General features: G+C 50.6%; 1 protein-coding gene and 2 long non-coding RNA genes across 4 annotated transcripts; 1 reads left to right on the top strand and 2 right to left on the bottom strand.

The window, feature by feature from the left end:
* The first annotated feature begins 17,988 nt into the window (after positions 1-17,988).
* On the top strand, positions 17,989-49,493 carry TGM2 (transglutaminase 2). Its single transcript, XM_077873130.1, has 13 exons — positions 17,989-18,148; positions 21,438-21,617; positions 26,190-26,432; positions 29,666-29,784; positions 32,170-32,298; positions 33,335-33,512; positions 37,071-37,206; positions 37,870-37,973; positions 39,561-39,803; positions 41,340-41,612; positions 45,582-45,742; positions 46,753-46,889; positions 47,671-49,493. Exons 1-13 carry the CDS (start codon positions 18,139-18,141, stop codon positions 47,819-47,821), a joined length of 2,064 nt encoding a protein of 687 aa, XP_077729256.1. The 5' UTR covers positions 17,989-18,138; the 3' UTR covers positions 47,822-49,493.
* On the bottom strand, positions 30,404-35,742 carry LOC144298328 (uncharacterized). Of its 2 annotated transcripts, none has more exons than XR_013365257.1 (3): positions 33,829-35,742; positions 31,230-31,377; positions 30,404-31,080 (listed from the first exon to the last, which is right to left on the bottom strand). It is a non-coding gene; the product is annotated as an uncharacterized LOC144298328 (long non-coding RNA). The 2 variants fall into 2 exon arrangements; XR_013365258.1 differs by lacking the exon at positions 33,829-35,742 and adding an exon at positions 32,089-33,814.
* A 13,952-nt stretch (positions 49,494-63,445) lies between the features above and the next one.
* On the bottom strand, positions 63,446-68,786 carry LOC144298828 (uncharacterized). The gene is made up of 2 exons (XR_013365702.1): positions 68,608-68,786; positions 63,446-65,818 (listed from the first exon to the last, which is right to left on the bottom strand). It is a non-coding gene; the product is annotated as an uncharacterized LOC144298828 (long non-coding RNA).
* Positions 68,787-70,654: the final 1,868 nt, after the last annotated feature.

Genomic DNA, 70,654 nt, shown 5'->3' with positions numbered 1-70,654 from the left:
TATTTTTTAAAAATTCCAATTGGCTCTTTTTTTGCAGATATTGACAAGATGATCCTAAAATTCATATGGAATTGCAAGAGACCCCAAAGAGTGAATACAATCTTGAAAAAGAAGAACTAAGTTGGAGGATTCACACTTCTCAATACAAAACTAGTCATCAAGTCAGTGTATGCTGGCATTAAGGTTAGGATAGATCAAGAGAATAGAATTGGGAATCCAGAAACAAAGCCTTGTATTTATGATCAGTTGATTATCAACAAGGATGCCAAGACCGTTCAATGGGGGAACAAAGTCTTGTGACAAAGACAACTGAATGTATACATGCACACCATTCACAAAGATCAAATAAAAATGGATCATAGACTTCAACGTAAGAGTTAAACTATAAAACTCTTAGAAGAAAACATAGGAGTACAGCTTCATGACCTTAAGTTAGGCAAAGCCTTCTTAGATATGACACCAAAAGCACAAATGGCAAATGAAAAATAGATCTATTAGATTTCATCACAATTAAAAACTTTTGTGCTACAAACAGCATCATCAAGAAAGTGAAAAGACAACCCAACAGTAGGAGATAATATTTGCACATATCTCATAAAGGATTTGTATCCAGGATACATAAAGAATGCTTATAATCTGGATCCCTGGGTGGCACAGCGGTTTGGCGCCTGCCTTTGGCCCAGGGTGCGATCCTGGAGACCCGGGATCGAATCCCACATTGGGCCCCCTGGTGCATGGAGCCTGCTTCTCCCTCTGCCTGTGTCTCTGCCTCTCTCTCTCTCTCTCTCTCTGTGACTATCGTAAATAAATAAAAATTAAAAAAAAAAGAATGCTTACAATCCATGAACATAATAAAAAGACAAACAACTCAATTTAAAAATTAAGGATCTGAATAGACATTTCACCAAAGAAGATATACAAGTGGCCAACAAACACACAAAAAGATATTTAGCATCATTTGTTATGAGGGGAATATAAGTGAAAACTATTAGATACCACTTCACACCCACTAGAATGGCTATAATTTTTAGAAAGAGACAATATTAAGTCTTGGAAAGCACATGGAGAAAATGAAAAGCTAAGCATTGCTGGCGGGCATGTAAAATGATACAACAACTTTGGGGAAACAGTCTGGTGGTCTCTCGAAAGGTTAAAGGTACAGTTACCATATAATCCAGTGATTCCCCTTCTAGGTATATACCCAAGAGAAATTAAAATCTACATCCACACAAAAATGTGTACACAAATGTTCACAGCTGCATTATTCACAAGACCCTCAAAGCAGGAATGATTCAGATGTCCATCGACTGATGAATGGGTGAATAAAATGTGGGATATCTGTAAAATGGAATATTGTCTGACATGGAACAGAAATAAAGTTCTGGTATGCACTACAATATGGAGGAGCCTTGAAACCATTATGCCAAGTGAAAGAAATCTGTCACAAAAGACCACGTATTATATGATTCTATTAATGTGAAATTTCCCAAATAGGCATAGAGACAGAAAGTAAATTAGTGGTTGCACCAGTTGGGAGAACAGTGTGGAGTGACGTGAATGGCTATGGAATTTCTTTTTGGGGTGAAGAAAATGTCCTGGAAGTAGATTGTGGTGAAGATCAACAACTATGAATATATTAAAAGCTATTAAACTGTGCACTTCAGATGGATGAATTTTATGATGTGTTAATCATATCTCAATAAAACTATTTAAACGACAACAACAACAAAGGGCAAATCCTTGATTCCATGGTTAGAAGTTTACCCTGAGGCAATAACCACGAACAGGCTCAAAGATGTAGCTTATATCACTCAGAATTCAGTTACAGGAAGCAGAAATTACATTTACCGCTCTATTTATTATCATTATTATTTTTACTCTTCCCACTTTAAACAAAAAAGACATTTAATACGGGAAGTTGGGTTCTTGCAAAATTATGGAATGATCTAGAGAGTGGGCTGGGCCTCCAGGAGTGACTCAGAAAGTCCCCGTCATGCCGCCTACCCATGGGAGCTACTGCCTCCACCACAACCCAGAAGCTTGGGGCTGCTGTCTTCAGGAATTTGTCACATTAGCTTTAATGTAGGGATCAGATGGTGTTGACATCCTCATCACCACCCCTGGACACCCACAGGGTGGTGACTGGACACTGAGACCATGGCTGCAGAGAATCCTAATGACCTTCCACTGGCAGGAAGCAGCCAGAGCAGGAAAAGAGACCTGCACCTCACTTTTATCTTCCATGTCTCACCCATAGGCATTAAATGGGCATGACCTAACTGGTCTCCAAACCCTAGCTGCAAGGGAGTCTGGGAAATGCAGTCTTCACCCTTCCAGCCCCTGCAGCACAGAAAGGCACATGGGAAGAGGTTGAAGTGTATGGTTTTTTGTTTTTGTTTTTTTAAGATTTTTTTAATTCATGAGAAACAGAGAGAGAGAGGCAGAGACACAGGCAGCAGGAGAAGCAGGCTCCCTGCAGGGAGCCCAATACGGAACTTGATTCTGGGATCCCAGGATCACGACCTGAGCCAGAGGCAGATGCTCAACGACTGAGCCACCCAGGGGCCCAAAAGTGGATGTTGAAGGAACCAACCTAGCATAACCAATGGCTTCAGGAATGACTACTGTCAACCTAGTGAAAAATGGGAGACAACCCAAATGTGCCACAAAAGGGGTTTGATAAATTAGGCTTGGTCTATCTAGTCATGATCTAGATGACCAATGCACCATGATAATACACATGTGACTTGAAAACTGTTAGACACACACTAAAAGATAACAGATGACAAGATAGTCCTTATAGGCAGCTTTCTTTCATGAGAGCAGGAACCACACCTGTCTTGTCCACCTGTGCATCCCACGTGCATGTGGCACAGAGCCTGGGCTTGGTAAACATTTGTCAGATGAGTGGAAGAGATTCTATTTTAAGTGTATATAAGTGGAAGTTTCTTTATATGTACATAAATTTACAAATACACATCAACTTTTTTTTTTACAAATACGCATAAACTTAAATATGATTTAGCAACACTGAAAGAAATACAACAAAATGCTAACAATTGTCCTCTCTGGGGGTGTTACTTTTTTAAAGATTTATTTATTATTTGAAAGAGAGAGTGTGTAGAGGGGAGGGGCAGAGGGTAAGGGAGAGAGAGAGAGAGAGAGAGAATCTCAAACAGGCTCCATGCTGAGCAGAGAGCTCGATGTGGGGCTAGATCTCATGACTGGAAGATCACAACCTGAGCCAAAATCAAGAATCAGATGCTTAACCAACTGAGTCACCCAGGTACCCCTCCAATAATTGAAGTGGCTTTTACTTTCTTCTTTTGGCTCTTCTGTAGTTTATAAATTTTGAACAGTGAACACCCATTAGCATCAATGAGGAGAAAACCGGAGATGTTCTGTTAAAGCCACAGAAAGAAAACATGCCTGCCTCATTGCTCTGTCTCCCTCAGGGCCTGGCACAGAACTGGGCCCAGAGTGGCCCCAACTCATGAGTGCCCTTTCATTTGCTGCCTGAGGGATTTCTGGCTCTTTCTCAAGGAACCTGAGGGTAGAATTGAGCTCCTAAGATAATCCTGACTCTAACATGGTGATGGTTTTCCAGCAAAAAGTGGCCAAGTGCCAAAGCCACGCAACTCTTCCCAAATGCGAGGCTTGAGTGCTTGTGGAGGCTGTGACAGGGTGAGGTCATGCTCAAGGGTCTTTAACAGTTGGATCAATGACTCAACCCTGCCCCTCCTGAGCATCTGTCAGGCCTTGGGGAGGTCTGCCGGCAAGGAGACCTGATATCACTACTACCAGCTGGGCTCAGCCAGGCCAAGTGTTTGTGGGGACCAGAAAAGGGCGTCTCTCCTTCTTCAGGGCTCCTTGGTATTGCGAGGAGTTTCTAGTGCATGGTTTGTACCACCTTGATTTATACAGCTGTTGAGATCTTAGGGTCACATTAAGATGAGCATAGGGATCAGAATGAGAAAAGTGAGAGTCTCTCTTAGCTCTGTGCCATCCGTCACCACATCTGGGCGAGTGAGGCAGATTAGCTGCCTGTTTCCCCATCTCACCAAGAGCCAGCTTCTGCCTCACACTTCCTGCCAGTGGACAGGATACCTGATAATGGCTGGTCTTCTTCCTCCTTGGGGCTTTAGTGGGGGTTGGGGGAAACCCCAAAATGCTTGATAGCCAGTGTCCGCTGTTCCTTCATGGATCACACCCATTAACCAGATGAGAACACTGAAGCTTCAAAGGGGAAGGGATATGGTCAGGGTCACACAACCAGAAAAGGAACCTGTGGGGAGTGGGCTCCACTATCAGCTATGGCTTTCAGAAACTTCGGGTTAGCACTGGGGTGGGTGGGGGAGAAACACAGAGAGATGTCACAGAAGGATGGGAACTAATCCCCCCCGGGAGAGTGTGCCTCACAGGACCTGCAAACACATCCCAGCCTCAGGCTCCGCCCTCTTAGAGAGACTCCTACTCATACTGCTTCTGCCCCTGACCCACCAAGGGCATCATTTCTCCCTTTGTCCTTGATTTGTTTAGCCTTAAAATTGGGCCAGGGATCATGATAATCATTAAATTCAAGCTCTAAAATCCCACCGTTAATAATGACACCATTATCTTCCCAAAACTCTGGGCTAACTACACCACTCCCCAGCTTAAAGTCTTTCCCATGGCTCCCTATGGCTTACCCTGAGCCTGGCATACAAGGCCTTTTGTCGTCTGGACCTTATGAAGCTCTCCAGCCTGGACATTCCTTCTACTTCCCCCTAAAGTCCAGCCATGCTGGGGGACTCCCCCTTCCCATACCCCTGAATGCCCAGATAGGTTTCTTTGCATGAAATGTTTCTCTTTGCCTTATCTGCCTGACAAACCCAGCTCATACTGCAAAACCCAGATTTTTAAAAAAGGATTTTATTTATTTATTCATGAGAGAGAGAGAGAGAGAGAGGCAGAGATACAGACAGAGGGAGAAGTAGGCTCCACTCAGGGAGCCCGATGCAGGACTCTATCCCAGGACCCCAGGATCATGCCCTGGGCCAAAGGCAGGCGCTAAACCGCTGAGCCACCCAGGGATCCCTGCAAAACCCAGATTAAGTGTCACCTCCTCTGTGAAGCCTGCCCTGATCTGCCACACAGAAAGAATCCCTATCCTGTCTGAGTTCTCTCAACCCCCAAGCCTCCTCTCAGCCCCCAAGCCTCTTCCACCACAACCCCAGTCTGTCCCCTAGTTTTATGAGTTTTATGAGTTTACACAGTGAGTGAATTCTAACCTACTTCCTCCAGTGACCTGACAATTCCTTGACAGCAGGAACTATGTCTTATTCATAGCTCACCCACAGGAGGTGCTCAATAAATGTTCATTAAATAACCTTGGATAGGTTATTTAAGTAAGTTGATCCCCAGAAACCTCTGCAATCTCTAACTCTGGGTCTCTGAGTGGTGTGAGCATTCTCTGGGCCTCCACATCCCTAGCGATAAAATTACAAGGCTGAACCCGCTGGCTTTGAGGGCATGACCTATCTCTCCCCACAAGCTGTGATAACTCAGAAACCTCAGTGATGCAATCAGCTCACTTAAGAGCTAGTTAGCTAATGAGGAAATTGGGAAAAGTTAAGCCATCTCTAAGATCACACAGCATCTAATGCGTGTTGGCCAAATCTTTACCCCGTCATTACCGAGTTTCCTCTGAGCTTACTACAGCCTACCACTCCGACGCACAACCATGCCCTAAGTAACCACATCAGGGAAGAGCACCTCAGGCAGAGAGAACAGCTAATGCAGAAGCTCTAAGCTGAGAACATGCCTGACGTGCTGCAGGAATGTCAGGAGGGCAGCAGGGGGAGGATGGTAGGAGAGGAGGTCAAAGAACAACGGGGTCAGACTATGGACGTCTTGTGGGCCTGATAAGAACTTGGGCTTTGGGGCCTGGGTGGCTCAGTGGTTGAGCATCTGCCTTCAGCTCCAGCCATGATCCTGGGGTCCTGGGTTCGAGTTCTGCATCAGGCTCCCCACAGGGAGCCGGTTCCCCCCTCTGCTTGTGTGTTTGCCTCTGTGTGTGTGTGTGTGTGTGTGTGTCTCATGAATAAATAAATAAAATCTTAAAAAAAAAAAAGAACTTAGGCTTTAATTGGAGTGAAATGGGGAGCCATCACAGGTTCTTGAGCAGAGGGGTGGCATGATCTGACATATTCTAAAGGGATCCCTCTGGCTGCTGTGTGGATGGAAGGAGAGGGGAAGGGACAAGAAAGGAAGCCCAGAGACCTGGTTCAGGTGACAGACACCAGTGGCTCTGACCAGAGTGGCAACAGCAGAGGCTGAAAGAGAGGCTCAAATCTTGAAGATATTTGAAAGGTAGAATCATCAGGACTTGCTGACATATTGGTGGGGCCTGAGCAGGTGGCACGGGGAGAGTCAAGGGTTTTTTTTTTTTTTAAGATTTTTAAAATTTATTTATTCATGAGAGACGCAAAGAGAGAGGCAGAGACAGAGTCTCTGGACCCTCCCTCTGATGTGGGACTCGATTCCAGGACCCTGAGATCATGACCTTAGCCAAAAGCAGATGCTTAATCACTGAGCTACCCAGGTGCCCTGAGACTCAAGGATGACTCCAAGGTGTGAGGCCGGAGTAGATGGAGTGGTGGCATTTCCATCCACTGGGAAGGGCGGCTCTCGAGGTGCAGGTCGGGGTTCCATTGGAGAGTCGAGGACGCAGAAACCTGAATCTAGAATTTAGGAGTGGGATCCCTGGGTGGCGCAGCGGTTTGGCGCCTGCCTTTGGCCCAGGGCGCGATCCTGGAGACCCAGGATCGAATCCCACATCGGGCTCCCGGTGCATGGAGCCTGCTTCTCCCTCTGCCTGTGTCTCTGCGCCTCTCTCTCTCTCTGTGACTATCATAAATTAAAAAAAAAAAAAAATTAGAATTTAGGAGTGAGGATAAGCCTGAAGACGTGGAGTCATCAGTACACAGACAAGGTCTAAAGTCACGAGGCTGACCGTGCTGCTCCTGGGATTGGCATGAGGGTTGAGGGGGGTGAGGGATGGACAATGTAGATCCCAGCATATGGTTGTGGTTAGCGAATGATGGCCACACAGCTGGTGACGTGCTGGCTGTGGGAGGGGCACATGGTCCTGGGGTGAGACTGGGAAGGACAGACAAGCACAAGGAACAGCAGAGGCAGAGGCATGAAGGTGTGAACAGGGCCCCACCACCTCCATAGCCCGGGGCCCTATCCTCTCCGGCCTGGACACTAACAGCAGCCTCTGCCCTGCTCTCCCCATGTCCTCACTCACACCCCAGGGAACAACTGACTCCTTCCAGGGGAAAGGCATTTTGCAAAAAGCATGGGTTTTGGAGCCGGGCAGGCCTGGTCCTGGGCAAGTGCATCAGTTTCCCCACCTATAACAGGGCAGGCCATGGAAAGGCTTTTAACAGAAGCTACTGGAGGTGGATGAGCCGGCATCTGCTGCTCCCTGTGGACCTGGGAGGGAAGGTTAATGAAGGCCAAAGCCCTGCTTGGCCCCTGTCTCTCAGGATACCACAGTGGATGGCCTATCTGAACGCCAGCAGGGCAATTCCAGTGGCTTTCTTGGACCTACTGGTCCAGAAAGATGCACTTTTCCCAGGGCTACTAATGGCAGCCAAGTGGGGGTGGGGAGTAGAGGTGCCCTTTGTGGTCAGCTGGCAAAAGAATGTGTCAGAACACAGGACCAGGGGCCTGAAGAAAGGGACAGATGGAATGGGAACCAACCCGCAGACCCCAGGGCCCAACCTGGCTCCCAAAGTTCCACCCATGACCGTGGGCAAGCCCCTTGCTCTCTCTGACCCTCACCCTTCTCATCTGGAAATTGGGGTACGGGGCCATTCATCAGACTGACAGAGCACTCCTGGAGAGAATGACAACATAGGGTCTTTGTGCAGCCAGCCGGGGCTGGAAACAAGCCAACACAAAGTGATAATGTGCATAAATGTTCTCCACGCGGAGCTGGCACAGTTAGGGCCTACTGACGCCGGCATCCTCTCTTACACGCCCAAGGGAGCAAAAGGAATTGAGGTCCTCCAAGCCCTTGGGAATAGTAGGAGTCATAAAAATAGCCAACATTTGTACAGCTTTTCCTGGGCCCAGTGCTGTCCCCGGCACTAACTCATGTATTCCTGAGTCTGGGAGGTTGATGCTCTCGTTATGCCCATTTTTGGGGGGTGAGAAAACAGGTACAGAAATGGGAAGGCACCTGCAAAAGTTCATGCAGCTGGAAGCTGGCTGACCCTAAAGCCTGCTGTCGGCTCTGCCGCTGGGCTCCCTGATAAGCCAGGATACTGCCCTGAGCACCCACGGAGGGTGGTGACCCGGGATGAAGGTAGGTCCTGATGTGGGATTTGTCCTCACCTGAGATAGGGCATCAGTCACCTCCCTCTTTCCACTTCTCTGTCCCCCAGCAAGCCAACCACCCACCTCCACCAGGAAAAGACAGGGTTAATCTTATTTCAGCCTTCAAAAAAAAAAAAAAAAAAAAAAAAAAGATCCCAACCTGTCAGGTCTGGTTTAGAAACCTGAACATTCTGAAAATATTGACAAAGCAAGGGGGCTGCATCCATGAGAAGATTCTCAGCGAAAGGGGAGATGCTAATCCAATGTGACAGGGGTATTTTTATCTTAGGCCAGGAAAGCAGAAAGTGCAAATTGCTCCTTTGGGGGTCAACCAGCTGGGTGGCAGCTCGGGAAGCCCTCTGTGGGGGCTGCGGTGGGGTGAGCGCTGGGGTCCCCTCCCCCACCAGCTCTATTTCCCTGGAATTGTTTATCAGAAAACCAAGCCTTGACAACTCTGCTCTTACAGTCACAGCATGTGGAAAGCACAGACTCTAGAAGCATCAGAAATTCATTATTTGGTCCAATGTTGTCATTTCTCAAGTGGCCAAACTGAGGCTGGCAAAAGACAATGAAGCCCTGATTTTGTCAACCATCTATCAAAAACCATGGGTTAGAACCTGCATTTCCGAGCTGCTCCCCTCTCATCACCGAAACTAAGGATCTAGAAAGGCAGCTGTGGCTCCCTCATGACTTCGATTTGGATTCAGGTCCCTGCTGTATGGTCCAGAACAGGTTATTTAGGCTCTCTTAGCCCGTGTCCTCAGTAAAATGAGGACAATAATCTCTAAACCCCATAGAGTTGTGGGGAGAATGACAAGAAGGAAGTGTGGTTGCACCCATTCAGCTCGTTGGTTGCATGAACAGGCACAGACTCAGGGCAGCTTAATATCCCAAAACTCAAATGGAAGGAGGTGGGGATGGCTCACAGGTATTTATCCAAAGGAGAGGTTCTAATAGGCTGAGTTTGGGTCCCAGGTCTGCCCTTTACTCCTGTTGGGTAGGGCTACTGATTGACAGCCCACTAAACTTATAGAAAAGGGCAGTTACCTAGAAGCCACCCCATGGACAAGCTGTACAAAAAGGGGTCCATGAACTTGTGGAGACCCGTGTGCATTGGAGTTTATTATTCTGGACACTAAGGTCTACCCTTTCAGGAATGAGGTCAACCTTCCCACCTCCTGTGACATTGAGACACGGTGACTGCAGGCCCCCCTTGGATGGGAAGGTGTGGCTTCAGGCTAAGTGGGTCAAGCTGAGTATTGCTTCAGACCTCCACGCATTCGGTTGGGGCAGACAGAGTTGAGCCACTCAAGTGGCTCATCAAACAGGCAGGAGAAACAAGTGGTCGGTTCAGCCAGACAAATGTTCGATTTAGTCAGACAAGCTCAGCCACTGCCCTAGAGGGTCATTTATTTCCATGAAAGAAAGTGTGTTTGATTCTTATTGACTGAACTGGGTGTGTCAGGCAGACAACCAATGACTCAGGCTAAGGGGGTGGGGGTGGGGCAGAGATGCTGGGGAGGGCTGCAGAATCCGGTGGTTTATCCCCTGTGTCCCCAGCAGCCCCAAATGGGAGCTTAGCAGGCACTCACCACAAGCCTTAACTCCCTTTGCATGAAATTCTAGCAAGATTGCTTATAAGCGTGGACTTCAGAGCACCCTCTGCCCCTCCCAAGCTGATTGACTTTGGGCAAGTCCCTTCACTGCTCTGACCCTCTTTCCAACTAAGCAAAAGATTTTTCAAGCACTTTCTTTGAGTGTATGTGCATGTGTGTGTGTGTGTGTGTGTGTGTGTGTAGGGGTGCTCCAGAAACATTGTAAGACATAAGTAGGGCTGTGGAGCAAACGGGAAATCAGTGCACAGTCCTCAAAATTCTGAATTTCAGATGTGAGAGCTCTCATGATGAATTTCTTCTTTATTCATGTGCTGTGTTTGTGGGTTTGATTTTGTTAAGTTTGTGCCAATATTGACAAAGGTATTTTATGGGTTGGCTGTGCATTTTTTTTTTTTTTGGCACACTTCTGTTCTCTTTTATCTCTAGCTATAGTTTTTCTACCTACTTTGCCAAAATTTCTTTGTTTTAGAGTATTTCCCTTTTTATAAAAGCTTGATTCTAAGTTTAAAATGGATGATTCTTGGGATCCCTGGGTGGTGCAGCGGTTTAGCTCCTGCCTTTGGCCCAGGGTGCGATCCTGGAGACCCAGGATCGAATCTCACATCGGGCTCCCGGTGCATGGAGCCTGCTTCTCCCTCTGCCTGTGTCTCTGCCTCTCTCTCTCTCACTGTGTGCCTATCATAAATAAATAAATAAAAATTAAAAAAAAAAAACAAATATAATGGATGATTCTTTTCTTTTGAAAAATCAATCTTTAATGACCTAAGAGATACGTAAAAACATTTCCCCACTTAACAATTTTTTCAACTTCCAGAGAATTCTGAAACCACTTTAATACTGCCGCCCACCCTCCCAGTCATGGCCCCCAAACCCCTCCCACCACCGTCAGCAATCTGGAGTGGACTTTTTCAAATCTTCTGTATACTTATATTTACATACTTTACATACATTTCCTTATTTGTTCTGATAGAAAGTGAACAGTTATGTGGAAGTCACTCCCCACATAATATCCTGCCATTTCTTCTCCTTGCTCAACATTATGACTTGGAGTTTATTCCACGGCTGTGAGCAGAAGGCTACCTCTTCCTTTTTTCAACTGCCACCATTCCTGGGCACTAAGGTTGTGGCCAATTTGTCATAGGAGAAAATACTCTAAAGACCCTCCCTGCGATCCCTGGATGGCACAGCGGTTTAGCGCCTGCCTTTGGCCCAGGGCGCGATCCTGAAGACCCGGGATCGAATCCCACGTCGGGGTCCTGGTGCATGGAGCCTGCTTCTCCCTCTGCCTATGTCTCTTCCTCTCTCTCTCTCTGTGACTATCATAAATGAATAAAAATTAAAAAAAAAATAAAGACCCTCCCTGTCCATTTCCCTTGGGCACACATGCAAGTGCTTCTGTTAGGCTTTTTTTTTTTTTTTTTTTTTAATGATAGTCACAGAGAGAGAGAGAGAGGGGCAGAGACACAGGCAGAGTGAGAAGCAGGCTCCAAGCACCGGGAGCCCGACTTGGGATTCGATCCTGGGTCTCCAGGATCGCGCCCTTGGCCAAAGGCACGCGCCAAACCGCTGCGCCACCCAGGGATCCCTGTTAGGCTTTTGATATGAGAGTGGAGTACTATTTGCAAAAGATTGCAAAGCTTTTTCTTGACTTTTTGTTTGTTTTTAAATCAACTACTATTTCTAAAAACCATGCTATTCAGATATGATTCATACCCAGTAAGATTCATCCATTTCCAAGTACATAGTTCAGTGGATTTTGGTATAATCACAGATTTGTACAACTATCAGCAAATCTGATTTTAAAACATTTTCTTCACTCCCCTCCAAAGAAACCTCAAACCCATCAGCAATGACTCCTCAATCCCCTCTCCCTTCAGCTCCTGACAACCAGGAATCTACTGTCTGTGTCTATGGATTTGCCTATTCTGGGCATGTCATGTATATGAAATCACACAATATGTGGTCTCCTGTGACTGCTTCTTTCACAGAGGGTAATGGTTCTGAAATTCATGTTGTAGCACATGTCAGTACATCTTGCCTTTTTATTGTCAAATAGTCAACCACTCTTTTTGACGGCTTATTTGCTACCAGGCATAGTGTCGATCCTCACAGAAAGCCCATGAAGGGTCATTATTGTTCTTGTCCCTGTTTTACAGATGAGGAAGCCAGGGCTTGGAGAAGTGCCTTGACTTACCCATGATCACACACCAAAGTAAACCGAGATGAACCGGGGTCTCTTGGGCACTCAAGCCTGTGTCCTCATGCCTCTGGGTCATTGTCATGAATGCTGAAGATTGCCTTGTGCGGCTGGACAGAGTGAGCTGGGCTATTTACCCAAAGCCAACGACCCCGGGTGTGACCATAGTTCAAGCTCCTGTGTGGCTTGCTGCTCATGCAGCTTTTTGAGTGCATCTCTCTTTTTCACTCACTCTTTCTCTCTTTTTGTTTCAGCACCGTATCTAGTGCTTTTTTGCTCTGATCCTTATTTCTCAACTTCTAATCTTTGGGGGCTGTCATATCAGGCTAGGATGTCACCTCTTAGTTAGGACTGTATGCCAAGTAAGTGATAATGGGTTTCGAGTCTGGTCTGAAGTGGGTTTTCCCATGAGTAGAGCAAATCTTGCTGCCTGAAATGGTCAGGAATCTGCTCTCCAAAAGTCCAACATCTCTCTACTCCCTGGGGTATCTGGAGAGTTAACAACTGAAACTACTCAGTGGGGTCAAGAATAATAGGATTATAGAACACACTTTCTCCTTGGGAGGGGCTTTCACTTCCTCTTCGGATCTCCTCCTCATAGCCCAGTAGGTTATTAGGGGTTTGGAGTCTCTTTTTGTAGGAGACTCAGGCTTGAGCCCCCACAGCCAGTAAGAGGGGGCTGGGGTTGGAGCCTGGGGTCGTGGGACCCGGGTCAGTCCCTGCCACACCAGCTCACCACTGGTCCCATCATCCACACACCACTCTGCTCCCTGGGACATTGCAAGTTAAATAAAAAACAACTTTATACCTTTTCAAAATTGGAAACAGAGGTACAGGGCCAGAATTTCCTTTTGTATCGTGTTTGGAGGCCCCACTCCAACTCTTCTGTAACTTGCTGTGTGGCCTGGGGAAAGTTGTTTGCCCTCCCCGAGCTCAGCAAGGGGTCTTTCTACTCCTGGGATTGGAGGAGATGTAAGTTGGGCCCAAACATCTAATTTCTGGTGAACACAACAAGAATTGAGAGAGGCCCCAGCACCACACCCTGGCTCTCCTGGTCCTGCCATGGGCAACTGGCACCATACATCCTGCCACTCAAGACTCTGAAGTTAGCTCAGGCTTGAGCAAGTCTCTCTCTTCCTCTCTCTCTCTCATTCTCTCTCACTACCACAGGTCACTTACTCACTCAACAAACATTTATTGAGCAGGTGGGTGGAGGGAGACAGATGCATATACTGGTCCTTATTCATGGCAGGCTGTGACAGTGCCCTGCCGGTGTGGGAAAGGAAGTGCTGGTGTCAATGGACTCTGGGAGGAGGTGGCCTCTGGGAAGGGCTTAGAGCTTGGGTGAAACTTCCGAGAGATCAAGGCGGGAGGGCGTCCCAGGCAAAGGGTGTGGCTCGAGCAAAGGCCCAGAGGCAGATAACCTCGGGGTGTGTCTGGGGCTGGTAGTGTGCCTGGTGAGGCTGGAGGGTGCAGATATGCGTGATGAGATTGGAGGGTATGTTGGGCCAGATCTGTCCTCCAAAGCCAGGCAAAGAGCTTGACTTGGCCTCGAGGTATTTCAGCAGGGAGGGGCCGTGCAGGCAGCTCCTCAGAAGGCTCCTTTTGGCCCCACGGCTCCCCTCATCATCACGGCAGTCCTGTGAGGTCTGGCCTGTGATTCCTGCTTTCACAGAAACTGAAACTGGAGCCCCACCAAGGGGAACCAAATTGGCCACAGTCACAGAGCTAAGGGGCATTGTGAGGGCAGAGCTGCAGATAAGATGGCCGGGTCAGCGCTTCCACCTGTAAAATGGACACACTGGGAGGGCCTTTCCCAGTCGGGCACTCTGTTCTCTGCTCCCCATCCCCAGGCCACCCAGATCCCAGCCCTAGACAGGCCACCAGTTGAAAGGTCACGCCTGTGCCTTGACATTTTCATAAGTCCCCTGTCCTAATACCCCTACCTCACCCCATTCCACCTCAGGGGAGTCTGGCCCTGCTCTCCCCTGGGCTCCCTCATGCCAGACACTGCTCATCTGTCATTAGTCATCAGTTGGTAGAAAAATTGAGGCCTTCAAATGCCCTATCATGGTCCCACCCGCTACTGCCCTGCCCTCCCTCTCTTTCCAGCTCAGCCCTCCAGAGCCATCTCTGGCCTGGGGATCCCTTGTCCTTGGGGGAAATGACTGAGTCCAACCAGGGCCTAGGAGCCCCGCTGTGATGTGTGACCTCAGGCAGTTTACCCAAAGTCTCTGAAGCTTATTCTTTTCTTCCTTTCCTTCCTTCTTTCCAAAGCTTCAAAGAAATCAGTCATAAACTTTTGAATAGGAAAATCTCTAAACTCTTCTACATTCTGAATTTTTTCTGCTGAATGATCAGCAGAAAAATGGGCAATCACAGAAAACAGAAATATCAATAAACGTATAAGGTGATAGTCACCCATTCTTCCTTCAACTCTCTCTGACTCAACCCTCCTTCTCTCATGCCATAAACATTTATTGAACCTACACCAGACACCATGGCTCATAAGCATGGACCCCTGCCCTCGGAGGCCTCACTTGCCAAGGACTGTAGGACTGAACATGACCCAGGTCCCTGAGGCCCCACCCCTGGGGGGCCATGTGGAATAGGACAGCCCTCTGAACCATGGAAGAGCCAGCACAGGCTTTTGAATCAAGCCTGAGTTCCAAGCCCCCACTTCCTGACTGTGTGACCCTGGGCAAGTCACTTCCCTGCTCTGAGCATCAGTTTCCTTATTTAACAAATGATGAAGACCATACTGTGAGGTTTAAATGCCACAGCAGACTGGCCAGGGGCTATTCAAAAGTTCTCAAACTTCACCTTTGTCTCTACCTTGAGGCTTGGAGATCCTTAGGGAGGCGGAGGAATGATCTCTCTAATGGTGGGGTTTAGGCATCCGTCAGTGACCCTGGCTATAAGACTTACCTAGACTGTGGGGAGTTTGAGCACCTCTACCCCGAATGTTCTACATTGCCTGCAACCTGCTTTACTTACACATAAGACTATCTATCCCTTTTATGAAAGAAGGGGAGTCCTGATTCTTGATGGTATCATCATTAAAAAAACCTTAGGTAACATTTATTGGGCACTTGCCATTGTGCTTACTACTGAACAGACTTCGTCTCTGATCCCCAGAGGTGGGGCTCCTTGTTATATCCATTTTGTAGAGGAGGAAACCAAGCCTCAGAGAAGTCTAGTAATTGCCCAGAGTCACACACAGCCAAGAGTGATCTCAGGTGCTCCCCATCTGACCATTGCACGGCACTTCTCCCGCAGAGGATGATGAAGAGCCCTGCCTATACTCTTTGAAGACCTTGAGCCCATTATCACCTGCTCTGGGCCTCTGTTTTTCCTTTAGTAAAGTGGAGTTTTGAATCCTTACTTGTCCAATAAGGGAAAACAAGGCAGGGTTTCCCAGCCCCTCTGAACAAACAGGAAAACTGAAGCCTAGAGTGGGGCAAGGGGCCCCCTGGTCACCAGGCCTGGAATTCACGTGTTTAGGCCCAGCCTGGGCTCTGGCCCCTGCCTGCCATTTCCTGGAAACCAGCTGACCCCAACTGTCCCTTGATTGCTCAAGTCACTGCATCACTCAGGTGGCCTCAGTTCTCTGGAAAGGGGAGAGGAAGGAAGAAGAGGCGCTATCTGGGTCGGGGACAGGCCCGGGGCTCTGTGCCAAGCCCCTTACCAAGAACAACCTGAGGGGTATTCTGAAAAGACTCAACTGGGTTCCTGTCCTCCAGGGAGCTCCCAGAAGCAACAAAGGGAAATTAGTCCCAAGTGAAGAAGAACCCATCATTTCCAAACAGAAAATAGCAGACAAAAGCAAAATCTACCCTTTGATTGGGGCAGGGAAGGGCAGGATTGTAGAAAAATGCAGCCTGCTGAGCTTCTTTTGCAAAGCCTGACTGTGCTCGGGCCTCCTGTTTCTCTTTGAGCTCACCTGTCCCTCCTGGCCAGATTTTGGGACAGTGGCATTTTTGTTCCCAAACTCAGGGACTCCAGTTGTCAAGTGCTCCTTATCTACTAGCTGTCCAACCTCAGTCATTTGAGTGGAGTCTTACTCTAGGTCCCCATTTTACAGAGGGGAAACTGAGGCTCAGAGAGCCCAAATCCCTGCCCGTGGCCACACAACTGTTCTGGGTCAGAGTGGGACTCAAAACTGGGTTTCTAGGGGATCCCTGGTGGTTCAGTGGTTTGGTGCCTGCCTTTGGCCCAGGGCGTGATCCTGGAGTCCCGGGATCGAGTCCCACGTCGGGCTCCCTGCAGGGAGCCTGCTTCTCCCTCTGCCTGTGTCTCTGTTTCTCTCTCTCCCTCTCTCTCTCTCTCTCTGTGTGTCTCTCATGAATAAATAAATAAAATAAAATAAAAACGGTTTCTTGACTGATGCCCACTCACCTTGCTTCTCCCTCTGATCTCTTACCAGTTGCAGGAAAGAGTTTTTGTAACAACATCTGCATATCTATAAAATGGGGCAATTACAAGGTTCGCTCACAGGGTTATATTTTATGGGTCAGCCCTGGGTTATGGATTTGCTCACTGAGACCCCGGGCAGAGCCCACTGGGCCCAGGGACAAACATCCACTAAAGGAACATGGGTTTATTCCTTGCACTGTGCCACACAGGAATGAAACAAAGGCCAGTTTGGTAGTCCAGATCCAACGGTAGATAAGGAATTTGTTCTAGAAAAAAGACAACAACTGGGGGAGGCGGACAGGCCCCAGTCTCTCCAGGGACCCTCCCTGCTCAGGTCTCATGGCAGGTAAGAAGCACAGAAGGCTGGGGAGCTAGAGACACACAGCTTGGGTGCTGGGGTCCAGGGGCCAGAGGCTGAGTCCCTGGAAGTTTGGCTTTGGTCCCTTCTGACACATGGTGGATCTGCAAGGAAGTTCAGTGAAGTGGGGGGGAGGGCGGGTGGCGAGAGGCGTAAGTGGCCCGATGGGTGCATGGATGTTGAGGGTGGCTGAGGGGTGGATGGGAGTGTCAGATCATAGCTTGGCTACCAGAGGTGTGGGTGTACCTGTCTTCGTGGGCCTGTCTGCATGTCTGCACCTGAGTCCGCGTCTGCGTGTGGGTCCCTCTGAATATGTGCAGGCTCGTGTGTCTACGGGTGCCCCATTCTGCTTCTGTGTCCACACCTGGTGATGATGTGTCAGTGTCTGTGAGGTCTGTCTGTGAGCTGGGTGCACCTGGATACCTGCTTATCTGTGGGTGGCTCTGGATGGGGACCCAGCCGTGTGTATCTGGCTGTATCAATGTCCTGGCGTGTGTCTCTGATTGTGTGTGTGTGTGTGTGTGTGTGTGTCTGATTCTAATCTGATTTTGCATTCATGTCACAGTGTCTGTGTGTCGGGGTTTGTCTGTTGTATCTGCTGGGGTGTGTCTGTGTCACTGAGTGTCTACATCCCAATGCCTCTGATTGTGTGTCTGTGTCCCTCTATATCTTTATTTGAGTGAATGTGTGTGTGTACACACACGTGTGTCTTCTGGATCTGGGTTTGATCCACGTCTGTGTATCCAGGTAAGCTGTGTCCTGCTGTAACTCTGTGTCTGTACCTGCGTGTGTACATCTCTGTGCCTAAGTGTCTCTATTACCCAAGGTCTGATTATGTGTCCAGGTGTGCCTGTGTGTCCCGGTCTAATTGCATCTCGCTGTCCCCTTGCTGCTCTATCCACTCCCCCAGGGGGCGCCCTTGCCCATCCACTGCTCCCTCCCTCCCTCGGGCTCCTGCCCCTGGGGGCACCCTAACTGGCGGAGCGGGGCAGCCGAGAGCTTGGGCCCAGCCTGGGCAAAGGTGGCCCCACCAGGTCCCCGCCTTCGGCGGCGGCCCCGCCCCCTGCCCGCCCAACGAGGGCTATAAGTTCACATCTCTCCCAGGCTTGCCAGTGCTCGCCCGACAGTGGTCGCACTTGCAGGGTCCAGCCACCAGGCAGAGGAGCCACCGCCACCACCTGACCATGGCCGAGGGTGAGTATGAGGGTCAGCGCCACCACCACTGGGGTGCCCTGCGCCTGGCCATCCCTCCCCAGTCTCAGTGGTCCTGCCTCTGCCATGGGAGGGGGTGATAAACACCTGGCGGGGGGCGGGGTGGGGCTCAGTCCCTAAGTCCCTAGTTTGGGAGTGACGGGAAGGCGGGGCTGGGTGAGAAGGCCTGGGTCCCAGTCCTGGCCCAGCGTGGGCCCTTACTTTCCCCATCCCCAGGGCAGGATCATTAACCCCTGCCTCCCTGGATCAGATGAGGCAACATGAAGGTGTGTTGTGAACTGTAAAGTACTGGGCCACTGAATCGCTGTCACTTGTCCTCAGTCAATGAGTGAGGCTGGGTCCCTGCTGCGTGCCCGGCGGCACAAAGCTATGCGGAGGGGTCTGGCCCGGCCTCAGAACACTTGGCTCTGGTTAGCTCCTGCCAGCTGGGAGGAGGTGTGCACGTCCTCCCTAGTGGTGTGCAAGCGATGCCTGGCCGACTCCTTGGCCCCGGTGGCCAGAGGTTCCAGCACCTGATGGGGACCTGGGCTGAAGGCAGACCTGCTCTCTAAGGTCCCTCCAGCCCTCCGGTTCTGCGACTCTGGTCTTTGGCCACTTGTTGATTCTCAGTTTTCCCTCCTGTAAAATGGATGGCACTGCCAGCTCCTGATATATCTGTGAGAGCCATGAGGAGTGGAGAAGGGGCGTGATTAGTTTCTTACCTGCTCTCCGCCCCCCTACACGCACATGCACACGCACATGCACACACACACACACACAGGGGCGGGGAGGGATTTCTGCAGTGGAGGTTGTCAGTGCACTAATGCTGCTGGCCCCTGTGGGGTGGCTAACTCTTGGGTCAAGTCCATTTGAAGATGGTCTCTGCACACGGCGGTCCCTGGAAGGAGGTGCCGGAGCGGGGAGAAGGAATGAGGAGGGACGTGGCGGGGGGGGTGGGGGGATGGGGGTCTATGGAGAAGGGAAGGGAGGGAGGCACCGGGACCTGCCTGACCTGCTATGTGACCTTGAGTCCCCTCTGCCCCTCTCTGGGATCTGCTCCCCAACATATGGGATTGAAAACCAGCTCAGTGCTGGCTGTAATGGGTGACCTAGGTGGCCACTTGTCTGCACTGCATTTTCCCATCCCTGTCCCCAAGAGAGGCTCCGTGGGGCCGGGAGACCCTGGAGGTTCCCGTTGTGATAAGCTACGTGCCCTCTTACCGCAGTGGCTACTTCCTACAGGGGTCCCACTGGCCTGGAAGACCTCGGGTCCTTTCTCAGTGCAGAAATCCTGTGATCTTATTGCTCAGTGTTTTCTGTACCTTTGGAGCTGGGTGTGATTTCTGGAAATCCTTCTTCAGACAATCACCCAAGAAATCACCCCACCTGCCCCAGCCCAGGAACTGACCATCTCTGTCTGGTCTCCCAAGAGACATTGGTGGTCTCTTTCCTGCTTAAACTTTCTGGGATAGAAGTTTCCAGAAACAGTGTTTCCCCACCCCAGCAGGGCGGCAGGAAGTTTTCCCTGGAGGCGGGGGAGGTCCCACATCTGAACAACACAGGGGTGGAAGGAGGGGAAGGAAGGAGTGGGGGGATGGAGGACAAACCCTGAGCTGTGAATGAGGTGGCTTCCAAGTACAGGATCCCCAACCTACAGCCCTGCATTCAAATCCCAAGGCCTCTGCTTGCCGTGGGACCTCCCTCTGCGCCGTGGAGGGGTGCTTGTACCTGTGTGGGCAGAGTGGCTGTGAGGTGTGAGTGGAGATGAGCCATGTCAGAGCCCTCCCTCAGCAGTCACTGGATGCTCTGGGATATTCCTTGGCAGAAGGCAAGGGACCCGGGTCGATGTCCCAGTGGAAGGACCCAGTTGCTGGGTGACTGTGGGCAAACCGTGCCCCTGGCCTCCGCTGGACCACACACTCTCCAAAGAACCCACAACTCTTCCTAATCGTGACCTTGAGCTGGTCAAGATTTATGAGGTTTGCGCTTCCCTCAGACCTCCACCAACCACTGCCCCGGCCTCCCCGGCCTCCGCCCTGGTCTTCAGCTCCCTCTGAAACTATAAACAGAGCTTTCACATGCCCGACTTGTGCCCTGGGCCAGGCCTTGGGGAAAGGGTGCACAACCTCCTCTCCTAGTCCTCACAGCAGCCTTTTGAGACTTCAGAGGAGGCCCAGAGAGGGAGAGAGACCTGCCCAGGATCACACAGCAGCACAGTAGGATCAAAACGTAGGTCCAGAAGACGCCAAACCCCGCCCCCACCCCCCACCCGCCCCGTCATTTTAAAAACCTTTTTATTATGGAGAATGCTGAACATAGATCAAAGTAGAGAGAAGTTTAGAATAGTTTATTTTAAAAATCAGGATCCAGGGCAGCTCGGGTGGCTCAGTGGTTTAGCACCGCCTTCGGCGGGGGGCGTGATCCTGGGGCTCTGGGATCGAGTCCCACATCCGCCTCCCTGCATGGAGCCTGATTCTCCCTCTGCCTGTGTCCCTGCCTCTCTCTCTCTCTCTCTCTTTCTCTCTCTCTCTCTCCCCCTCTCTGTGTCTCTCATGAATAAATAAATAAAATCTTAAAAAAAAAAAAATCAAGATCCAGAGGAGGCCCGCACAGCACAGTAAGCCCAAATGTCTCTTTAGTTTCTCTTAAACTATAGTTTCTCCCTTCGACTATGTTTTTCTCCATGCAATTTATTTGTTAAGGAAACCGGCCCCTCCGCCAGTTGTCTCCCAGTTGTCTCTTTCTGTCGATTGCGTCCCAGCGCTCTGCTGAACACGTTCCTCACTCCATATTGCCGGTAAATTGAAAATTGAACCTAAAAGGTAGAGCCCGTGCAAATAACCCACGCCAAATAACCTACTGTTCCCCACCTCATTTTTGCCAAGAGAATCCTTCAGTAATACCAGAATAGCTCACGTTGAAGTAAGCATGTGTGACGTGCCAGGCACCGTATACCCGAGGGTCCTGTGGACAGGGGAGCAAAGTGACGCCCAGGAAGTGGACTTGCCCGAGATCACATGGCTGGAAGGTGTCAGAGACCTCTCCCAACACGCCCCAGTGGGCACGACCTTGTGACCTGGTCATGGTCAAGAGTTGGGGACGTGTGGCCCGGCTAGTCCCGGGGAGACAGGGCGGGCTGGGAGATGGGGAGGGGGCAGGCTGGTAGCCTTTCTCTAGAGAGGGCTGGCTCCCCGATGGCCCCGGGGGTCCCCACGTCCCGGGAGTCCTGGCATCACAACCGGCTGACGGAGGCCACCCACCATGGCTCACGCCGCTCCCACTGTCTCCATAGATCTGGTTCTCGAGAAATGTGACCTGGAGCTGGAAGCCAATGGCCGTGACCACCACACGGCCGGCCTGTGCCAGGGGAGGCTGGTGGTGCGGCGGGGCCAGCCCTTCTGGCTGACCCTGCACTTCACCGGCCGCAGCTATGAGTCCAGTGTGGACAGCCTCACCTTCAGCGCCGTGACGGGTGAGTAGCTCCACAGCCCCTCGCCCGGCCTGACCTGCTCTGTTCTGGGATTCCCGGTCCCCTGACAGTGGGGCACGTGGCTCCGGTCCTCTGCCCCCCAAGGAGTTCCTAGCAGCCAGCAGCCCCATTTAACGGATGAGGGAGCTGAGGTCCAGAGAGTGGAGGGATGATGCCCGGGGCCACGCAGCCTCATAAACAAGAGGGCTGCACACCCGGGTTCCGAAAACCTGTTATCACCAAGGGATGGGGCTCAGCTGCCTACCACAAAGGTCCATCCAGATCCTGCCCGCTCTTCCCCACATCAAAACAGCTTTCCAACAGCTACTTCCCCAAATCCACAGAGCCGGACCAACCCCATCGGGTCCAGGTGGTGGAGAGAACCCAGTTGGCTCCGTCTCTCTGAGGGGAGCATTTCATATTCCCATAGTTCCTTCTCCAAGCCTCAAGGGGCTGCCTCAGGCTGGGGAGCTGACAGACAGACAGACCTGGGCCCTGGTGCAGACTGAACTACCTACTTGCTGTGTGACGTTGGGCAAGTTGCTAAGCTTCTCCGAGCTTGAGTTTTATCCTATGCAAAGCACTCGTGGTGGAGGGTTGTTAGGGGGGAAGGGCTTGCCATTGGGGGGAGGGCCTTGTAGACATTAGCAGCTGTTGCTGCTCTTGCTCCAGGGGGTCCAGGCATGGGTAAAGGGACATTGAGGCCCCAGCCACCCTATCCACAGATGCCCCATGCACAGTCTTCTTGAGTTGCCACTCCAGGGAAAGGGGCCTTGAATGCCAAATCTCTGGATTTGGCTTCTAGAGGGAACCACTCCCTTGAGGTCAGCTAGGGGCTGCCTGGCTGGGACTCTGCTCAAGGGTGAGAAAGGTCAGTTCTTTCTGAGACCTATGAGGGCACAGAGAGCCGCAAACAGGCTGAGGCCTGTATTTACCTGGCAGCCCTGTGATAAGGCTTATCAATGCGCCTGCAGACTGGCCCTGGATATCCACCCCAGGCCTTTCCTCCCTCCCCTTCCCCTTCTGGCGGGATACACCCACTATCCAGGGGTGCCCCCTCTGACACACAACCAGAACCTTTGGCGCCTTTTTTAACTGACCTAAGGAGCCTCCAGGAACTTCTGATCTTTCTAGTCTCAGTTTCTTTTTCTTTCTTTCTTTTTTTTTTTTTTTAGTTTCTTTTTCTGTAAAGTGGAAGGTTGTAATGCATAACAGGATACCCTGAGAAGAGCCAGGCTTGGGATGAGGAGAATCACAGCAGCTGTAGAGCACCCACCATATGCATGCTCGTCCTAAATCCTCCCGTCTCCGAAGCATAATGAGATCCTGTTTTACCAATGAAAATACTGAGGCTCAGAAAGGTCAACTTACTTGCCCAGGTCACACAGTGAGTGAGGGACAAAGCAGGATTCCACCCCTGGCCTTGCTGTGGACTGACAGTCCTCTATGAAAGGGAACAGTAGAGGAGCTGCTGGTGGGGGCTACCTGTGACTTCCCACCTTCTTTCTCTTCCCCCACTCTCAAGGCAGCCCCTTTCTTTCTTCTCCTCCATTCATCTAGGCAGGCTGGTGCCAGGTAATTAGGCCCTAGGTTCAGGGTTGGGGTAGGGACAGCTGCTCTTCCCAACCCAGCAACTAATCTCTGTTCTCCAGTGTCCACCGACTTATCTCAAGCCCTAGCCAATCTGCCCTGATCACCTCCGCAGCCCTGGCAGGCAGTCTCAGAAGGCACTCTATCTCTGCAGGCACACAGCTTTCCTGTCTGAGTTACCAAGAACTCCGATGGGCTGGGAAAGCCTCAGGGACAATACCAGGAAGCCAGACCTTTCACCTCAAAGCCTGGTTGCAATTAGCACCCAGCCCCAGGCCTAGCCTGGGCACCCTGCTCTTATGCTGGAACATTCTAGCTTGGGATCAGCCTGGCCTACCTCTTTCGAGAAACTGAGGCCCGGAGAGGGGAGAGAGCTGGGGAAGGTCACTCAGCCAGCAGAGTATGTGGCCTGACCCTGCACACTCCGAGGGGCTGTGTGTTTCGCCCAGATAGTTGGGAGACCTGACAGGCTCTGTTATGGGGTACAGACCACAATAGACAAACACCATTCCTATTATGGGAATGAGGGAGGGGGCTAGGGTTGGGAGGGTGAGTGGGGTGGGAGTGAGGTCAGCCTGAAGAAATGGAAAGAACTTTTATGAGGTTTATAAGATGGCTTTCCTCTGGAAGTTTCCCCTCATCCACTCCCCACTCCCCAACCTCCACCAACCACGGTCTAGGAGAGTCCCCAGGACTCCTCACTCTCCAGGTCATTTAGGCCCAGAGAGGTCCCTGAAGCATCTCCGGCCCCACAAAGAATACCATGTGGCACGGCAGCCAGTGAGTATCCGAAGCCAGCTTACAGGCACAGTGGTGGGACAAGGGGGACAGCCTGTCCTCATCCCTCCACCCCTTGCCCAGGGCCCTTTAGAAGAAAGGGGTGTGCATGTGTGCACAGTTGCCCCAGGATGGGGAGATAGGGAAATGTGTTTCCTGATCTGTGCTTGACGGTGGTATGTTGACAGTGACAGTGGCCGTGGGCCCTGGCCCAGGCTCTTACCATGGTGACCAGATCATCAATTGTCCAAACAGGGGCATTTCGGAGAATGAAAGAGCACCATCGAGATTTATGCCAGGGCCACAGCTGTGAACTTGGACTGTCCCAGGCAAACTGGGCCATGTGGTCGCCCTGACTTGGTCCCTTTCGGACTCAGTTTCCCTATCTGTAAAGTGATTCAGTTGAACGAGTTTATTTCTGCATTTCATTCCAGTCCTCAAAATCCGTCGTTTGGCCTGAGGATTCTGACTTTTAATAGCAACTTTTGGTGCCACGGAGGAATGCTCACGTACCCTGCATGATTACCATGCTAGTCACTGTCTGGAATGCTTTCTATGAAGTCTCTGCAGGTCCTCTAAACTGTGCTAGGATGTGGGAATGACGATAACAAACAATAGCTATCATTTATTGAACGCTTACTGGGTGCCAGGCACCATGCAATGTACTGCTATCTCTTTAAGCTTTACAGTGACCTTAAGAGGAGGTATTTGTAATTGCCTGTAACTAAGCCCATTTTACAGATGAGGAAGCTGAGGCACAGGGATGCAAAATAGCTTGTCCGGGGTCACAGAGCCAGCTTCAGACCGAGAATCAGACCTTCCCAGACATGAGTTCTAAGCCTATTTTCTTTTTTGATGAGAAAATTGCCAATCAGAGAGGCCTGGTGACTTAGCCCAGGTTACACAGCACTCTGAGTAGGGGAACCAGACGCCAGCTGGCTCTTGGGGGCCCAGTGCTACCCAGCTGCCAGGAGCATTTAAAGGCTTACAGCTGACTCCTGGCACCCAGACAGGGCCCTGGAAGCCTGTGTCATGCCTCTTAGTTCAGGGTTATATTTGGGCCTGGGTGTGGGTGGGGCTGGAGGGTTGAGAGGAGGGGGTGGGGTGCAGGGAGAGAACCCCTCAGTGCACAGGCCCCCATACTGTCAGCAGCAGGTGGGCAGAGCTACAGGGAGGAAGATTGAAGAATAAAAATAAACTTTCCTGGGCAGTTGCCCAACCAGGCAGAGAAGGTTCTGTTTCTCCTCTCAGCCACCCAAGTCCAAAGTGGATGACCAGCCCCTCCTTGCCCTCCCATGACTCAGACCTGCCTGCATGGGCAGGGCCTTCCCCCCACCAGAAAAAGCAGAGGAGCTGAAGGCAAGCTCCCTGTCTCACTGGGCCTTCAAGAGCCCTTCGAAGGAGCATGGGCGTGAGAAGCACTGTGGAGGACAGCCCAGAGTCTAGAGACCCGGGCTCAGATGCTAACTTTGCCCTGGGATATCCTTGGGAGACTCTCCTCTCTCTGAGACTCAGTTTTCTTACCTGTACAGGGGGTCTCAGGGGCAGCAGGAAGTGCCAAGGCACTTCATGAAGTGTAAAAGGCTGTGGGGTGGGGGTAGAGGGGTGGTCATGACTCCTCCTTGGAGCTTCCCATGGAGACACGGAGGTCAAAAGCCAGAGGGGACACTGGGGAGACAGCCAGCACCCGAAGAGAGGGGCCTCTCAGACAGGCTCCCATGGAGACATCAGAGGAGGACCAAGGTCCTATCCTGCTCAGAGTCTGAGCTTTTGAAAGGGGAAGCTGCACCCTAGCCCATAAAGGACCCAGGTGGGGATGCTCCCCAAGGATTCCTGTTCGTGCCACAGGTAGGCACACGGAGCCCAGAGAAGGGGACAGGCTTGTGACTGAGACCCTGCCCCAGGCTGAGCTGTCCCCTCTCCCAGGAGAAATCCGTCTGCTTGGGAACCTGCTGTGTGCCTGGGGCGTTTCACACCTTCTCACAGAAGGACCCCGCAAGGTTGGGGTCCGATCCCCACTTTCTAGATGAGGAAACCAAGTCTCTGGGAAACGAAACCTCTTGCCAAAAAGTTCCCTCAATGGTCCGCAGCAGGACTAGGCGTCAGAGCCGGGCCCCTGGGACCCCCGGCATGGGCCTGGCCCCTGCCAGCCTGGCTCCCTCCCCGCCGGCCACGGCGGGCTCACAGCCACTGCCTTTTGTCTGTCAGGCCCAGACCCCAGCGAGGAGGCCGGGACCAAGGCCCGCTTCTCCCTGTCCAGTGCTGTGGAGGAGGGTGCCTGGACGGCCGTGGTGATGGACCAGCAGGACAGCGTCCTCTCGCTGCAGCTCAGCACCCCGCCTAACGCCCCGGTCGGCCTGTACCGCCTCAGCCTGGAGGCCTCCACCGGCTACCAGGGCTCCAGCTTCGTGCTGGGCCACTTCACTCTGCTCTTCAACAGCTGGTGCCCAGGTGAGCCTAACGATCCAGGGGGGTGGGGGTGGGGGACAGGGCTACACCAGCCATGGGGCACTGAGGGTGGCGGGGAATGGGGCGCAAGAGACAACAAAGCGGATAGAGTGAAGCTCCCCTCCATGTAGGCCCACGCTCCCATCCCACAGAAGCCCTGTAATGTGAGTACTCTTCTTACTCCCTGACACAGGAAGAGACAGGCACTTGGAAGCAAAATGACGTGCCCAAGGCCCCACAGCTCCCAAGGCATCTCACCCCATGTCTGAGGCCCACGTGTGCCCCTAGAGTTCTGACCTGGGCATGGAGGTGTCTTGGGTTCACAGTTTCCTTCCTGCTCCTGCACAGCGAGGCAGAGAGATAGGCCTTGTGGGTGGGCCCCAGCCTAAGAATGGGGTGTCCCTCCTCGAAGCCCAGGCCCAGCCACAAATTCTGGCCTCTCCAAGTATCAGACAGCCAGCTTCTTGCTGGGCTGCTGCTTTGTTTTTTTCTTCTCCATTCTGGGGCATTTTATAACATAGTTGAGGAGAAATATTTTTTTATTTTCTCTTCTACATATTTTGGCTTTTATTTTTAATTATAACAGTAAGACACGAGGATGTCCTCTTTATATAAGCTTTAAGTACTGCAGGGAAACAGCCCCCACTCTGACTCTCCTCCTTGGGGAACAGCATTATTAGTTGTCTTAGGGGACCCATCTCCTTAGATTTGATGTGCCTGGAGACATTGCCGCAGTAATGGGTTTCTCTGTCCCTCTTAACCATAAAAGGATCACACGGTATCCATCAACCCACAACTTATTTCACTTTTCCCTCTACCATACATCCTGGGGATCTTTCCACACTGGTGTACATACACATCTGTTTGTTCATTCATTCATTCTTTCTTTTTTAAAGATTTTTATTTATTCGAGAGAGAGTGTGTGCCCATGAGCAGGGTGGGGGAGGAGCAGAGGGAGCAGGAGAAGCAGGATCCCTGCTGAGCAGGAAGCCCAACAGCCAATGATCCCGGGACCCTGGGATCATGACCTGAACCAAAGGCAGACCCTTAACTGCTTAACTGACTAAGCCACCCAAGCACCCCGACTTCTTCTTTTTAATATCCCCGAGTGCCCCGTATCTTGCCAGTGTAGACAGTTCGTTGATCAGGACTCCACCCAGGGACATGAGGTGGGCCCCAGTGGATCCTCCCAGGAAGGGTATGACATGGAGCACCCTGTTCACATGCCCTGGGGCCACATGGAATGGTTGCTCAGGACAGAAGCGGCCTTGCCGGACCTCGCTGTACTTGTTTTGATTTTGTCAATCTGCAGAGCTTACAGAGAGTTGGCAGCCAGGCCCATGGCATCCCTCCCGGCAGCAGGAAGATGCCGGTGGCCCCCCATTCACCCACACTGCAGGGTTTCGGAGTTCAGGGAACAGGGAGCAAAGTTCTGGGGATAGCCCCTTCCTCTGGCCTTTCCTCCAGCCCTGCCCCATCCTCACCCTGCGGGTTAGCGTGGCTGTCAGCCAAGCAGCACAGTGACTAAAGTGACCCAACATCTCAGGGTGGGAGCGTGGAGGGGGTGTGGAGCTGGCCCTGTGGAGCCAGGAAGCTGGCCTCCCTCGGTGGAGGTGGGGGTGTTGGGTGGGAACTCTTCTGTCCCTTTGGGACCTGCCCCTGAAACGAGATCCTTCTATCTCTGAGCTCAGTAAGGACAGGAAGGAGGACGGGAGCGAGTGGCAATTAGGTGTGGGACCTCTGGTCCCCCAAGGCCCCCACTTTGACCGGCAGAGCTGGGAGGAGGGCACAGTCCTTGACACCTGGGTCCGGGTGGCGACAACGCTCTCAGCCCCATGACTCTCAGCCCCATGACGAAACACCATGAGTTTCCCTTTCTCTTTCGTTCTTCCACACTGTCAGCTGACTTATTACTACAGAGTTCATTTTCCAGAAGGCTAATTTTTCTTACAGTCCTCAGAGCCCCAGCACAGGATGTATAAGACAAAAGTTGCTTGGCCACTTTCACATTTGCCTGTGGGGGCTGCAGATGGGGCCTGAGAGAGCACAGGTCCGACAGAGTCCAGGGCCCCAAGGGGCTGGAGCAGCTGCATTCCAGGCCAGTGGCACAGTATTTTTAGGGACCTGTAAAAATGTTTTGATTTCTTTTAAAATCAGAAGAAAAAGTGAAAGTTTAGGTCAGAGAATATGTTTTAATATGTAATATTAATATATTTGCCATTATACTAATATAGTATATATATTTACTTATATATAAGCATATTAAATATTATTAAATATTATTAAGTATTATTAAATATTTTATTTATTTATTTATTTATTTGGAACAAAAAATGCACAGGGTCCACCAAAGTCATAATGTGGCTCTAGATGTCCTCTTCCCAGCCTCAGTTTCTTCACCTGTGAAATGGAGATAGTAAAGGCCAGCTTGACCTTTGACCTCCCACCATCTGGCCCCGACTGCCCCAGCCCTCTTTTCTGTGGTTATCAGCCATGGGGAACTAAGTGCCATACTAGCAGCTGTCCCTTTGTGCTCTCTGGTCCTCTGCTTAGAATGTCATCCCACCAGACTCCAAGGATCTAAATTTTAGTCGTTTATTAAGACCGCATTCACCAGCCACCTACTCCAGGAGCCCTCCCTGACCACCCCTCCCTCCCACCCCAAGCTGGACAAGATCCCACTTCCCCTGAGCCACAGTGACCCTAGTAGGCTTTCTCTCTGCCTTGAATCAAGGTCCTTCTCACACTGGCTCAGGGCTTAACTTGCAAAGCACCTTTCAAATCTGCATCCCATTTACCCTCAGGAACTCCAGTGAGGGGGGTGGAGAGGTGATCTCTCCAGGGTCCCACAATAAGTGAGCATCAGCTAGGAGATTCCTGACTCCTGGCTGAGTGCTCCTCTATCTCTTGCATTGGCATCGGTTTTCCTGCCTGTAAAATGGAGCTTTCAAGGTCCCTTTCTCATAAAGCTCTTGCAGAGGTTAGATGTTAATATACATCAGACGCTTACGATAGACAAGTGTTGGAGGAATGGCAGCTACTGGTAATTCTAGCTGAAAACACCTTATCTCATGGATATAGGATTATTAATTAATGATTAGCTTTTCTGATTCAAAGATAGAAGGGCCTCTGAGACTCCAGCCTGGCCCTGGGTTTTGGCACCTTGGCTGCCATGTCTGTGGGGACCCTGCGCCTTACCAGACCCAGAGCTGAGGCCCCTTCCCTCCCACCCCCAGCGGATGCTGTGTACCTGGACTCAGATGAGGAGCGGCGGGAGTACGTGCTCAGCCAGCAGGGCTTCATCTACCAGGGTTCAGTCAAGTTCATCAAAAGCATCCCTTGGAACTTTGGGCAGGTAAGACCACATCCTGCCCTTCCCAACCACTGCAGGCCACACTGTGTGCTGGGCCCTGGCTCTGAGGTGGTCAAAGCTGCAGAGGTGTGAACTGGTCTTAGAGCTGCCCACCCGATGCTTCCAGGGATTCAAGGGCCCCAAAATGGCTGGAGGAACACAGAGGGTCCAGGCGAAGCCCGAGGTCATACAAGAAAGGGTCACCCTGCCCATCATGGGAATGGCAGCCCCAGATTCTAAGTGGGGAAAGAATTAGGAGAGCTTTGGGGAATTGTGGTGTTAGCGGGTGCTCCAGGAGGGAGAAGGGGAATATGCAAGGCCATGCATCAAAATAATAGAAATGCTAACCAAGTGCTAAGTGTGTGCTGAGAGGAGGTTTTATAGCATTACCTAGATCAATGGTTCTCAAACTCAAATATACGCCAGACTCACCAGAAAAGTATGCTAAAACACAGATCACTGAGTGTCACCCCTACTTTCTACTTCAGTAGGTCTGGGTGTGGGCTGAGAATTTGCATTTCTTACAGGTTCACATGCTGCTGATCAGTGGTCATACTTTGCGAATCACTGGTTGTATCAGTTAGCTACTGCTGAATAACAAACAAGTCTGAAACTTATAGGCTTAAAATGACAGCCATTTATTATTTCTTACAAATCTACGGGGCAGCCAGGGCATGGCTACCTCAGCTAGATGGCTCATCTCTGTTCCCTGTGGCTCCTCATCTTCCAGCAAGTCAGCCCAGGCTGGTGGTTCAAATTCAGGATCTTATTTCCTCTGCCATTCAGCCTCCTGCGAATATTCTTGAGACACTGCTGCAAAAACTCATAAAACAAGAGTTGTCACACTCCTGGTCCTTCCACCTCCTGGTGTGTTGGGGGTTATTGGCCTTCTGGGGTGGGGTTCACCTGGAGACTTTTCCCAATAGCCCCTGGGTTAAGGTTTCCATAGTCAGGCCTCCAGAGTCCTGCCTTGGGACCACAGGGAAGTCTTCCCTGTATGATGTGGGGCTCTGACCTCAGTTTCCACATCTGAATATTGAGTATACTAATTGCAAAAATATCCGCCCAAGAACCTGTAGCCTGCTGTGAGATATACATGAAATGAGCATGATACCTAAAATATATCACAATGTACATTGGCTCCTAATTCTGAGGCTCTGTATTCTCCTGAGAAATGGAACAAAGCCAGATTCTTTCTTTTATTTCCTGAGTTCCTATTCTGTGTCCGGGCTTGTGTTGGCCATTGGACACGGCCCTTGCAAATCTTCCGGAAGCCATCACAATCCAGGATGATAAGACCTAGAGGAAGGAAATGAAAAACTCCTGATGGGAATCAGGGTGATTCCAGAAATAGGCAAGATCTGAGCTGGGCTATGGAGGAGATGGAAGCACAGTATACTAGGCAAAGGGAATTGCATGAGCAAAAGTTCAGAGGTGGCAAAGTTTACCTTGTAAGAATTCAGTAGCTCAGGGAGCACTTGACGTCTGAAGGAGTCCCGAGAGAGATCAGCAGTGTCTGGGTTGTGAATGTCAGGCCGATGGGAAGAGGGAGCCACAAAAGGACTTAAAGCCATGGAGGGAGACTTGTGATGAAGCCTGGTTTGGGACAAGACCACAGAGGTGGGGAGCAGGGAATGGATCACCTTTGAACTTGTCAGACGGGTGGTCCAGCGTAATATGACAAGGAGCGAGGGTTCTACTTTTGATAATGATAATATTTGAGTTGCAAGGATGAGAAGGTATGAGCCATACAGAGAGTGGCAGGAAGAGCATTCCAAGAAAGGGAAAGTGTAAGTGCAAAGGTCCTGGGGCAATGAGTGGTGATAATGAGGTCAAAAATGATAATGAGGTCAGAAATGAGGTGGGACGCAGATTGTGAAAGGCCTTGCAGGTCACAGGGAAAAGTCTAGATTTTAATCTGGGTGCAGTGGAAAGAGAGGAGCGATATATTTAATTTCCCTCAGTTCCCATCAGAGCAGTGTGTCAGGGTGGGGGGTGAGGGAGGAGAGGATTCTCATCAGCTGTGTAGGATGAGTCAGGCTTTAGGGGAAATGAGATAACTGGCAGAGAGAGGTGGGAAAGGGGCAGTGGAAGGGCCTGAGGTGACTCTGAGGAGAGGGAAGCCCCAGGGACACTGTGGGTTCTACTCCAGATTCCCAGGACCCCCAGCCCCCAGCTGGCCCTGAATGCAGGTATATCCCTTCCTCTTTCTCACAGACTCAGTCATCTGTCCCATCCCACCCCATCCTGGGCCAGACAAAGCTGGCCTCACAGAAATGTTGCAGACCCAGAACAGGGAGGACCTACAGCTGCAGGGCTTCAGGGCAGGCTTCCTGGAGGAGGTGACTTCTAATTTCCCTCATCCTTCTCTTTTTTCCACCAACACAGTTTGAAGATGGAATCCTGGACATCTGCTTGATGCTCCTGGACAGGAACCCCAAGTTCCTGAAGGATGCCTGCCGTGACTGCTCCAGCCGCAGCAATCCTATCTATGTGGGCCGGGTGGTGAGCGCCATGGTAAGTGAGTGGCTGGGCCCATGATGGGCCCCCATAGGCTCCCCTCTTCCTGGGATGATGGAGGCTGCACTCCGCACTGGGCTTAGTGGGGGGACCCAGGGGATGAAGGAGTCTCAGCTAAGACAGCTTGTATTTGGAAAGACAAGATTTACAGAAATAAGGGTAATGTCATGTGGTCCCTAAAAGCAATTCATTCATTCATTCACTCATTCAGCAAATATTTATCAGATGCCACGTGTCCTAGGCACTGGGGATACAGCTGGGTATAAGATGTGTATGGTCTCTAACTTCAGAGAGCTTGTATTCTCGTGGGTGGGTGGGAGGAGACAGACATGGACTGAGATACCACGTGCATGAGTCACAGAGATGATGATTGATGCAAGTGCTGAAGGAAGCTGGAGGTGTGAGGGTGTCTATCAGTCTAACTTTAGTCAGGGGCGGGGCAGGAGGCGGGGACCTCCCTAAGTGATGATCCCTATGCTGATAAATAGGAGAAGAGCATTCCAGGGAGGGGAGTAGGTTGTGCAAAGGCCCTGAGGAAGGAAGGAATTTGGCAGGTTCGAGGAGCAGAAAGGAGGCTGGCGTGGCTGGAGTGGAGGGAACGAGGGGAAGTGGGGTGCAGGAGGTGGGCACGGGTTAGATCCCGCAGGCCTCATCAGCCCCCGTCGGGAGGCTGGATTTAATTCTCAAGGCAATGGGAGTTTGAGGGGAACAACACAATGTGGTCAGGGGCCAGAGTGAGTCTTGGTAAAACTCCGATCACATTCTGTCACTCTCCTGCCACCCCACAGACCAATTCACATCTCTGGCATCACCTTCATTGACCTTGACCCCTCTTCGCCTCCTCCCTTCCCCTTCTCTCTCCCACACCCTGGACTCCAGCCCCAATCATCTCCCACATACCAGTCTGTCATACCTTGGGATCTTTGCATGGGCTGTTCCCTCTCCTAAATTCCTTTCCTTGCCTTTCACCATGCACTGAGCTCACAGCACCAGCTCCCCAGGCTGGGCCCCTCTGATGTCCCTCTGCTTGTAGGTCAACTGCAATGATGACCAGGGTGTGCTGCTGGGACGCTGGGACAACAATTATAAGGACGGCATTAGCCCCATGTTCTGGATCGGCAGCGTGGACATCCTGCGGCGCTGGAAGACCTCTGGCTGCCAGCATGTCAAGTATGGCCAGTGCTGGGTCTTCGCTGCTGTGGCCTGCACAGGTGAGCTCATGCTGGACGTGGGGAGGACCTGGAACCTGCTCACAGCCTCCCTGAGCCCTGCGAGGAGGGCAGGAAGAGCACTCAAGAGGGAATCAGGAACCCTCAGCTCTGGTGCTGCCTCTGCCTCCAATGTCACCAATGTACTACGTGGCCTGGAGTTGGCAGCTGTCCCTCTCTGGTCCTTTTTCCAACAATTACCCTGCAGGTGGTTATTAGGATCAAGGGACGTCACTAGGGAGGCAGCCTGGGCACAGGGTTGAGAAGATGAGCTTTGGAGCCGGGCTCACCTGAATTAAAAATCCCCAGTAACACTCACCTGCTCTGAGCAAATGACTTCCTTCTGAACCTTGGTTTCCTTGTCTGTAAAAAGAGGGCAATAGGATCTCGCTCCTAGGGCGGGTTGATAGAAAGCTGCTCGGCCCACAATTTAGCCCAGTGTGGCTCTAAGTAAGTAGTAGCTCTTAGTAGCAACTCAATAATAACAGCCACATCGACGTCAAGAAAGAGAAAACACTTTCTAAAATGCAGATGAGGAAAGAGAAAGCAATTTAGAACCAAAATGTAAAATAAGTATTTACAGAGTCTTAAAAATTCGAGTTCAGAAAATGTTGAAGATTGTTCCAGGTTGGTGATGGTGCTTATGAGAATGGGTCTGTATCCCGTACCAGTTAAAAACATAGACTCTGGGGTCGAGGCCTGAATCCCAGTCCCAGCTCTGCTTCTCACCAGCTGAGTCCTCCGGTAATCACTGGGCTTCTCCGAGCCTCAGCTCCATTACACTGAACCCGACGTAGTGACGGTGTATCCTGGGGCGGTTGTGAGGATAATGCGGGAAGTGCTGCAAATGATTTCAGACACCCAACAGCAAATACTTGTTTCATGCTGCTAGATTATTCTTATTACGATTATGACTACTGCTATTATTATTTATTAGGCTCAGGCAATCTAAGAGGCTGGTCCTGGTTTGAAGCTTCTCTGACTCCAGGACCAGGGCCCAGGCCCAGAGAAGGGTGTCAGGGCGTCCCAGGGCTGTGCTCCACACCAGCAGTCTGCATAGGGCGGTGCGGCCCGGGCTCCCAGCTGGGCTGTCTCTGCTCCCCCTTCGCCATGGCCAGACCACCCATGACTGCCCGCTCTGGGACCCGTGCATTCTCTTTTCTTGTGCAAACTTCCCCAGACCCCTTCCTCTGAGGGGTCTGAAATGCCCTTCTCAGAGAACCCCATGGGTTTTCTGGAAACACACCACCATCTGCGGCCTGGGTCCCCAAGCCCGCCTGCAGACGCCTCCCTCCTCCCGGGGCTGTGACCTCTGGAGGTCCTGCTCCAGACCGCTCTCTCCCCAAGGCCAGGGCTGAGTCTGGGTCCCTTGCGGCCTTCTCCCAGCCCGGTGTGTGAGAGAGCCAGGGAAAACTGGCTCAGGGGAGCAGGCCTCCGGGGCTTCTCCAAGTTGCCACTGCTGGACTGGTCCAGGGACTCTGGTGTCCGGCTGCCTGGTTTTAGTCCCAGCTCTGTCGCCAGCCTCTGCGTGGACTTGGGCGAGAGAACTGGTGTCTCCAAACCTGTATCCTCATCTGTAAGTGGCCATTGAATTCACAGGGCGCTCTCAGGACGCAGGGAGATGTCACTTAGCAGTCTCTGCTTCAAGTTAGGCTTGCGTTTCGGGTTCCCAGGGGAAGCTGGGATTCCTCAGCTGGATCCTGGAGCATTTTTTGGAATGTCCAAGAGTCAGCCAGCGGTGACTGCAGAGACATCTGCAGTGGCAGGCACCACGCCACTCTTTGCACTTCCTCCCTGGGCACGGGGTAGACCAGACTGCCTACACCCCACTGCCTCTCTGAATCACCACCACATCCCCCCCAAACTGCTATTATTAGCTTCTCTTAGAGGAGGAAATGGAGGCTCAGAGAGGGGAAGTGGTTGCCCAAGGTCATATAGCTGGGGAGCCAGCACAGCCAGGCTTGAAATCAGGTGTCTCCGGTTCTGGGGCAGCATCCTGGCCTCAGCCTATGATGATGAGGCCTCTGGGGGCACCATCTCTAGGACAGGGGTGATGTCTTGGTCCTCGGGCAGCAGGGACAGGCCTTCCCACACCCGGTCTGTATGCTGAGGCCTGTCATGTCCCGGGGCAAGGCCTGGGGTCAGGACACCAACCCCTGCTAAGGTGGCAGACAGTCTACTGCGTGCGCCACAGGGAAGCAGCCAAGCAGGAGGTGGAGGACCAACCCTGTCCCTCCTCGTGTCTCCTGGCCAGAATCCAGGGCAAAGGCTACACACACACATGCTCTCTCCACCCGCCTTCCCCAAGACTTAATCTCAATCAAAACTAAAAGACAAAAGTCCCACAGGTCACATTCAGCAGGGCTCTTCTTCTCACTTTTGAAACAAGATATTTATTTCCTTTATCACACCCTGAGAATGTGTTACTTTCACAAAACACTCAAAAAGCACATTAAAAAAGGAGGGAGTGAAAAAGTACCCCAATGCCACCTGTCAGGAGCACCCCACTATTCAGGCCCGGATCGTGCCCGGGGCTTCCCTCCCTCCCCGGAGGTCTGTAGGCGCCAGCTGCTGTCCTACCTTGTTTTCCTCTGTCACTGTGACCCCTTCCTTCCCCAGTCACTGTGACCCCTGTAAGCTGTGCTCTGGCGTGAGCGCAGGGCCCTCCACGTTCACGGGGGTGCCCCAGCATGACTGCTGGCTCCACGTGTATCACGACCTTGTGTGGTGGAGGAGGAAACAAGGCCCAGAGGGGGCGAGGGGCCAGTCCCAGAGCCCACAGGCCAAAGCTGCCAGGGCTTGCACGGAAGCCCCCAACCCTTGTTCCCTTTTCTGCATGTTCTACTGTTGGCTTCTTGCCCTGAATCTCTACCATTCTTTCTCTCCTTCCTTCATCCCCTTCTTCCTCCCCTTCTTTCTACGTACGTCATCTACCCCTTCATACATTTGACAAATTAGTCTATGCCAGGCCTGTGCTGGGCTCTGGGCATATAAAGGAAGGCAGATCCCTCATTGCCCTTGGAGGACAAATTAAAGGATCCCTCACGTGCCCCTACACTGAGCATAATGATGAATCCCCACTCTTGCTATGAATGCAAATGATGGAGCAATCTAAACCTGGTGGGCGGCCTTCCAGGCTGAGGGAATAGCATATGCCAATGGCCTGTGGCTGGCAGGAGTGTAGAGTGCTGGAGGAGCAGCGGGTGTGGCTGGAACAAAGTGCCCAGGAGATGGTCTGGAGCCAAATACTGTGGGGCCAAGGGCCATAGCCAGAGGTCAGGCCTTGACCCCAAGGGCCACCGGGGCCATGGAAGGTTTAGCAGAGGAGCATTGATGTCAGTCTTGCATTTTGGGGGTCTTCTTTTTTAGCTGTGATGTGAGGAGGCAGAGTGGACATAGAGTGACCAGTGAGGTGGGCACCATCCCCTTACCTGGATGATGTAATGGGTACAGTGCTGCCCTGGATACAGGTGGGCAGGTGGATGCCCAGAGCAGGGCAGATGTCTCTAGATCCTCATCCTCTAATCCCTCTCTCCATCCTGTCCTCTCCCCAACCTCCAGTGCTGCGATGCCTCGGCATCCCCACCCGAGTGGTGACCAACTTTAACTCGGCACATGACCAGAACAGCAACCTGCTCATCGAGTATGTCTACAACAAGTTTGGGGAGATCCAGAAGGAGAAAAGCGAGATGATCTGGTGAGCTGGGGCCCACTGGGGAGGGTCTCCTGGAAGGGACACCTAAGAAGACTTCTCAGAGGAGGCCACTTTTGAACTGGGGTTAAAAGTTGAACAGTATTTGGACAAGGGGGAACAGGGCCCGGGGAGGGCTCTCCAGGTAGGAGCCACAGCATGAGCAAAGGAGGGAAAGTCAGCACACAATGCATGAAAAAGCATCAGGTGAATGATTTTTCGGGAGTCTGGAATGCCAGGTTAGGGGATCTGGGCTTGACGCCACAGGTTGTCACCAAATGCTTCAAACTGAGAGACACTGATGACACCGGCAGGAGGTGAGAAGGGGAGAGACTGCAGGTGAGGGGCTGGGGTGTGGTCCAAGGAGGCCGTGACGAGGCCTGAACTCAAGCAGAGCCCGCGAGCTAGAAAAGAAGGAACAACTCAAAAGCGAGGAGGAAGGCTCATCACCTGGACTCAAGAAGCCACTGAACGGTGGGGGGCTGTGGGAGAGGCACTGACAGTGACTCCCGGGCTAGGAGTGAGCAGCTGGCAAGGGCCCAGGGGAGGAAGAGCAAGGAAAAGCGTTGGGGACATGCTGGGCTGAGCCCAGGCCAGGGGAGTGTGGACTGCCCATGGGAGGTGACAGGGAAAGTCTGAGTGTGAGTCCTCGCTTCATTTCTCCAACAGGAACTACCACTGCTGGGTGGAGTCATGGATGAGCAGGCCGGACCTGCAGCCTGGCTATGAGGGGTGGCAGGCCCTGGACCCCACGCCCCAGGAGAAGAGCGAAGGTGGGTACGCGTGGCCCCCTTCCCTAGGCGGAAAAGCCAAGCCTTGGAGAGAACTCCCCGACAGTGCCTCAGCCGGGGGTAGCCAGCCCCAGTGCCGCTGGCTCCAGAGACCACTGACGGGTCTGCACAAGTGTGGGGGTCCTCTCCGACAGTGTGCGATCCCCTTCTTTATCATTTGAAACGTAATTCACATTGTGGAAAACAGAAAATGTGGAGAAGTGCAAAGAAAAAAATCAAATAACACCTTCGTCCTCTCCCCCCCGCCAAAAGAAATAGTAACATTCACACACATTAACTTTCACACCCATTCCAGTCTCCCTGGAGATATCTCCCTGGAGATAATATAATATTCCTATTATATATTTGTATGTGTGTGCAGGAGAGACCGAGACGGAGAGGGAGAAAGCAACAGAGACAGAGAGAAGGGGAGAAAAAGACAGAGAGAGAGAGACCTGGAGGGAGGGAGGGAGGGAGGGAGGGAGGGAGGGAGGGAGGGAGGGAGAACACGAAGGCAAAACTGGGTGAAACCAAATGGATCCTTTCTCAGAATAATATTTTTAAATGCAGAGAATATATTACCTAGGGTAACGAAGAAAACTATTTACACTGAAACATGTTTATCAAAAATTTTTTTTTAATTTTTATTTATTTATGATAGTCACAGAGAGAGAGAGAGAGAGGCAGAGACACAGGCAGAGGGAGAAGCAGGCTCCATGCACTGGGAGCCCGATGTGGGATTCGATCCCGGGTCTCCCGGATCGTGCCCTGGGCCAAAGGCAGGTGCCAAACCGCTGTGCCACCCAGGGATCCCTTTATCAAAATTTTTTAAAAATAAATTTATGGTATAATAACATATGCTTTTCATAACAAGATCTAGCGGTAGAGATAGTAAGTTCCATAATGTACTGGTACAGATGCGTACAGGCGGCATTTCCAGTTATCTATGACAACCAAAGTGATATATAAATGTCTGTGTTGCTTATGGGTGACAAGTCATAAGTGCGCCTAAGACTAGGGTTTGTCTGCTTTCACAATCAAAAGATGTGTTATCAAATTTCAGTGAAGACAAAGATGTGATGTTTTTCCATCCAAGTACATGGACTCCTGAATTTTATTCGCATCGCTTTGGGGGTCCTTGGTCCCTGTGTTAAGATCTCCGGCTGCATGTGGCCTTTTGTCTCTTGGCCCCGTCACTTCTCCATATGTCATTGGCATTTCTCTATCACGTAGTTTTCTGTGATTTTAATTTTATTTTTTATTTACAAACAATTTTTTTAAAGATTTTATTATTTAGTCATGAGAGACACAAAGAGAGAGGCAGAGACACAGGCAGAGGGAGAAGCAGGCTCCCTGTGTGGGGGAACCCAAATGTAGGACTTGAACCCAGGACCCCAGGATCACACCCTGAGCCAAAGGTAGACGCTCAACCACTGAGCCACCCAGGTGCCCCTGGAGTCTCCATTCTTAAGTCGTACTTTCTGCTGCCTTCCTAGAAATGGGTCCCCGAGATTGCTACACTGTGGTTGAAATGTGGAAGGTCACCCTCCCCTCAGCCCAGACTCGAGACTCTCCTCTTACCCCAACCAGGGACATACTGCTGTGGCCCGGTCCCGGTGCGTGCCATCAAGGAGGGTGATCTGAGTACCAAGTACGACGCGGCTTTTGTCTTCGCCGAGGTCAACGCCGACGTGGTGAACTGGATCCAGCAGGACGATGGGTCCTTGTGCAAGTCCACCAACAACTCCCAGACCGTGGGGATGAAGATCAGCACTAAGAGCGTGGGCCGTGATGAGCGGGAGGACATCACCCACAACTACAAGTACCCGGAGGGTAGGTGCCCCGCTGCCCAGAGCCTTGGCCACCGCCTCGCAGAGAGGCAGCGGCTCGGAGCGCGCGCGGGCGTGCGTGTGTTGGCTTTGGCAGCCCGCGTGCAATAAGGAGCTGCGGGCTACGCTCCGTTTTTTTCCTTAGAAAAGAAGCATCCTGGGAGGCAGTAGTAGAGGAGTATTCGTTTAAGAAAAGAATTCTGTATTCCATAGAAGGATTCCACTGGTTTTTTTTTTTTTAAACCTTGCTTTTTTGGCTGGCGTGACTTAAATACCACTGAAGGGATGACAGTCCCGTAGCAGAGGCGTGCATCGGAACAGAAAAAGGAATGATGTCTGTGTCGTTTATTAAGGGTATTTGTCGTAGCGGCACCGATAATACAGCTGAAGATGGGCAATCCCACCCCCATCGCCCCACCCCACCCCACCCCCTTTTTTATTGAAACATATTTGGACCAGAGCGGCTTGGAAGTCCAGAGGGGCCGGTCCTGGAAGACAGATTCCGGGAACCCTGTGGTGTTTATCCGTGCAGTATTTCACACACAGCTGGGGAGGTGAGCCGAAGACGGATGGGGCAGGAGAGAAATAGAGCAAGAGCAGCTTAATCACGTAGCTTCAATCAGATACAGAGACGAAGCCACTAGATGCTTTTTGCATCTTATGTTAAATCAGGAGAGGGAAGAAAGGATAAGGCTTATTTTCTAAATTCTTTTTGAGCACAACCAACAGTGCAATACAGTAGATGTTTTCGAACCATCTGTGAGCACAGGGGGAGCTCACAGAGGGGCCTAAGGAACCATCGCCCCCGCCCCTTTCTCTGACTCCCACTGACTCACCAGGGCCGGCTGGTGCCTGGGTAACAGGTGGCCATGCTCTAGCCAGAAGGGAGACAATGGAAGGAACAGGTGCTCCCCCACCGGCTTCTGAAAGGTCTAGAGCTGATGGTTTGATGGGAGAAGTAGCGGCGTACCCAGCAACACGGGAGAAGAAACGAGAAGGAGGAGAGGCAAGAGATAAATGGGACACAAAGGAGGGGAGCTCCACAGGTAGGGAAGAGGAAGAAAAATATTTCAGGTAGAAGTAATCCCTGAGCAAATGCTGGGAGGTGAGAAAGTTTGCCTTGTATCGGTGTTTACTATCCACCCAGGCTTTGGATACGACATAAAGATAAGTAAAATACAGTCTTAAGTCTTTGAGTGGCTCCAAAGTGTGAGTACGTAAACAGGAAACAATTTGGCTAAATAAAAAGCATGATAGGCAAGAGGCAGCCGTGAAACTCCAGAAGACGTTGTGACTCATTTTCTCCTAGGGCTGGAGTGATCAGGGAAGTCTTCCTGGAGGAGGGGGTATCTTGAGGGACGTATAGGAGTTTACTTGTGGAAAGTAAATAAAATATTCTTTCGTTTTCCTTTAGAGGAGGGGCTCCTGTAGAGGTGCCCGGAGTCACTGGGGCTCTGAAAAGCCAGCTTGCCCTGCCCCAGCCTCGTTACCCTTGGTCCCTATTTCTGCCGTAACGGAATTCTCTTCCCCATCCTCACAGGGTCCCCAGAGGAGAGAGAAGCCTTCAGAAAGGCCAACCACCTGAACAAGCTGACTGAAAAAGAGGAGACCGGGTTGGCCATGCGGATCCGCGTGAGCGAGAGCATGAGCATGGGCAGTGACTTTGACATCTTTGCCTACATCAACAACAACACGTCCGAGAGCCGCTCCTGCCGCCTCCTGCTCCATGCCCGCACCGTCAGCTACAACGGGATCCTGGGGCCCGAGTGTGGCACCAAGGACCTGCTCAATCTTTCCCTGGAGCCCTTTTCCGGTAAGGCCTTGTGTTCCTGGAGCAGTTACTGACTGCCAACCGACGATGTGCTAGGTAGTGTCCTGGGCGCTTGGCATGTGCAGTTCACCTCACAGATGTTTCTGTGGCACTTCCTCTGGGCCAGGCCCTGCCTAAGTCCTTTATAATGAGCAACCCATTTAATTCTTACAACGAAAAGTGGGAGGTGGATTCTTTTGTTGCCCCATTTTCCAGATGAGAAGACTGAGCACAGAGAGGTGAAGGAACTTTCCCAAGGCCACACAGCTAGGAAGTGACAGGACTGCGACTTGAACCCATACTCTGAGCAACTATTCTGTTTTGGTCCACGTCATCTTCATGGGCCCCTCAGACTGCTTTCCTGGACTCTCTCCTGCCCGCTCCCAGCTAATTCCTCTCCTCTGGCTCCCTGCAAGGCCCCTGCAAGAGCCTCTCCTGTTCCTCTGGCGGTTCTCAGCCTCAGAGAGAAGAGGGCTTCCTGGTCAGAAACCTGCACTCCTGTCCCCTTGGTGTCTTTCCCTGCCTGGCTGGTTCACGGCACCTGATTGTCTTCCTGAGGCCCTGAGGGCTGTGGCCACTGAGGTCACTTGGTGAGGCAGCATAGAGCCTGGGGTCCTGCCCCCCAGACGCCTGATCCTGGTTTGATCCTGGTTTGTGCGTTTGTGGCCTTCAGGCGTGAGGAGGCAAAGGGGTCTTGGCCCTGGGAGAGCACCAGGGAGCGGTGGAGCCTTCTGACCATCCTCTGAGGGGCAACGTGAACATTCTTCATGGCTGGGGCGCAGAGAGGAGGGTCCCACTCGCTGGGTGACCTGGACAAATGCCTCCCTGAACTTCAGTGTCCCCATCGGGCACGAGGGAGCCACGAGGACCCGGCAGGGTGGGACCGTCTGGTGCGGGGAAGCGGCCGTGCACCGAGTGGGTGCTCGATGCCTGGAGCCAGCATGCTCCCATGCAGAGCTGCTGGAGGGGCCCAGCGCCAGGAGGGCTCCGCATGTGTGGAGTCTGCCCCCCCACCCCCCGGCCCTGTATTCTCTCCTGTCAAACCCACGTGTCCTCCCCTTATCACCTCTGCCTCTGCCCTCCCCTATCACCTCTGGTGCGAGGGCCACAGCCTTGGAGTTCCTAAGAGGGCCTGTTAAGCCTCTAGTCTGTGGTGTGGACGGTGCCATCTCCTGGTTTTTCTATCTCGGGCCCACCACGGGCACTCCTGGAGCCTCACACCCAGAGCAGACCATCTAGCGGGGTCCCTGAGCCGGGGGATGCCCTCGGGGGCAAAGCCAGTGGCGCCAGCGCTGGGCCCCAACACTTAGGGCTGCTAGAACGCATGTCCTGAGGCCGGCCAGACCTGGCTTTGTCCCTGGCCTCCTCCACCTTCTAAATGGATAAACTTGGGTGAGGTGAACATGCTCTCGGAGCCTCGACTCACACCCATCATTCAGCACATGACAGCACATCCTCCTGACGGGCCGCCAGGAGGGCTGAAGGAGACTGTGTGCTCAGGAAGTATCTGGAAAGTATGAAATGGGGGCCTGACCATGGGAAGGCAGAGAAGCCCCAGGGGTCTGTCCTGAACACCTACTGGACAAGATGGCAGTCTTGGTGCTGAGCTCAGTAGCTCCTGAACCCCTGCCAACCTCTGCATCCAGGCCCCGAGGGGCAGGGGCAGAGGTTCATCCCTACAGGTGCGCGCCGTGGCCAGGACACCCAAGTTCTAGCTCCTACCATTCTGTCAATGGGCTGTGGGCTCCTGGGTATTCGTCTTCTCCGTTCCAGGGCTTAGTTCCCCACTTGTACGAAGGCTGGTTCATGTTTGAAGAACCTGCCAGCCCTTCCCTGTGACTGTTACACCATCAGGTTCTTCTCATGTTCAGAACCGCTTCAAAGGGAGAGACTGTCTTTCCTGGAATGTGTGGCACGGGGTGAACTCCAGCCAGGGCCAGCGATGCCAGAATAACTTCCTTCCCCTTGAGTCACACTTTGCCGCCCATTTACCATCTGGGCCCTTGCAACACTGTCCTGTGGAGGCTCGGCCAAAGCCCGTCAATGTTTCCCATCATCCCAGGGACGTGTCCGCAGCAGAGAGGTCCCTCCTGCCTCAGAGACCCATGAGGGGCCTGGCCTGTAGGAGATGCCAGAGGAGGGCTGAGGTCCTGTGTGTTGCCCCCCGGGCTGCAGGGTGAGGCTGGTCCAGGATGCCCGGCTGGGGCCTTCAATGCCAAGCTTGCCCTGAGATAGACGCTTTCACCCTCGGAGACCCTAGACTTTGGCTGCCTTGTTTGTTATTCTTTGATGATAAGATATGGGGAATTTCCAGAATGTGCTAATGGACAGGAAACCAGGCCTAGGCGAGGGAGCCATCCCCACCCTTGCCTCCTTGCAGCTTCTCTCCCCTCTCCTCCCCTTCCTGCCCCCGCCCCTCACCCCTCCAGGTGGGTCACTGGGAGTGCACCAGTGGCCACGCCCAGGGCGCCTTCTAGAACAGGGCAAGTCATCCAAGGAATAACTGACACTGACCACACACAACCTCTCCTCTCAGCCATCATCTGGCTTGAGGCCAAGGCCATGGTCCCTAGACCATGGATGACAGTTCTCAAAGGTCCGGCCTTACCTTGGCTTCAGCCTTCTGGAAAATTCAATAGCTGGGGTCATGTCCTCTAAGCTCCTGGAGAGCAGTGTTTTCCTTCTTTCCCACGTAGCTGGCCAGTTTCCACTCGGTTCCACGAGCCCTAACTCAGGGATTTTCACCCTTTTCTGTTTTTTTGGCAGAAGTTTGGGTTTCCTTCCCCGACGTCATCTGCTCAGAGGTGGGGGTGGGTCCACCCCGGGGGATGAACTGCTGGGGCTCCGGGCACGCGGGGTGGGGTGGGGGGGCAGGACCTTGACGGTGGCCGCCCACTGGGCCCTCACCGTCCTTCAGAGCCCTCGGCAGACAGGAGTACCTACCTAGCCAGAGTCCACCGAGCATGACTTGGCTTCTATCTGTTTTTGCCAGTTACCTTCTATTTATAGTAAATGAGACTGGTTTGCCACAAATGACGACAAGTATCCATGGGCAAAAAAGGTTAAAAAGAATAAAGCGAGTGGACTGAGAGAAAAACAATGAGCAAATAATGAGGTTATCCTCAGATGTGTGAGAAGTCGGGTGAGTGGCCCTTGGACTGCAGGGAGAGGTGGGCTGGGCTCCACCGAGCCCCAAGACCAGCCCTCCAGCGCCCTCGTTTGACAGGGAAGGTCCAAGGAGCCTTCCAGAAGGGGTTTGCCCAAGGTTCTCTGTGACCAAGTGGGCAAGCACTCAGTGGACGAGCCTGCAGATTCTCAGGACTCTGCTCTTTGAAGTGTTCTTTCCTGCCTCCTGCAAGCTGACTCCTCATGCCCTTGTGCCTCAGTGTTGTCAGAGAAATGGGGCTAGAAACCACACCTTGCTTCTCTGTGGTGGGAGAGGTTGGCCCTTTTCATCGCCTCATCACTGTGTGGCTTTTGCTCTGAAATGGCCTCTGGTCTTAGTTCCTCCCAGCCAGTGCCCGATGTCCCAGGGGATAGAAGGGAAACAGAGAGGGGAGGTCACCTTCCCAGGCTCACACAGCCAGGTCTCCTGATCTGAGCACTTACTGGCAGAAGTATTTGTTCATCTGTAAAATGGGTACAATCCCACCAGCTTCATGCAGGGAAGTTGAGGTCCTGAGAGGTGAAGTGACTTGCCCAGCATCACCAGCCAGCAGAGGGCAGAGAGGCAAGATTAGAACCCCGGCCTACTGGAGTTCCAACACTTCTCTGTTCTGTCTCCCCTCCCAGTGCCTCCCTGGGAACCCCCGAGCCAGGGCAAATAAGGGAAAGGCCTGGGATTTGCCCATTCGTTCACTAGCTATGTGACCTCAAGCACCTTCTTTTCTGTCTCCGTGCCTCCGGAGATGCCACGGGAGAGGTGGGGGCTGTGAATCAGCTATCACGAGACTTCTGTCTCCCCTCCTGCAGAGAAGAGCATCCCCCTTCGAATCCTCTATGAGAAGTACTGTGAGTGTCTGACAGAGTCGAACCTCATCAAGGTGCGGGGCCTCCTCGTGGAACAAGCCGCCAACAACTACCTGCTGGCCGAGAGGGACATCTATCTGGAGAATCCAGAAATCAAGATCCGGGTAAGGGATGGCAGGGTGTGGAGACAGGGGCAGGGTCCCAGGACAGGCCCCCCACACACCAGCAGCCCTGCCGCCTCTAGATCTCCGCAGGCTTCCTCAAATCCTAACTCCGTCAAAGGAAGACATCGTGAAGCCAAAAGAATTTGGGGACTCCTACCTCTAGGGATGAATCCTAGAATCCCAGAGTGGTGGGTTGGGGTGTGGAATTTAGGGATCTCAGAATCCAGAGCTCTGGTGGGGCAGTGGAGAGGCAGAGGAGTTAGGGCATAGACTCTGGAGTCTGACTCCAGGGTTTGTGCGTGGGTGGTTCTGGGCAGGTTACTTTGCCCCTCTGGGCCTCAGTTTATTCGTCTGCAAGGTGGAGTTAATACTAGCACCTAGGTGTGTTGTAAGAATTACACGTGCATCGCAGGAAGCACATCATAAGGGCTCATAGTGGCTGACCTTGTCACCATCAGCGTCGGCATCACAGCAATTTGCTTGGAGGAGCCACAGCCTCCGAGTCCCAAATGCAGCAGTTTCAAATAAATGATAAAGAGCAGAGGGGGAGGGATTGAGCCCTGGGTGCCAGACACTCTGCTAGGAGCTTGCACCTCTCCGCTCAGTTAATCCTCACGAGAGCCCTGCAGTAAGGCATTTCTCTCCTGTGGAGAAACCAAGGCTCAGAGTGGGTAGTTTACTTTCCCAGGGTCACACATTGAGAAGGGGTACAGACCAGCCTGGCCCCAAAGCCTATGACCTTTCCACTCCAGACCCTAGAACAAGGGAGGCACTTTCTACCTCCCCCCCGAGTCCTGAGGAGCCCCGCTGCAGGTCTGCGAACGTCTATATTTTCTAGATGAGGGAACAGGCACAGAGGTGAGGCCCGATCGTGCCAGACCTGGGCCAACACTGGGCCAAATCACAGCAAATACAGAAATGGCCCAGCCGTGCCCCGGCCTGCCCCGGAGGGGCTCTGGGCTCCTCTGCCTCAGGGCTGCCCCTGACATCTGTCCCGTACGTTGTCCCAGATCCTGGGAGAGCCCAAGCAGAACCGCAAGCTGGTGGCTGAGGCGTCCCTGCGGAACCCCCTCACCGTGCCCCTGTTAGGCTGCAGCTTCACCATGGAAGGGGCCGGCCTCACTGAGGAGCAGAAGGTCATGGACGTGTAAGTGTCCGGCGCTCCGGCCTGGGGGCCTGGGAGCACAGGGCGGGTGCAAAGGAGTGAGGGGCTGCCCTCAGGCACCAAACCCTGGCTCCTGACTCCCCCCTCTCGTCTCTGCACCCCTGCCCGCACCCCCACCCGCACCTGGCCATAATAAGCCTATGTGACCATTCCCTGATCCCCTTAGGCACAGTTCCCACCCTGGCATCGTCTCTGAGCACCCCTGCACCCCATTAGCTGCTTCCTGCACACGTGTCTTCACGAACCTGAACAGTTTACACATTTAGTCACTAAGCACCCGCCTCTGGATACACAAGACCTCATGTAAACACAAGTGTCCTCGAATGTGTGCGTGTGTCCTCGTGGAGACATTCTTACGTTCAGAAGCACAAGCATATGTATTTACTCGTGTATTGTACTGTGACTTACACACAGTAAGTAACACGGATGGTGTGTGTACAGCTCTGCATTTTCACACGTGTAGTTCCCCGAGTATACCCACTCTTTCCCCCCAGGCACAGCATCCACTTCCACACACTCACACACATGTGCACACACACATGCACACACACACACACACAGGCCCCTCTGCACGTGGAGGGCAGATTGCCCAGGCTCTTAGAGGGCGGTGAGTGGGGCCTGTTTCCTTCTCATCGGCAGGAAGCTCTGCACGCTCAGAGGCTCTGTGCTAAGTTCCCAGTAGCCACACAACATGCTGGCCTGACCCCAATGTGGGGACCAGGCTGGGCCCCTCTCCTCACCCTCTTGCTCTTTCTCTCCACAGCCCGGACCCCGTGGAGGCGGGGGAAGAGGTCAAGGTGAGAGTGGACCTGCTGCCACGCCACGTGGGCCGCCATAAGCTGGTGGTGAACTTTGAGAGCGACAAGCTAAAGGCTGTGAAAGGCTTCAGGAATGTCCTCATTGGTCCCGCCTAAGGGGTGCGTGCCCAGCCCCACCTCAGCCAGCAGAGAGCCCCTGACTTAACCCCCATTTTTGTTCCAAGCTAGTGCGCAAATGTGCCCCTTCTCGGCCTCCCCCGACCTCAGAGCCTGTGAGGGCTCTTTGGAATGGAATGTACTTCTGGCTTATCTGGTGCCCCTGAGCCTGGATCCCCATCTCCCTTTAACTGTGAAGAATATTCTGTGCCTCCCCAGTGGGAGCACTGCCCTTGGCTGACTGGGTCTGCGATGGGGGAAGAGGGACCCATGCCTCCCCTTACAATCCAGAGGCCGTTGGAAAGCCACTGACCACCCACCATATCGTTTGATTTACTCCAGAGCCCCTTGGAGCCAGCAAAAGAGAGACAGTGTGCCCACTGACCAGATCCCAGGCAATACGCAGGCCCCAGGAACCCTTGGGAGAACCAGAGCAGGTGCAGGTGGGGTCCCAGGAAGGGCCAGACCCAAGTTCCCCTCACATCTCAGCAGCCCTGGCCCAGCAATCCTCCTCCCCCCCCCCCCCCCCCCCCCCCGTCAACCACCACTGTGAGGCACCTACTATGTGCCGGGCACTTCCTGTGCTTGCTAGGGCTCACACAGCCACTGATGCACCAAAGTCACCAGGGGAGATTGTACAACAGGAGCTGCTTTCCCCATGAAGACCCTGGGGCTTGGAGGCGGGAGAGGCAGCCCCTCTGCAGCAGCAGGGTATCTGCAAGGCTGGGTAGTAGGAAAGTAATTCACAGACATAAATAACTCTGACTCCGAGTCCAGCTCCCTGTTCACGGCACTAACCCCGACCTGAGAATATTACAGAGGCCATTTGGGACCTGATCAGAAAGGATGGGATGAGGTGGGGGAGGAGACTGGAGGGGTCAGAGCCCTGGGTTTGAGCCCCAGGTCCAGCCAGCCACTGCCTTGCCCTCTCTGGCCCTCACGTCCCTCACTGGGCAATGGAGTGGTTGACTCAGCTCATGTGCGAGGCCCTCTCAGCTCTGCTCTTCCAGTGCCTTAGAGGACCCAGCCTCGCAAGTGACAGCAAGGCCAGATGCCTCTGAGTGTGAAACCCCACCTATGACCACCTTCCCACCCCCAGCCCTGTCTGGGTTCCCCATGTGCACCTAGGCACCTCCCTTCAGACCATAGTTTTAGGGAAGAGAGCTCCAGAGGCCCCTGTCCTACCCATGCACCTGCTCACTGCAATGCCTGGACTTCACCAGAGCCTTAGTTAGCTGCCTGTGTTGGTCACTAACCAACAAGGTTAGCACCGCAGCCACCTCCTCTCTGCAGGGCCAGGGCCCAGAAACACAGCCCTTGTCCTGACTACACTTCAAGAGCCCATGGGCTGTCATCTCTGACTGGGTCCCCCACTCTTTCCACGTGACTGGGCTGGAAGAGGGGTGAGGGAGGGAGCATGCTCTATCCGGAGTAGGGTCACAACCTCCAGGGCCCCCAGAATCTCAAAGGGGCACTTGAAGAAAGTCCTGCTGATGCACGTAGAACTTTCTGCTTTGCACAGGGAAGGATCACAAAATAAGCCAACACGATATGTTCTTACAAATGTTGCAGTAATTATCTATGATTTGATAAATACTTTTGGATTCCAAGCAGGCTTTAGAGCCACAAAGAGTGAGCACGGAAATAAAAGAGTTTGCTTTGCACATTCAAATGGGGTCTGGTCTGGTCCTTTTTTCTGCTTTTGAGGAGGGTAGGCAGATGAACTCACTCACCTTGGGACCAGCCACGTCCTTCCTGAGAACCTTTCCCCAGCCTCAGCCCCTCCCCGAGGTTGAAACTTGACTGGCATTCAAGCTTCTACCCAGTCCAGCTCCATCTCTAGCCTCTTCCTCCAATCAATCACGTTTACACCACAGTGAAATTCCTGAATCTCTCAAATACCCTGTGCACCTGTCAGCCTCTTAGCTTTTGCATGGGTATTTCCTGGGGCCTGGAGTGCTCTTCCTCTTCCTTATCCATCTGGCAAACTCTTACTCATCCTATAATGCTTAACGCCAAAGTCACTTCTTCTGTGAAGCCTTCCTAGATTTCTTCTCAGCCCACCTCCCCCACCCCTGCAACCTTAAGCCCTGGAACATGGACCACCAGCTCAAATATTTATCACAGTGAATGTTAGTTCTATGTTGGTGTATCTGTCCCCTTTCCCATCCTATCTGAAGTCCTCAAGAACATTTTATCTGAAGCCTGTCTCTTAAATAGACTCCAACAAATGCTGAATCGATAAACCAACGTGTTTCAGCTCAGCTCCCATAAGACCAGAGCTGTCCAAGAGAAATAGCATGTGAGCTGCAAAAGCAAGCCACCTATGTAATTAAAATTTTGCTGGTGGCCACGTTAGAAAGAGTAAAAAGAAATAGGTAAAATATGTCTTAATAAGGCATTTTATTTAACCGAGTATGTGCAAAATATGTCAACATGTAATCAATATAAAAAGAGATCTTTTACATTCTTAGTTTCACACTAAGTGTGCGAAATACAGCATATATTTTATACTGACAGCCCATCTCAATTCAGACTAGCTGCATTTCAAGTTCTCAATAGCCACAGGTGGCTTCTAGACTGGTTGTAAAAGTATGGGAACTTGGTCACTCATCTCAGTCCCCACTGACCAGCCACTAATAAGTGTTTGTTGAGTGAAAAAATGATAGAGGACAGTCTCTGCCCTCAGGGAACTCTTGTTGAAACACATGACATGCATCTGAAAAATAAATCAAAATGAAAACATGACATCACATTTTCTGGGTACTGAATCCTTCTGGCACTTGAAAACTACAGCTTGTTCTGGCCTACATGGCCTGTACGCTTTATCAATTAGTGACCAGCTGGAAAACAGCAACCACTGGGCTATTTCAGGATAAGAGGATAAGAGAAATGGGTTCCAAAGGCATCCCAAGTGCACGAAGAGGAGAGATGGAATGTTACAAGGCGGCTGTCGTCCAGAGTAGTCGGGAGCCCCCAGCCGAGCCCGCACTCACCGCCTTCCCCCTGGAACCAACAGAGCTGCTGCAATCTGTGAAGTCTGCTGAAGTCAACCTGGCCATGGCAGGAGCTAGAGGTGCGCTGGCGTCTCTTATCCTCCTGCCTTCACCCCACTGGCAGAGCCTAACTGGAAACTAGCTGGCAAGGGGCTCTAGAAAATACCGTTACCGGGCTTCCAGCCCCCTGAAAAACAGATGGCTAAACGAGGGCGCGGGGTGGGGATGGAGTTGGGTAGCCGATGCTTATTGCTGCTCCTTCTGTAAAAACAACTTTACCGTCATCTCTACCTAAGGGACTCTTAAACAGCCTTCAAAACCCTGCTCCAAGGAGCGTCTCCTCTGTGAAGCCTTCCCGGACGGCAGCCAGTGGCTTCCACCTCTGGTTCTCCTGGGAGTATCACAGGTAGCTTTTGCTCTACTCAGCAACCTGGATTAGGAACACCTGTTGGTTGCCTGGCCCCTCCTCTGGAGCACCTCAAGAGCAGAGTCAGGGCACCTCCTGCAATGGGGAGGCCACCAAGTGGACTCAGGATACTGCCTCTGCCTCCGGGCCTGGCTGCCTCCCTCCGAAAAAGCAAGGGCAAGGCTGCCTCAGCAAAGTCTGCCAACGCTGAGCAGATTCAAAGGGCTCTCCTGGCCAACCTCCTTGCCTGTCCCACCCCTGGGAGCCCACTAGCCAGGAACCCAGGAAGGAGAAAGGCCCTGCTGCTCATATAGGCCCATTTTACGGACAAAGAAAATGAGCCTGAGGTCCTCCTCCCTGAACCAGGGAAGGGCTGAGTCTGGGTCCCTAGAGTACAGTGTTGTGCACTGCTCCGTGGCAGCTCACAGCCCTGGGGGCAGAGGCCTGGGCGCTGGAGTCAAACAGACCCAGGATCAAAGCTTGGCTCTGCCATAGTTTCACATTGTGGCTTCAGGCAGGTTCTCAGCCTCTCCGTACCTCCACTTTCTTATCTGTTGAATGGGGATGGTAAGGCGTCTACTTCCACGACCGGTACGCAGGTTCAGTGAGATGACGCACATAACCCAGCTGGCACCATAATCATAAGAGCCAACTTTACTCTGGGGTCGGGAACTTTCACGTGTGTCGAGCTCTTTCCTCCTCGGACAATCCTACCAGGTTGTTGGCCCCATTTTATGGATTTTATAGTCACAGAGCTGGGATTTGAACCTAGGCAGCCCCAGCACACAGCCTGGCCCAGAGGAGGCCTGCTTGGCCCTCGGACCCTCCCTTCCCACGGTGTTCCAGGGCGCATGGGGCAAAGTCTCCCCTCCACACAAGCCCTGACAGCCCTCAGCGGGGATCTAATTGGGCCCATCCTCCCACCCCTAAAAGTCCCTCTCCTCTCCCGCTGCTCTTGCTTACCTAGGATGCCTGCCAGCTCACCCTTCAGCCTCACGCGAAGCCTGGAATAACAGAATGTTGACAAAGTCCAAATGGGAGGGGCCTCGGGAGGGGGGCCAGGCGGCGGCCTCCTAGAAACACATGTATCCCAGAGCCAGGACTGGGTCAGCACATACCCTCTCCCGGCCTCCCCACTTCTCTCCCCCGCAGGCCTGGGCAGATGCACAGACACACACGCCCGCCAGAGTGTGAAACCTGGGGTTCTTGTTCAATAAGAAAAGCCCAAAGAGACCCATTAAAAGCAGAAGTTGTGACAACTATGATGATATGCAGGGCCTTGAGTATAAGGGCTCTGTGATGACACACGACGATACAATGAAATCCCCGGACCTGAAATTGAGCAAAAGAAGCAAACACAAAAGGCTGTGAACTACATAAGTGCACTCATACGAAGTTCACAAATGACCAGAACTCATCTGTGTTCTCCTTGGCAGGGGAGACGGGGCTGGGGGGCTCAGGAGCTTGGGGGGTTGGGGATGGGTTTCAATTTTCTTCATCTGGGCGCTCAGTACCAGGTACATTCCTTTTTTTTTTTTTTTTTTTTACCAGGTACATTCCACTACACACACACAATGGTGTTCTTTTTGCATGTAGGGCTTCAATAAAAGTTCAAAATATATAATACTCCAAGGTTCTAAAATTAAGTCCAAAGGTGGATGGAGAAAAAAGACTTGGCTTCCAGAGTTCTCTCTTTTTCTTCTTCCAGGAGATAAGATACCGAGAGGGCATATCTCCCAGGGCCACTGTGAGGCTTAAGCAAGATGTTTCCTGTGTAAATACAGGACCCTAAGGGCAAGGATTTTGTGTTATCTCCCCTGCTGTGAACAATCATACATCAGCCACCAATGCATGTAATGAATGGGCGGACACAAACTGTAATTTTATGATCTCAGCTAATCCTCAGAATGGACCATAGAGATTACCACCCTATTTCCCAGATGGGAAGACTCAGGGAAGACTCATTTCTTCAGAAATGTGAAACAGCTTACCCAGGGATCTAGCAGGTTGATGGCAGAGAATGGGAGTTAGGATCCAGTTGATTCTCCCACGCATCCTGCAGAAGACCCTGAAAAGTGGAAGGGAGGACTGTGTCCCCGGGCCCTGGATGCTGGGAATGGCAAGCCTCCCGACTCCCGTCAGCACCCCCAAGGTCTGAGAAAGTCAGAGCCAGGAGCCCGGGCTCATAAACGCAGAGCTGCAGAGGACTCAGCAATTCTACTCCTAGTTATACACCCAAGAGAACTGAACGTGTGTCCACACAAAAAGCTGTACACGAACGTTCATAGCAGCATCATCCACAATAGCCAAAAGGTGGAAACAACCCAAGTGTCCATCAGCTCATCACTGGATGAATAAAATGTGGCACACCCGTACAAGGGACTATTACTCAGCCGTAGAAAGGAACCAGGTACTGATACATGGTACACTATGGATGAAACTGGAGAACAGTATGCTTAGTGCAAGAAGCCGGTCACAAAAGACCACGTATCATATGCAAAATGTGCAGAAAAGGCAAACATATGGAGATGGAAAATAGATGCATGTTGCCAGTCTATTGGGGATGGAAGGATCACAGAGGCTGGGGGAGAGGAAGGGGACTGACACCTAAAGGGTACAGGGTTTCTTTTTGAAGTGGTTAAATGTTGTCAAATCAATTGTGGCAGCGGATGCACAGCTCTGTACTCGAATCCATTGAACTGTATACTTTTAAAAAAGCGAATTGCAAGATATGTGAACTATATTTTAATAAAGCTATTTTTAGGGGATCCCTGGGTGGCTCAGCGGTTTAGCGCTTGCCTTTGGCCCAGGGCGCAATCCTGGAGTCCCGGGATCAAATCCCGCATTGGGCTCCTGGCATGGAGCCTGTTCTCCCTCTGCCTGTGTCTCTGCCTCTCTCTCCTTCTCTATCATGAATGAATAAATAAAATCTTAAAAAAAAATAAAAATAAAGCTATTAAAAAAAATAATTAATATGAGCAGGGGGGAAAAAAAAAGGCTGAGACCCAGAATCACAGACTCAATTCTGATTCGGGAGGCCTGCCTGGAGGTGCTGGGTGACATTGGGTAAATCCCTTCCCTCTCTGGGCCTCAGTTGCTTCCACTGTCAACTGGGAAAGGAGACAGTTGACAGGAGTTGTGAAGTGCCAAGATCGTGTCTGCTTGTTGCTTACCCTGTAAGGTGGCAGTGGCAGGGGGTTTCCAGGGGCTGGTAAACCCCTAACCATTCACTAAGATCTTCGCAGATCATCTGGGCTCGCCAGCAGCAGGCCACACTTCATCAGTAGCCTTTAGTGATGGCAGAGGAGGGACGCCTGGGTGGCTCAGTGGTTGAGCGTCTGCCTTCGGCTGGGGTTGTGATCCTGGGGTTCTGGGATCGAGTCCTACATCAGGCTGTCCACAGGGAATCTGCTTCTCCCTCTGCCTATGTCTCTGCCTCTCTCTGTATGTCTCTCATGAATAAATAGATAAAATAAATAAATAAAGATGGCAGAGGAGATGCTTCTCCAGGCATTGCCCCCAGACACTGTTCTGTGTCAAGAAGGACACCAGAGGCTTGGAAAGGAAATCCCAGTTTCTCTCCATATTGTTCATGAGTCCTAACTCCATGCCAGCTTCTTCCAGAGTCATCTTGGAGAAGACAGACAGACAGAAGGACCAAGGAGAAATACCACCTGGGTCAGTTGAGACAGATCTGCCTTCACTTAGTAAGTTAACCTCTCTTACTGATGGGAAAACCGCCACACAGGTGGGTCAAGGCCATGCCCACAGTCCCAGAGCCAACAATGGAAGCTCAGCCTGTCCTCTTTCTGCTCTTTCTGAACAAGCCAAAGTGCCTACTCTATGTTCAGCCTGTGACGCTCACTGGAAGGGACAAGAGATACCTTGGGACGAAGGGTGGGCAGCCCATCCCAGAGTCCTGGGCATGTGTCACATCTCCCCCTTTCTCATGCTTTGTGACTTTGAGGAAGCCACTCACCCTCTCCAGACCTTTGTAGGACTGGGGCTCCCAATCATTGCCCTGTTACCTAACCCAGAGATGTGGTTATGGAAGGAAACGGGCCTTGTAAACTGTAAATGGCTGTGGACACAGAAGCCAACAGGAAACTATGGCTCCAAGTCTGAGAAAGGTGAGATCGAGGTAGGTGGCCGAGGCTCATGTATTCAATCAGTGGCTGTTACAGGTGACCATGGGGTGGGGGGCTGCCGCCTGCAGGAAAGTGATGAAGAAGATAGACCAAGGTACAGCTGTGGCTTTTTTTTTTTTTTTTTCTTTAGCTGTGGGTTTTAGATACCTGGCTGAATGTGAGATCCGTCGAGGAGAGCCAGTCACTCAACATCTTCTTTGCCCCTGATGTGTGCCAAGGTGCCACATTCAGCCTGGGGATACAGCAAGCACCACGGTAGACATGTCCTGCAGAGCACTGAAGCAGATTACCAGTGTGAGGGGACATGTGCCAGAGGAGAGAACCATGGCTCATGATAATGGGGACCATCATGACAATCCTACAAACAAGGGTGACAAGCACCCTTCCAAGTGTATTACGTGCATTAACTTGCTGGTTCTTCAGGACATCCCATCACTGGGAGCCAGCATGGCCTACTTCACTCCACAAGGGAGGAAACTGAAGCCCAGAGAGGTTGTGTGACGTGTCCAAAGTCACATAGCTAGGAGATGGTGGAGTCAAGAGGCAGGCTGGGTCCCAGTGACTGCTCCTAACCTCCTGTTGGGTCATCATCTGTCTCATGACATGGCCTTATACAACGAGGTCAGAAAAGGCCTCCTGAGAAGCTTACATGGAAGCTGAGACCCTAAAGAAAAGGAGTCAGGCCAGCAGATGGTAGGAGATGGGCAGGGGCCAGAGGTCCTTTCCTAGGAAGCTGCTGACACCCGAGCTCTGGGCCCCTTACACGAGGGCCTGTTCACAGAAAGCTCTTGTGCAGCTGTTGAGCACTCCAGGCAGGGAGGGGAGCCAGGTTGCTATCAGGAAGCACTTCAATGTAAGCATTTCTGGGAAAAGGCCTCAAAAAAATCTCACAAGAAAGGAATCTGAAGCTTGAAAGTCTCCAGAAATTTGTTATGATTTCTTTTCACTTTCTTAATAAATATTCACTTTTGTACTTAATTTTATATTCAAAATCCTATTTTCGATTCTTTCTCTTCAAGAGAGTTCCCTAACATCAAAATTGAAACCGCAATGTGATAACACAGCCTACTCACCAGAATGGCTAAAATGAAAAAGAGAGTATATATATTTATAATCTCTCTTTCTGTCTATATTACACACAAATGCACACAAAGTGTGCATGAAGATATGGAGCAAGAACTTTCATATGTGACTGGGAGAGGAGTGTAAACCATGTTGGAAAACTCTTTGCGGCCGGCATCTTCGAAAGCTGAATGTTCATTTATCTCGATGAGGTGGCAATTCTTCTCGCGGATGTTTACCCAACAGAAATAAGTCTACACACACACACACACACACACACACACACACACACACACACACACAAAGTAATGAATCCATATGTCCTCCAAAATGTGCAAGAATGGCCTTTTTTCGTAATATCCCAAAGCTGAAAACAACCTCAAGGCCCAGCCCTAGTGAACTAGACATACACACGGTGGTATAGTGGCTCTAAGCACTCGCATAGGAATGAGAAAAGACAACGTCTGGCCACAGGCAACAGCTTGCTTGAATCTCACAGACGTGTTAATAAGCAAAAGATGCCAGACACAAGGTACACACTGAATGATTTCATTCCTGTGAAGTGCAATACCAGGCAAAACTCTTCTATAATGTAAGAAGTGGTTACCATTAGGGGATGGGTGATAACTAGAAGGGGCACCGGGGACAGGTGTCTGGGTGTGGGTAATGGTCTGATTCTTGAGTGTGGTGCCAGTTTACACATACGTGTTTCATTTGGGAGACTTCATCAAGCCATACACTTATTATGTGTGACTTTTCTATGTGTCTGTTATGTTTAATGACACCCCACCGCCACCACCACACGCAAACACACACACACATGCACACACACAAAATGACAAAATCTTCAAGGCCTTTAAGACTTGCTCCTGCCCTTGAGACCAGAAAAGGATTTTATCCTCTGGCAACCATTTCCACTGGAGGGTGCTGAGCAGTGGGTGACAATGGTCCCCTTGGTGCTTTAGGAATCTCTCTCCAGCTGCCTGGGAGGGAGTGGGAGCACCAGGGTGGTGACTTAGCAGGGAGATGTGGAGTGGTCCAGGGAAGGGGGGAAGGGAAGAGAAGTCTTCCTTGGTGGAACCTCTAGGGCAAGATAGGTATAGGGGATGTGGAGGTAGGGGGCAGGGGTAGGTGAGGGGGTTGTTTGGGCAAAGAGGAGCCTGGATTAGAACAGGGGCAACCAGTGTGGGGGGCTGAGGGGCTGAAGGAGGCCTGGTCTCTCTGATGACTTCACAAAGAATCAGGTGCCCTGGCACCACCAGGCCAAACTTCACCTGGAAACCAACCCCCCCTTCATTCCTTCCCAGGGCCTGGCCAGCCCTGTTCATGCAATCTCGGAGGGGCCCACAGCCAGCTCCTGGCAGCCACTCAGACTCTCATGGTGCTGAGAGTTTGTCTCTCTTCAGTCATGACTCCAGTTTTTCTTTTTCCTTTTTTCCTGTTTTATTGATCTAAGCCTTCATGAGGGCCTCCTCGGGGCAGACTTCAAGCTTGACGATATTGTATCTTATGTCATCAAGGCCCCCGCTGGCCCTGATGAAGTGGATGGCACTAACCCATTTTACGGATGAGGATAGTGAGGCTTGATGAGGTGAAGTGACTTGGGGCCAAGATCACCCACTCAATAAGGAGTAGAGCGAGAGCTGACAATGATGCCAATAGCAGCTGCCATCTGTTAGCGTTAGGTGGGGCCAGACCTATGCCACGTACTGTACATGCATTCATTCATCTAGTCCTTACCATGACACAGTGGAGGAAGCTGCAATTATTATTATCAGCTTCTTTTAAAACCTGCTTATGGAAGTCTTATGTACATATGCAGGGAAGTGCACAAACCATAAGTGCCCGATGGGTTTCCACAACCTGAACCACCCAGGGGAACAGCACCTAGGTTACAAAATAGAACAACTGATACAGCACCAAAAACACAAGTGATTAAAGAGAAAACTAATAAATTGTACATCATAAACATTTAATACTTTTGTGTTTTGAAGGACACCAGCAAGAAGGTGAAAAGACAACACATAAGTTGGGGAAAATATCTGAGATCATGTATCTTGTGAGAGTCTAGTATCCAGAATATATACAGAACCCTTGCAACTCAACAATAAAAAGTCAAGTAACTTCATTTAAGAACAGGCAAAGGATTTAAATAGGCTTTTCTCAGAAGAAGATCTACAAATTGCCAATAAGCACATGAAGAGAGGCTCGACACCATTAGCCACTGGGAATCGAAAATTGAAATCACAGAGATGCCACTTCACACCCACCAGATGGCTATGATCAGCAAGACAGATGTGAGAGAGAATGTAGAGAAACTGGAGCCCTCATAGGCTTCTGCTAGAAAGGAGATGGTGCAGCTACTTTGGAAAACAGTTTGACAGTTCCTCAAAAGGTTAAACACAGTTATTGTTTGACTCAACCCATTCTACTCCTAGTGGAATCAGAAAATAAAAACATACCTGCACACAAAAGCTGAACACAGGTACTCATGGCAGCACTATTCACACTAGCTAAAAAGTAGAAATCACCTAAATGTCCATCAACTCACGAGTGGATAATAAAATGTGGGACATTCATACAGTGGAATGTTATTCTGCAACAAAAGGGAATATGGAGCTACTGCATGCTGTAACATGGATGGACGTGGTGGACTTTAGGCCTACGTGAACGAAGCCAGTCATAAGAGATTATACGTTGGATGATTCCATTTATATGAAATGTCCAGAATAGATAAAATAGACACAAAGTAGATCAGCGGTTGTCTAGGGCCAGAGGGTGGGTCAGGAAGGGGGTGGGGTCAAGAGGATAGAATGTGACTGCTAATGAGTACTTTCTTTTTGAGGATGATGAAACAGTTCTAAAATTAGGTTATGGTGGTGGTTGCACAACTCTTAGATATGCTTTGAAACACTGAATTGTACACTTTAAGTGGATGAACTTTATGGTATATGAAGTACGTCTCGATAAAACTGTTTAAACATAAAAAGACACTTCATGCCTTTATTCATGCTGCTTCCGTGCCTGGATTGCTCTTACCTTCTCCATTTCCTCTGAACATCCGAAAATAACTGGTTTCCAAGGCCCAACTCAAATGCCATTCCAAAGATTGCCTGGATCCATTCTCATCAGACATAATTTCTCTCTTCTCGGCACTCTCGTGGCAATTCACATCATTCACTCAGGGATGATTTACAAAGGCGCATATCAGGTGTCTGGCACTTATTAAAGTTCACATGATTGTTTAAGTACCCATCTCATCTCTGCTACTACTGTAACCTTTTGGAGAGAGGAGACAGTATCTTGTTCCCTTCTAGGAACTCAGAACTCAGCCATGTGACTGATACACAGGGGCACTCAAGGAAGTTATGTGGAATTCATTCTAAATTTCCCCTTCTTCACATCACCCCTCCCACTGGGAAACATAAGGATATAAAATGATGGAAAGCAAAAGAATGGAATAAAATATAGCTTGCAAGAGAATTGTGGCGTGACTCTATTAATATAAAATAAAAGGAGTTTTGTCATTAAAAGTATGACCTGAGATGAGAAGGGCTCTGTATGATAAAAAGTGTTTTAATAAACTATCTTAATTTTAAAACATCTAATGACAGTTCAAAATGTACAGAACAGGGATCCCTGGGTGGCGCAGCGGTTTGGCGCCTGCCTTTGGCCCAGGGCGCGATCCTGGAGACCCAGGATCGAGTCCCACGTCGGGCTCCCGGTGCATGGAGCCTGCTTCTCCCTCTGCCTGTGTCTCTGCCTCTCTCTCTCTCTGTGACTATGATAAATAAATAAAAATAAAAATAAAAAATTAAAAAAAAAAAAAACAAAATGTACAGAACAGAAACTGACAGAACTATTAGAAATGGTCAAACCCAAATCGGAATGGAAGATTCAATACATTTCTCTCAGAGTTTGGCAGGATGTGGAGGAAAAAGTCAGTATAGGGATAGGTTTTGCAACAGTGATAAAAAAAAATCCAAAGTCTTGGTAGCTTAATACAACAGTTTCTTTCTTTCTTTCTTTCTTTCTTTCTTTCTTTCTTTCTTTCTTTCTTTCTTTCTTTCTTTAAGATTTTATTCATTTATTCATGACAGAGAGAGAGAGAGAGAGGCAGAGACATGGGCAGAGGGAGAAGCAGGCTCCATGCAGGGAGCCCGATGTGGGACTCGATCCCGAGACTCCAGGATCATGCCCTGCACTGAAGGCAGCGCTAAGCCGCTGAGCCACCAGGGCTGCACCAACAAAGGTTTATTTCTTTTCTTTTTTTTTTTTTTTTTTAAATTTTTATTTATTTATTCATGAGCGACAGACAGAGAGAGAGAGAGAGGCAGAGACACAGGCAGAGGGAGAAGCAGGCTCCATGCACCGAGAGCCCGACGTGGGATTCGATCCCGGGTCTCCAGGATCGCGCCCTGGGCCAAAGGCAGGCGCCAAACCGCTGCGCCATCCAGGGATCCCAAAGGTTTATTTCTTACTCACACAAAGTGCAGTAGTCAGGCAGTTCTTAGGGCAGTTCTCCTCCATGCAGTGACCTAGGGATCCAGGCATCTCTTACCACTTGCCTTACCATCTCAATGTACTTCTAAAGAAGAAAAAAACGTTGAGGTGGCACTCTGGTTCTTAAATGCTTTGGCCCAGAGTTTAAACTTGTCACTTCCATTCACACCTCTTTAGCTGGAACTGGTCATATGGCCTCTCTTGTCTCCAAGAGTATGGAAAATTGTAGTCCACCTATATCCACCCCCAAAAGAGAAGAATCAGGTAGGAATGAGCATTAATAGTCTTTACTCAAAGGATTTAAACAAATGACATGTACAGACAACTGCATCCACCACTTTATTTTCAAGCACTTAAGACCATTTACAAAATTTGACCTGAGCTATAAAGCCAGTCTCACCAAATTTCAAAGAACCAAAAGCCCATAGAGCATATTATCTAAACTGCTATTCCTTATAACTAAGGTACAGATCAATAGAGATAATGAGAAATTTTCCAAATACTAGAAAATGTAAACATATAATTCTAAATAACTCATGGGCTAAAACAAGAGCTGGTAAAGGAAACTAGGAAATATTTTTAATTAATTGATAATGAGGAAAATTCATATCAAAATTTGTAGGCATGGGGTAAATCAATATGTAGAAGGGAATTTATAGTCTTAAGTGCATATGTCAAAGAAGAAAAGAAGCTGTAAATTGATAAACATCCACCCTAAGATATTGGGAAAAGAATATCAAAACAAATCCAATATAAGTAGGAAGAAGTGATAAAGGCAAAAACATAAATTAATAAAATAAGAAAGCAAAGATGAAAACAGAGCTAATTCAACAAAGACTAAGTTGGTTCTTTGAAAAGACAAACTGACTAACCCCTGAATGAAACTGGTCTAGAGAAAAACATAAATGGCCCCCAAATACCCCAATATTAGGAATGAAAAGAGAGACGTTTCTACAGATACTGCCAACACTAAAGAAAAAAGAGGATGTTTTGAGCAACTTTGAGTCAATATGTTTGAAAATTTAAATGAAATGGATAACATGCTAGAAAGGCATAATGCACAAATTTTGACTTGAGACAAAATAGGAAACCTATATAATTCTTCAACAATTAAGGATATTGAATCTGTTGTTAAAAACTTTTTTCCACACAGAGAACTCCAGCTCTAATGGCTTCACTGACAAGTTCTACCCAACTTCAAAGAAGAAACTATTTTTATCTTTGACAATCTTTTCCAGAGAGTAGGAAACGAGTGAATAATCTCTAATTCACTTTATGAAGCTAACCTGCATACCAAAATAGGATGAAGATATGGCAAGAAAGGAAAGTTACAGGCCAATTTTACTTGTAAATAGAAATGAAAAATCATTGATAAAGTGTTAGCCACAAAAATCCCTCAATACACAAAAGGATATCACAATCCAAACAGACTGATGGCAGCAATACAAGGTTGGTTTAACATTAGAAAGTCCATTAAGGGGCAGCCACAGGTGGCTCAGCAGTTTAATGCTGCCTTCAGCCCAAGGCGTGATCCTGGAGACCTGGGATCGAGTCTCACGTTGGGCTCCCTGCATGGAGCCTGCTTCTCCCTCTGCCTGTGTCTCTGCCTCTCTCTCTCTCTGTGTGTGTGTGTTTCATGAAATAAATAAATAAATAAATAAACTTAAAAAAAAAAGCCCATTAAGGTTGGGGTGTCTGAATGGCTCAGTTAGTCAAGCTTCTGACTCTTAATTTCAGCTCAGGTCATGATCCCAGTGTGGTGAGATAGAGCCTCACATTGAGCTCCACACTGAGGGTGGAGTCAGCTTGAAATTCTCTTTCACCTTCTCCCTCTTCCCCTCCCCTCCCCACTGTACTCACTCGCTCTCTCGAAAGAAATAAAGACTGCTAACTCTGGGAAACGAACTAGGGGTGGTAGAAGGGGAGGAGGGCGGGGGGTGGGAGTGAATGGGTGATGGGCACTGGGTGTTATTCTGTATGTTAGTAAATTGAACACCAATAAAAAAAAAAATAGAAATTAAAAAAAAAAAAAAAAGAAAGAGAAAGAAAGAAAGAAAGAAAGAAAGAAAGAAAGAAAGAAAGAAAGAAATCCATTAAATTAAATGGAATTCAGGTTAATTCAGCACACAAACTGATTAAAGGACAAAACCTACATTCAGAAAACCATTTAACGAAAATTTAAAACTTATTCATGATTTAAAACTAATAAACTCATATACCTAGGAAATTATGAACAGAAGGGAATTTCAATAATTTGATAAAGATATGTCTGCAGCTAACTTGATAATAAAATATTGCAAGTTTGCCCTTTGGAGATCAGAAGCAAGTCGAGAATGCTCACTGCACCCATTTACTCAACATCTGCTGGTCGTCTTAGCCAGTGCAGTAAGGCAAGAAAAAGCAATAAAAGATGTAAAATTTGGAGAAAAAACCAAAACAGTTGTCTTTCCAAAGTAACATACTTCTGTATAAAGACACCTCAAAATAACTCACAACTGTGTTGCTTAAATTGACAAGAAAATTTGGCATTTTTATTGGATTCGAAATAAATACAGTAAAAGTGTGCTTCTATGTAACAACCCACTGAAGTACTGAATGAAGCCGTCGGGGGAAGGTTTGCTTTTGCAGGGCAAGAAGCTCTTCTGGGCACTGAGACATGGCTACTCCCTATGGGTCTGAGCTCCTCTTTGCCAGAGGAGTTCAAGTAGGAACAGGACAGGCTGTGTCCAGAGGTGCTGGGGAAAGAACAGGGTTCAGAGCAGGAGCTTTGTCCCTGCCCAGGCTGGGCCTCAGGTCTTTACACAATCAGTCCCAGAAGGCGGCAAACGAATCAGGATTTATGGCTCCGGGAAATGTGTGTAACAGTTGTAATCTTATTGCTGTCCACTCCCCTCTCCTAGACTCTGCTGTCAGAGGAAACCCACAATGGTTATTTCTTGTCCTCTACTCCCTGCCCCAGCCCCACCAGGCTTATCTTCCTAAGTTAAGTTCTCTGGCAGACCATCGAGCTCCCTCGAGTGTGGCAGGTGTTGGGGTAGGGGCTTCTCAACAAGCACAAGCTCTAGGGAGCACATTCCGTTCAAAACCTTCAAATGTGGGATCCCTGGGTGGCACAGCAGTTTGGCGCCTGCCTTTGGCCCAGGGCGTGATCCTGGAGACCAGGGATCAAATCCCACGTCGGGCTCCCGGTGCATGGAGCCTGCTTCTCTCTCTCTCTCTCTCTCTGTGTGTGTGACTATCATAAATAAATTTAAAAAAAAAAAAAAAAAAAAAAAAAGCCTTCAAATGCTCCCAACTACCTAAAGTCACCATTTTTTTGCCAACACCACAGATCCCTTTTATTTTATTTTTGTTTAGGTTTTTAAATTTATTTATTCATGAGAGATGGGGATAGGGGGGAGGCAGAGACAGAGGGAGAAGCAGGCTCCTCTGCTTCAGGCTTCAGAGAGCCTGATGTGGGACTCAATCCCAGGATCCTGGGATCAGGGCCTGAGCCGAAGGCAGACACTTACCTGAATGAGCCACCCAGGTGCCCAACACAGATCCGTTTTATAAAGGCAGGTTCTTCCTTGCAATCACCACCACCACTGAGCATTTGCTACATTCCCAGCATTGTATTAAGGGTTTTGCCTGTTTGACTTAATCGAATCCTTCATGGGTCCCCATGAACTAGGGCTGTTATTAGCTCCCCAGGTCATACAGTAAATGGGGACTTGGGACCAGTCTCTTCTCAGTTCAGACCACACATTTCTGAAACACCATGCTACCTATTTGTGAAATGAAATTTCACATAGTCCCTTTAATGGCAAACCTGGGAGAGGAGAGCTGCTTTTGCTGGAGTCAGATGGGGCCCTGCCTCCTTGGCTCTCCCACCGTATTCCCTGAAGCAGCTCCCCCAACCACCAAGGCACCAAATCCCTCCTCACCAGAGCCAACCAAGGAGGCAGAGTGGGGACACACATTTTGGAGTCAGATGGTCTTGTGCCTTCCAGCTACATGACCTTGGACCTTGATTTTTTCACTTGCAACCAGAGGTCAGGGATATTCCCACTTTGGCAGGGTTATCATGAGGGTAAAACGAAATGATGAATATAAGGGCTCATCACCCAGGAGGTGCTCCATACACATGTGTGGTTACTGGCAGCGTCTGGGGCTTGGAGTTGCCCCGTCAGCACCTCTCTGTGGACACCACATAGCAGACTGGGGCCCTGAGCTCTGGAATGCAGTGCAGTGCAGGAGTGGAGGCAGTGCTGACCCCCCTATGGGGACATGGCCACAGCACCCTGCTGGCTCTACTTGCAGCTGGCACATCATGGGCAGATGCAGGGAAGCGAGGCCATTAATAAATCTGTCTGTTTCCAGGATGCCTCCCCTCCAGGGCCCCTGCTCTGACAGGCACCACGGGAGGGCTGAGGCCCAGCTGGCAGCAGACCCAAATGTTGGCTGAGCCACTAGATAACTCTGTAATGAACTGTCCCTCAAGCTGGAGGCATTAACCTTGCTGCTGGCCTGGAGGCCTGGGCTCTGCGCTTAACCCTTCCCTTCCCAGCCCCAGGGAAGCCCTGGGAGCGGTCCGGTTTAGGAAGGGCTGTATTGATGATGTATGGCTGCCTAACAAATCACCCCGAAATTCAGCAGCTGGAAATAACACATGATTATTAATTCTCAGTTTCTGTGGGTCAAGGAATCTGCAAGTGGCTTCACTGGGTGGTTCTGACTCAAGATTTTCTGCAAGGCGGCAATCACGGTGTCAGCCTCGGTAGTGGTCATATCAAGGCTTGACTGGGGGGCGATCAGATTCCAGACCCACTTAGGCAGCTGTTGGCAGGCCTCTGAACATCCACGTCCAAGTGCACTCACGTGGGCCTCTCCCTGGCGTGAGCTATGGAGAGACGGAGAGAAAGTGTCAAACAGAGGTCACAGTCCCTTTAGAACCCAACCTCTACACCCATCACCTCTGATGTGTTCTTTTTGTAGCAGGTCACAAAACCCAGAAGCAGGGGGGGCGCTGGGAGCCATCTGAGAGGCTGCCTATGTCAGCAACGGTGGCTGGGATGGGCACAGAGACCTGGGACCAGCTTGCCCAGCAGGTGCACCTGCCCCAACTGCAGGGAGTCAGCCCCCAACTCTTCCTTCCATCTCCCCCAAGCCCCAAGGGCTCAAGATCCTAAAGCACCCTGAAGTCTGACCTCTCTCTCTTGGCTGTTATGGTTCCAGGCAGGCCCCTGTTGTGTCTCACCAGGATGTTGTCACTCCGTCACCACCTCCTCACCCATCCCCTGAATCTATTCTGTTCCCCTCAATCCCCACTTATTGTCCCCTTTCACCATCACCTGTCTCTTCCTGGCAGGATTCAGAGAAGTCTTTTCATTTCTTTTTCTTTCTTTCTTTCTTTTTAAGATTTTATTTATTTATTCACAAGAGACACACAGAGAGAGGCAGAGACATAGACAGAGGGAAAAGCAGGCTCCCTGAAGGGATCACAATGCAGGACTCCATCCCAGAACTCCAGGATCAGGCCCTGAGCCAAAGGCAGACGCTCAACCACTGAGCCACCCAGGGGTCCCCAGAAAAGTCTTTTCAAAACACAGCTCGGACCCTGTCTTTCCATGCTGGAAACCCTCCAGAGGCTTCCTACATGCTCAGCACGAAGATCCAAGTTTTCTCCAAGGATGACGAGACTCTGCAGGGCCTGGCTCACCCCGAACCTTGACAGCCTCCAGAGCAGCGCTGGGTCTTTTCAGTGCCTCAAATATGTCTGTACCCTCTGGTTGTAGGCTTTATACCACTGTTCCTCTTCTAGCAGTGCTCGTCTTGTCCCTCTCACCTCATTAAGCCTCCCAGCACCCTTTGGATTTCAGCTCAAGTCGCTTCCTCAAAGAAGCTGTCCCCGTGCCACCCCAACTAGGTTCCAGGCTCCCGTTGAAAACTTGTGCTCCCCTCACTGTACTCTGCTAGGTACACTGTTCCTTTACTTGACGGGTCGCGTCTGTGCCTCAAGACAGTAGGCAGCACGAAGGCAGGGTGTGCTAGCTGCACCCATTGTGCCTGTCACCGGTGGGTGCTTAAGAAAGAGCTGTTGAATTAAAGAAAAAAAGTGTATCTTTGTGCAGATGATGAAACTATAACTTTGCGACATAATTCATTAGGATCATAGAACTCCGGGGGTTCAAAGGGGGCTCAGAAACCAGCTAGCCAACCTCTGCTTTTGTTTTTGTTTGTTTTTTAGATTTTATTTATTTATTCATGAGAGACATACAGAGAGGCAGAGACATAGGCAGGGGAAGCCTGATGCGGGACTCAATCCCAGGACCCCAGGATTATGGTCAGAGGCAAAGACAGAGGCTTGACCACTGAGCCACCAGGTGCCCCCAAACTCCTCATTTTGAAATAGGAAACTGAGGCTCACAGATAGGAAAGGTCTTTTCAGGTCACAGTGAATGAGAGCAGAGAGCAGAAGCCAGGCCTCCAACGTGACCTTCCACCTGCCATACTCCATCTGTCATAGAAGCCCCACTTTGCCTTCTATCACCACTTAAACTCACCACTGGTGCTTCATGAATGCCAACCCATCACCTCCATCAGCCTTAAGCCCTTGGCACAAAGGTCTGGTGAAGTCTTTTCTTAGCTTTGGAACTCCTTAGAGATGTACAACCAGTCCTGAGGATAGCCATTTCACCCCAAATGAACCACAAGCCCTGATTTTTAAAGATTCTCCTTTTGGGTTCCTCTCAAGAACCCTAGACCATCTGAACTATCAGGGACCTGAGATGTTCTGGGCCAATTCCAGAAGGGGAAACTGAGGCCAGGGAAGTCCCAAGACTTTCCCAAGGTCACACAAGGAAGCGGCATCAGGGCTGGGACCAGAACCTGGGCCTCCTCACTCTCAGGCCAGTGCTCCTGTCTCCACAGCAGGGCTACACGTAGCCAGATGAGATCAGTTTGAAGGCACCTGCAGGCTCTGACCTCAGGCCTACCGATGCTCCTTAGAGCAAGCCTTTGTTCTCGGCCTGTGGTTGGCTTTGCAGGTTCCTGTCACTGGTCTTTAGCACAGAATAACTTTCACTTGCATCAGTGGCAAACCAACTGGCGTTCTAAAACAAACATTCTAAAACAAAATGATATTGCAAACAAACTGGTATGGCACAAACAAAACAAAACAAAAAAAACAAAAAAAACAACACATCAGCATTAAAAGAATTTCCAACTGGTATTCTTATTAGTTGCCAACATCTAAAAATCCAAAGATTTTTACATACAAATCCAGGTTTCCACCTTCTCTTAGAAAAATCAGACAATCTGGCCATACTGGCACTGCCTCCCAGCATGCTGACACTTGGCTCAACTGCATAGTGGCTGTCACACACTCACCAGTCCAGGGCTGGCCACATTTCTTCCCTTACTCTGCCATTCCAGGCCTTCAATGCATTCATTTACAGCCTTTATGCCACTGGGTTCGAGAACCCTCTCTGTGAGTATTTTCCACATAAGTGGTCATGTAGGCACTGTGTGATGCCTCCAGGGACGGAGGGATCACTACCAGTCTGTTCCATGGCTGGTCAAAGAGCCATAGTGGGAAGGAGAGCTTGACTTGAACCATAGCTTATCTGAATCCATGTATAACAGGTCACACTATAATTTAATACCAGAGCCTAATAAATTTTTAAGTACCTCATGACCAGGATTCTCCACGCTTATTTTGGCTGAGGCACATAAGAAAGCACTCTTAGGAATGACTTCACAGGCCTCTAGGCCATTGAAATGAAGTCCAGATGCCACTGGATTATGGGCAAACTCAGGTCCAGGTCCGGATGTCTCAAGGGCAGCCACCGGCAATATCAAAAGAGGGTTTGGAGGTCTGTCTTTGGGTTCTTGAGCAATGACAGCTCTTGGACAAATTGCCTTTTTATGACCTTGCCAGAAGCTGAAACCACCACCCCTGTGTTTCATAATCCATGGGAGGGGGGAGAGGTTCTTCCAGCAATGTCAGGCCAATGAGCACTTCATTAGGAGGCAGCCCAGGGAATCTGGCCAGACGCTTTTCATAGAGTTCTTGGCAAGCTTCAAATTTTGAAACTTTAGAATAGCACATTTATCAATAGTTAAATCTCAAAGCCAATAGAAATACTAGAGTCCAGGACTATTAGGTCTGGGAGGGGCTGCATATGTATTATCTTGAATGACTCTCTAGCTTCATTGAGAAGCACCCTCCAAGAACCCCAGACAAGAATGGTCAGCCAGCCTTGGCGGGGCAACCAGTCTTCCTGATGATAGGTTAGATGTTCTCTCCACTGAAATGTCCGGTTTTATCCTCAAAGTAGGAACTGGTTTTGTGCCTGTATTCATCTACAGTCTTTGAGGACCACCACACCTGTCCTCCCCTCATCTGCAAGCTAAATCATCCCAGGTCATCCATTTCTACCTGGGAGGCCTTGATGCTGAGATGAGCATCCCCCCACCTCCCCTTAGCATCTTTTCACAACAGCTGTGAATTTAAGAGGGCTCAGTTCTTGCTCTGGGACCTCCAGAGAGAAGAGAGGCTGATTCCAGCTGTGCCACATTCCAGCTCGCATGCCCAGAGTTTGTACAAATTGTTTCATATCAGCACACAGCTTTTATTTACTTAGCACATACCCATGTCGTTCAGTTTACATTAGTAATGTTGATTCATGAAACCCCCATAAACACTGGAGATAGAGTCTATTATCATCCATAGGATACAGATTATGAAATCAAGATATCAAGATGAAGGGAAGTGAAGTCACTTGATCAGAGTGGCAGTGAGGTGAAGGGATTGGGCCTTGAACTCAGACCACTGGAGCCTGGAGCAGGTGCTGTAAGGTTGAACATGAAGGCCTCTGGGAAGAACTGGAATACTGTCTTCCTGAGAAGTCAGACTCACCCTGAGATGTGAAGTGACTTGTCTCAAGTCATAACATTCTGCAGTGATGGAGCTAAGATTTCAACCGAGTTCCATTTTCTAGACTCTTTGCTCCAGCCTAGAGCATGCTGCATGGGCTCCTCAGGGTTAACTGAAGTGGAACTCCTCCAAGGTAACCATACTACAAAGAACCTATGGAGGGAAGTGAAATACCTTCTAACCTGGCTTTGAGTCCACATACATATCTGAGAGGCTACAATGACCCGGTAGCCCCTGGGCAGAGGGCAGGAGAAATACCCAATGCAGGCATCTGATATTTTGAAAAGAGTACACGTTAGGAAATACATGAAGACCTCATTAATTCATAATCCAACAATCCAACAATGGTCTATGGCAGCCGATGTGCACCTCACCTCAACCCAGAGATGGCATAAAGACCCCTCATAGCCAGTGCTGGGCACCTTGTTTGAAAGTATCTTTCCCCCTCCAGTGGGCTTGATGTATACCTCTCTGTTCTGATTAAGAATGTGCGTCATGGGGGCACCCAGGTGGCTCAGTTGGTCAAGTATCTTCCTTCAGCTCAGGTCATGATCCCAAAGTTCTGGGATTGAGCCCAATGTCAGGTTCCCTGCTCAACGGGGAGTCTGCTTCTCCCTCTGCCCCTCCCCCTTCTCGTGCTCTCTCTCTCTCTCTCTCTCTCTCTCAAATAGATTTAAAAAAAAAAAAAAGAATGTGCATCATTTGGCAGGCACCTGGCTGCTATCTGTTCCATGTTTCTTTTTTTGTCACTGGTCCAGCACCTTGACTATGATGTGTGTTAGCTTGTGCAGCTTTCTC

The sequence above is a fragment of the Canis aureus genome, chromosome 26 (genome assembly GCF_053574225.1).
Source record: "Canis aureus isolate CA01 chromosome 26, VMU_Caureus_v.1.0, whole genome shotgun sequence".
Classification (NCBI taxonomy): domain Eukaryota; kingdom Metazoa; phylum Chordata; class Mammalia; order Carnivora; family Canidae; genus Canis; species Canis aureus.
Note: the sequence above shows the minus strand (reverse complement) of the source record. Positions and strands in the feature narration are given on the sequence as shown.

Excerpts from the sequence above, each read along its gene's own strand:
- TGM2 (XM_077873130.1), top strand. Across the intron at positions 37,207-37,869 it reads GAGAAAAGCGAGATGATCTG|GAACTACCACTGCTGGGTGG; the intron begins GTGAGCTGGGGC and ends TTTCTCCAACAG. Across the intron at positions 45,743-46,752 it reads ATCCAGAAATCAAGATCCGG|ATCCTGGGAGAGCCCAAGCA; the intron begins GTAAGGGATGGC and ends ACGTTGTCCCAG.